This window comes from Canis lupus, chromosome 11 (assembly GCF_011100685.1).
Source record: "Canis lupus familiaris isolate Mischka breed German Shepherd chromosome 11, alternate assembly UU_Cfam_GSD_1.0, whole genome shotgun sequence".
NCBI lineage: Eukaryota > Metazoa > Chordata > Mammalia > Carnivora > Canidae > Canis > Canis lupus.
In genome coordinates this window covers 66,800,185-66,872,273 of record NC_049232.1, presented here as the reverse complement: position 1 = coordinate 66,872,273, position 72,089 = coordinate 66,800,185, and the positions used below count along the sequence as shown (strand labels likewise).

The 72,089-nt window shown below is 41.3% G+C and overlaps 1 protein-coding gene and 1 long non-coding RNA gene across 3 annotated transcripts; both read right to left on the bottom strand.

Moving 5' to 3' along the window:
- Nucleotides 1-23,596: 23,596 nt before the first annotated feature.
- On the bottom strand, nucleotides 23,597-28,979 carry LOC119873978. Of its 2 annotated transcripts, none has more exons than XR_005367161.1 (3): nucleotides 28,471-28,979; nucleotides 27,126-27,715; nucleotides 23,597-23,777 (listed from the first exon to the last, which is right to left on the bottom strand). It is a non-coding gene; the product is annotated as an uncharacterized LOC119873978 (long non-coding RNA). The 2 variants fall into 2 exon arrangements; XR_005367160.1 differs by lacking the exon at nucleotides 23,597-23,777 and adding an exon at nucleotides 25,717-26,742.
- A 6,172-nt stretch (nucleotides 28,980-35,151) lies between these two features.
- UGCG (UDP-glucose ceramide glucosyltransferase) lies at nucleotides 35,152-68,705 on the bottom strand. Its single transcript, NM_001172235.1, is given in 9 exon segments — nucleotides 35,152-35,635; nucleotides 36,106-36,295; nucleotides 37,142-37,228; nucleotides 38,265-38,443; nucleotides 41,201-41,313; nucleotides 42,621-42,722; nucleotides 43,444-43,546; nucleotides 51,210-51,351; nucleotides 68,484-68,705. Coding segments are annotated over 9 exon segments (1,185 nt in total). The 5' UTR covers nucleotides 68,582-68,705; the 3' UTR covers nucleotides 35,152-35,464.
- Between the last annotated feature and the right edge of the window lie 3,384 nt (nucleotides 68,706-72,089).

The window sequence follows — 72,089 nt, the reverse complement described above, 5'->3', positions numbered from 1 at the left end:
GATTAAATCTTGCCAGAGGCCACCCAGTGTGTAAATGGTAGAGCTGGGATCCAATATATGTGATGTGACTCCAAAGCTCTTCCCAGGCTATTCAATCTCTCTCTGTCTCTCTCTTTGTCTCTGTTTCCCCCTCTCTATATGTAATATATAACTTTCTTATGTACTTATTCTAAATATTATATTAAAAAATAAATGTCCATACAATAAATATAAATTAATATGAATAAAATACTATTATTGCGTATCATATGATAAAATGTGTGCATATGTATTAGTGTATGTTATGTTTTTGAAGGAAATATTTTACATACTATTTTTGGAGCCAAATTCTCTCCTCCACCTAACAATGTGTCTTGAGCAAATTTTTTTAAAGATTTTATTTTTTATTCACAAGACACACACAGACAGAGGCAGAGACATAGGCAGAGGGAGAAGCAGGAAGCGGGACTCCATCCCAGGACCCCGGGGTCATGACCTGAGCCCAAGGCAGATGCTCTAACCACTGAGCCCCCCAGGCGCCCTGTCTTGAGCAATTTCAAAAGGAGTCTATAGAGAGCTTCTTCTGATCTCACTGATGAGAGACATGTTAGTGGTCACATGCTTCAGCTCTTAGAGGGAGATTAACTGGATTCAAGTACCTGCTCCATCACTTGCTCCCTCTGTGACCTTGGGAAAATTAATGAACCCTCCCTAAGTGAGATTCCTCAATTTTAAAAAATAGATATAATGGGGATGCGTGGGTGGCTCAGTCACAGCAGAGCCTGCTTGGGATTCTCTCTCTCTTTCTCCCTCTCTGTGCTCCTCCCCCTCACATGCACACACATGCATGCGTGCTTTCTCTCTCTCAAAACATAATAGGTATAACGATGATAATATTCCCTCTCATATTCTAATATGTAGTTTATTTTAATTGCTTTCTTATGGCACACTTAGAAGTTGGGTAACCTTGAGCAAGATACTTAAGTTTTCCATGCCTCAGTTTCCTTTTCTGTAAAATGGGGATAATAGTGGTACCTAGCTCATAGAGTTGTTTTAAAGATGGGGTGAGGGGCACCTGGGTTGGCTCAGGGTGTGATCCCTGGGTCCTGGGATCGAGTGCCGCATCGGGCTCCCCACAGGGAGTCTGCTTCTCCCTCTGCTTGTGCCTCTACCTCTCTCTGTGTGTCTCTGATGAATAAAAAATAAAATCTTAAAAAAAAAAATAAAGATGGGGTAAGATGGGATGCCATGTGAAAGAGTGCTTGGCACCCAGTGGTTGCTGACTGAATATTAGTTCTAAGAATTGAAGACAAAAAAAAATTTTTTTTTTTTGTCTAAGCAAAGATTGCAAAAGTTAGCGTTAGCCAGAGTCTAGATCGATTTTCCATATTTCTGTCAGAGTCTCATTCTTGTTTAGCCAACTGTCCTAGAATTTTATCTCTTTCAATGCAGCTTTTTAAACTTTTAGACTCGCTTTAATTTTTCTGATCCTATAAATTTCCCTTATCACGACCAGTTTTATGAATTAGTACTATCTTTCCCAACAAGACTTCCTGCTTTTGAGAATCACTGCTATCGTGGGCCCCTTCCTTCAGACGTGCCGAGAAAAAATATGTAGCTGAGTCCTGGTTTAAAAATGTCCAATCCTCTATTAATTAAATCTTCTCTACTGTAGTTAATTTTTAAAATCTGTGTGATCTAACAGTTTCTGAGTAAGCGTTAAAACTTCTTCTAAAAATGGTGGCTTTATCGGTTTCTCCCTAGTTTCCTTTATCTATTTTAAGGCTAAGTAGTTGGATGTACACATGCTCGTAATCATTATGTCTTTTGGGGTCTACTATACTTGTACCATTACATGACATCATTATTTTTCCCCATAGTCTGTTTTTGGGGGGGCAGGGTGGGAAAGAAATGAAGAGTTTGAAATCTGTTTTGCCTCAAATTAAACCTTGGTTCCAGCTTTCTCCAGCTCTTCTCTTCTGATGTGTTATTCCTTCTCACCTTGTCTTATACCCTTTAAAATTTTCCGTGTCTTCTCCCCAAATGAGTCAAGTCTCTCAGCGCAATTTCACGACCCTGTAACGCGGCCTTCTCTCCCAGAATGTTGGAATTCCGCATGGTCATGAACACACATTTTTGTCTTTTAATTTTTGCCATTATTTTAGGTGGCAATAAAGTCAAAGTGATTTACTTACCTTATGTCTCCCATGACATTGCTCCTTCCTCATCACACCCATTATTCTTTCTGTACTGTCCCATTTCTAATTCCTTCCCTGCGTTTCCAAGGACATCTGTAATTTTTATTTGATATTTATTTTGCTGGGCCTTTAACTCTGCTTCCTCTGCTGTCAGCTTTTCAATTTGTCATCTTTATTTTATGGTGTTTGTGTTCCTCGGATGTCTCATTTTTTTTTTCCTCGTGAGCTCATATTCCCTGTGCCTGCTGTGGCCATGTGTGCTCTGGCTGCCCAGTGCCTCCTGGGGAGGGATGAAGACATGAAGACACAAGTGCTGTCTTCCTCTCCAGATGAGTGGGCCGGGGAGGGGGGCCGGGGAGGCCCAACCACTCCACCTTAGCACACCCCCAAGGGCCCCAGGCAATCCCACTCTTTGGGCAATCTCTAAACCAGTTTATCCAGGCAGAGGTCTTTTGCAGGGTGGCATCCTCGTTTATCATTTCCTAGTCACAGATTGGGGGTGGTGAAGCAAGGTGATGAGTGGGGGCCAAACACCTGCCCCACCTGTCATTACCAGAAGATGCTGTGTTGGGCAGAGGGGCCCTCTCCAATTGACCTCCTGTGGGCATTGCCATCCTGCTGCCATTCACCCAGGGACAGTGGTATGGGGGGGAGTGTGCTCTTTCAGCTATTCTCTCACCCTGTGGCTCTTGCCACCCTGCCTCAGTTTGCTCATCTGTAAAATGGAGATAGGAATTCCTACCTCCCAGAATCGTTCAGGGGATTAAATGAGCTAATAATATGTATATGGGACTTAGAAGAGCACCTGGCAAACAATGAACACTTTATATTACTTGTATTATTATCAGGCTTCCAAAGCCCATTTCCCTCCCTCACCCAGACAAGAAATTGCCTCATTATTTATTATGAGCTACAGAACTGCTTTATATATTCTGGATATGGGTGCTTTGGCAAATAGACAAACTGTGAATATTTTCTCCCAGTCCATTGCTTTCTTAACAGCATCTTTAGAAGAATAGAGTTTTAAATTTCAATGAAGTCTAATTTATCTCTCTCTCTTTTTATGGCTCATGCTTTTGGTGTTTTATCTCAGAAATCTTTGCCTAGGGGGCACCTGGCTCACTCAGTCATTAGAGCATGCAATTTTTGATCTGGGGTTTTGTGAGTTTGAGCCCCATATTTGGGCCCAAAGATTACTTGAAAATAAAATCTTAAAAAAAATTTTTTTTTTTGTCTAGGCAAAGATTGCAAAAATTTTCTCCTATGTTTTCTTTCAGAAGATTTATAGTTTTGGCTTTTACATTTAAGTCTGTGATCTCTTTTGTGTTAATTTTTGTGTATAGTGAGACATCAATGTTGATGTATATAATAATGTGAAGTAGGGATTTCAACAACACAATTTATTGAAAAAGACTATTCTTTCTTTATTTGCTTTACCTTGGCACCTTTATCAAGATCAATTGACTAGATATATGTAAAATTCTACTTCTGGACTCTCTCTTGTAGTCCATTATTTTATTTATTGTTCAGGGTTTTTTGTTTGTTTGTTTGTTTGTTTGGTAATCTGCTGGGAAGCCACATTTCTTTTCAAGAGTTGTTAAAAATCCCATAACTGTGAGCAACTTCACTGATTTCAGATCAGTGTCTTTCTGGTGGGGGAACAGTAGGGAGGGTCTCCATACCTCTGTTTGATCCTGACTTTGGGGAAAGGCAGCCATTTTGATGGAGATCTGGCTAGGGAGATGCTGATGCTAGTGCTTGGTTTTGGTGGTTGGCATATCTTCCCCCACACTCTACCCAGTCACTCCTGTTCTGCAGCTCCCCTAAAGACCTAACCTGTTCAGGAGTGTCAAGTCAACAAGAAGAGCTACTTATCCAGTGTTCTCTGTAATTTTATTAATATCTTACAGAGGAATGGGTCTTGAATGTACGATCCACAACCCACCCTCTCTGTTGGGTAGTAATGGTGAGATTCTCAGAATTTCGTCCTCTTCCCGTACCACCAATGCTCACCAACTCAAATGTTAATGCTTTCATTACCAGCACCAGTTTTCAATTTGGTATGAATTGAATCATAGCTAGCTAATTTGCCTAATATGTATGACTTTGGGTCCTTCTCTATTTGGGGATATTTTTTGCTTATTTTCATGAGTCTAGGCTGGAAAGGAATTTGCAAGTTTGCATTGAAATGACCACTTTCCCAGAAATGTTCATCCGATAGATTTTCAATGAGTTCTCTCTCAACTTTCTTGTACAGTCTATTTTCAATATGAACTGAGATCATCACTTAAATGTAGTTTTGGCTTTTTATTTATTTAGTTTTGATTGGCACGATTTCTTTAACCCCAAATTCAATGGGAAGTTCAATGTCCTTTTTAGTTATGTTTGCAGATTCCCGGTGAGTTTATTGACCCCCAGTCATTTCTGGTTTTAAGTTGCAATTCCCTCACACTCTTGGTTTTATTTATATCCCACTTCCTGAAGCCATTCTCTCTTCCCTGCTCCATGACTCAGCTACTTTTCTGTGATCCTTTGCCCCACAACTGTACCCCCCACCAAAACTTCCCACAGGCATTTGTTTTTTGTATACGATCCACTTGTTTGAGGTGAAGGGGTGAACTGGGAGCAGGCACTCCTCTCCCTGCTCCTGAAGGCTCCAGCACCTTTCCTCTTAGAAGCCCTCCATCTCAATTCCCCTTATTCTAATAAGCATGATAATGACAGCTATACTTGTAGTCTTAATAGTAAACATATGCAGAATTTACTGTGTGCCAGACACTTCCAAAGCACTATACTCACAGCATTAATCAGGTAATCCTATAATCCTATGGAGAAGCTATTATTTTTTTAATTTATTTATTTATTTATTCGTGATAGACATAGAGAGAGAGAGAGAGAGAGAGAGAGAGAGCGAGGCAGAGACACAGGAGGAGGGAGAAGCAGACTCCATGCCGGGAGCCCGACGTGGGAATTGATCCCAGACCTCCAGGATCGCGCCCTGGGCCAAAGGCAGGTGCCAAACCGCTGAGCCACCTAGGGATCCCTGAAGAAGCTATTATGATTAGCCACGTTTTGAAAAAAAAATCACATACAATCTGCGCTGCTTAAAAAACGGACCATTAGAAAAGCTAATAAAGCTAATAAAGGGACACCCAGGTGGCTTGGTGGTTGAGCCCTTTGGCTCAGGGCGTGATCCCGGAGTCCTGGGATCGAGTCCTACATCGGGATCCCTGCAGGGAGCCTGCTTCTCCCTCTGCCTGTGTCTGCCTCTCTCACGAATAAATAAATAAAATCTTTAAAAAAGAAAAACTAACAGAGGTTTTGAAATTTTGTTTTTCTTCTCTCTCCTCACTTGTTTCTAGGAGGTAAACTGAGCCATACAGCAATGCATTTTCCCAAATCGCTGAGTGATGCCAGTTCTTTTGCATAGTCAGTGAACTTTTGGATAACTGCAAGACGTCAGCTGAGATCACCCTGCTTTGCAAGATCTAGTGTAACCTGAAGTCTTCATTTTATAATGTATAGAAATCAATGATCTTTCCCAAGTTTTTACAATAGTTTGAGGAACTGACCTGCTCACTATTACCTCTGTTCTGGTTCATGTTTCTACTGAATAAGTTTAGATTATGGACCATCCATGACAGCACATAGACCCAGATATGGATGCAGCTACTGCCCTCTACTCCCCTCCCCATCCCCACTACCAGGCTTTTCATTTGAGGAATGAAGGATGCAGAGAACTTGGAGAGATGGTGAATGTCAAAACAATACCAACAGGGCCATCTGGGTGGCTTTTGAGGTAAAGCATTTGCCTTCAGCTCAGGTCATGATCTCAGAGTCCTGGGATCGAGCCTCATGTGGGGCTCCCTGCTCGGCAGGGAGTCTGCTTCTCCTTTTGCCTCTTCCCTCCACCCCCCTAACACCCCCTCCCCCACTTGCTCTTGAACTCTTTCTCAAATAAATAAGTAAAATCTTAAAAAAACAATACCAACAACTCAACTCTGAATATTGGGTATCCTCCTAAAAGTCTGTTTAGCAATCTTAGCCCTGGGGATTTCACTGTATCACTGGCTTTTGCTTTTTCTGTCTGCCTTCCTTGTTTCTGTCATCTCCTCATGGAATTCTAAAATAATTCCTTTCGTTCTCATAAGGCAATTGAACTCCCTTTTTACACCTTATGACTAGGCTTTTTGACCTGAGAACCAACTTTGTGTGTCTAAGAGGACTATGAAATGTTTTGTATACAGAGTGCTCTCTCCCTAAGATAAATCTTCGGGCCACTTGTTTTGATCATTTGAAAAAGAAGACTTGCCCCTGTCCGTTATATGAAAATAAAAGTTTGATAACTTCATACAAATTTCTCACTGTTGAGTCACAGCATGGGCCTTGCTCTAGCAGCCTCACCCACAGGCAATAAAGGTCATCCCTAAGTTCTCTTGTTTAGGGCATATCTCTTGTGTTCTAATCTAGTCTAATCAGTGCGATGACTAGACCTTGCCCATGGGGTCTAAGTACAAGATGAGAGCAGTGCAAGCTTTAATTTATGCAACTTTCAAGTTCCTGTATTATAAGCCTAAAATTTCATATATATTCTGTATAAAATATAATACAGTGCAATATAATGTGTTTATGAATATACATTTGTGTTCCAAAAATAGCTAACTGGAAGAGCTACATTAGCAAGGCTGAAAGAAAAGCCCAGAAAAGTCCTATGTCTTTACATTGTGCAGGATATTATATATACACTATGTGTATAAACACTGTCCAGCAAATTACAGAGGTAGGACAGATTTGGATAATTTCAAAAATGGTATTGGAAAAGTTGGCTAGCCATTTGAAAAAAATAGCAAGAAATATACTTCCAGAGATGGATGAACATTTACGTAATCTTGAAGTAAGAAAATCTTTCCTAATGATGACAATAAAGCCACTGCAGTAGATTTGACTGCCACATCAAAGCAATGCTCAAGGGGCCTTCAGAAATCTGCAAAGGGAATGAGCTTCACCTCAGATTGGGAACAGTCTGAAGATTTAAGGTAGGCCCACATGACGGGCCCTGACAGGGTCACAGAAGAGCTGAGACAAAATGCGTAAATGCATGCATGCATGCACAGATTGCTGAAAGGCCAAACAAGAGGGTATCGATGTGCATTTTTAAGTCCCAGGGGCAGAATGCACAGGGAATCCAAAGACACAAAGGAGAGGAGTAAAGGAGAAAGCACTCCCACTATTGACAGTCAACAGGAGACTTGGAGAATATATCCCAGGGAACAGCAGAGGCTTTCAGATAACACATGCCTTGCACTCTCCACAGAAAAGATAGAGCATGTGACCTCTGTGGAAAACAAGAGATAAAAGATAGAGTAATAAATCAACTGAATGAGATAAAAGAAGGAGCCAGAAGAGCTAAGAAAAGTAAGCAAGGACATCATAGCATTTTCCAATGACTGCACATCATAGAAATAGCAGACAGAGCATGATTTATGCAGGAGCCAACTTGATGTGGGGTATGAAGAAAAAGCCTAAGAAAATCACATGAACTTTAGGCAAAAACACAAAGTGATAAAAGCAATAAGAAGGAGGAGGAAGAGAGGCCGTGACCAGCCGGCATAGCTTTTTGACGGACGCCATTGGCTGTTGATTCAAATGGCCATTCCCAGCCTCTTCTCTCTTGCTATACACAGGCGATGAGGAAGCTAACTACTCAGTATCTCAGCCTCCTCAGGAAGATACACAATCTTCTGATTTGGAAACGTGTTGAAATTAAGTGAAGAAAAAACAAGTTGCAGAACTGTTCAGGACAAGAAAAATCGTACATGTGTGTTGTGAGGCTGAGTTCATACGTAACCCCCCAATTCATATGCTAGAGTCTTAATCCTGGGTATTTCAGGATGTGACTGTATTTAGAGAAAAGCTCTTTAAAGAGGTAATTGAAGCTAAATGAGGTCTTTAGGATGGATTCTACTCCAATATGACTAGTGTCCTTATAAGAAAAGGAAGTTAGGACACAGACATGCACTGAGTAAGACCATGTGAAGACAGAGGTAGAAGGTGGCCATCGGCAAGCCAAGGAGAGAGGTCTCAGGAGAAACCCAACCCTGGGGATCCCCGGGTGGCTCAGCGGTTGAGCCCCTGCCTTCGGCCTAGGGCCTGATCCTGGAGACCAGGGATCAAGTCCCACATTGGGCTCCCTGCATGGAGCCTGCTTCTCTCTCTACCTCTCTCTCTCCCTCTCTCTGTGTCTCTCATGAATGAATAAATAAAATCTTTAAAAAAAAAAAAAAACTTAAAAAAAAAAAAAAGAAAGAAACCCAACCCTGCTGACCCCTTTATCTCAGATGTCTAGCTTCCAAAACTGTGAGAAGATTAATTTCTGTTGTTTAAGTCACCCAGTCTGTGGTACTTTCTTCTGGCAGCCCTAGCCTAGCAAACTAATACAGGGCGTGTATGTATGTGTATAAAATAAACCCGGAAAAAAAACCTATCAAACTCTTGCTAAGGTTATCCCTGAAGAGGTGGTTCTATAAGGGATTTTATTTTATTTATTTTTAAAATATTTTATTTATTTATTCATGAGAAGCTGAGAGAGAGAGAGAGAGAGAGACATAGGCAGAGAGAGGAACAGGGTTCCTACAGCGAGTCTGACGCGAGACTTGATCCCAGGATCCCAGGATCATGACCTGAGCCGAAGGCAGATGTTCAACTACCGAGCCACCCAGGTGCCCCTAAGTAAACATTTTACTCTATACATTTTTATTGGAACATATTACATGAAGCACAATTTCTTTCTTAATGGAAATAAGGAATTTTTCAAAAAATTAAGGGTGCCTGGGTAGCTCAGTCAGTTGAGCATCTGCCTTCAGGACATGATCTAGGGTCCTGGAATTGAGCCCCATGGCGGGGGGTGGGGGTGGGGGTCCCTGCTCAGCATTGAGTCTGCTTCTCCCTCTCCTCTACTGCTGTTCATACTCTCTCTTGCTCTCTCTTTCTTTCTCTCAAAGAAATAAATAAAGTCTAAATAAGTAAATAAATAAACAAATAATTAAAAATTAGGCAGGATAAAAGAAAAAAAAACTCTAAAATGTACAGTGACCAGCACACCTCTGTGTGCAGCCACAAATTCTCCTCTGAGCTGTCAGTAATGCAATTCATACAAGTACAGATTGTTGGGTACAGTTCACTATGTCTAGGAGATAAAGCTCAGGTCAGTGGTCACAGGTACCCACCTAATGTTGATAGTGTTATCAGTCAAGAATTGACTCACGGGCCTCACAAAGGTGACATTGTAAGCATTCTTATAATTCAAATTATGGCTTGTTCCCCAGTGGCTAGCTACTAGCCCTCAGTACCGCCGGGAGTGAAGCAAAGGCAATTTTATGAGGCCAGGAACAAATTGTACTCTCCAATTTGTCACACATCTCACCTGGCCTGTTGTACTTGTTTATATACCTGTCTGTTCTCTGTGGATATTTAAAATTGCAACCCCAGTGTAAACAGAGAGAGTAGGGTTAGAAGCAGGGTTTGTGGAATTAGACCCTCTTCTTCATCTCCCTGAGCCATGCTTTGAGCAAAACCAAGGGAGTGATGCCTATGACCAGCTGTGGAAAACTCAATATCGACTACCTAGTTGTTTGGTCCGGGCACAAGAATTGGAGGTCGGAGGTGTTTATTCCAGGGTGTAGATAAAGAGGACTGTACTTTGCTCCCCAACACGTCCTGAACACTTGCTCTGTGTGAGTCAGTTAAGCGTGTATCATTTTATTTCATTTAAGCCTTACAACAACCCTCAGAGGTAGATTATATTACCGTCTCCATCTTGATAAAGGGGACAGCTGGGCCTGAAAGAGGTTAAATTAGTCAAATCTCTCAGCTAGGAGAGGAGGCAGGATTTGATTGTGTGTTGTGTGGTTCTGAGGCTGGTGTTCTCTTAATCGCTGCACCTAGTATAAGAAGGCCTGGTGTCAAGTTCTAATGCAGCTCCTTGCTAAATGAATGACTTTGGCAAATCCTTTCCTGTCTTTAAGCCTAATTTTCCTCCTTGTAGAGAGAGGTCTTCACTTAGGTACCCTCCAGGAACCTTTAAGCTTAGCCATGCCATCTTTTTTGGTGAGTGGTCTAGATGGAAGACTCCACCAACAGATGAGGCCTTGGTTTGGCTTTGAGAAGGCACCTGTCTCCAAAGAATGGAAGCTGTTGCCAGGGAAGATGTGATATCTTTTTTGCAAGACCTACCCAGGGATATGACTCACTCAGAGCCAGGCTATGCTGTAAGATCTTGGGGAGCTTTTAGGATCCTGTGTGCCTCCTCTTCCTTTCCTATCCCTACTTCTGCCTCCATTCTTTCTCTCTATGGCCATCTTCTCAGCACAGCCCTGCTCCTCAGAGGAGACAGCTGATGCCCAAAGATTGACAACTGCACTTCCAGACCAATCAGATATGTCTTCCCAGGCCAACCAGCAACTCTAGGTATTAGGGCCAAAGAATCTGAAGTCTAGAACCCCTCTTAATGGGCTATTTTCCAGTGCTACTCCCCATCTAAGACCTGACTATCATCCCAACCCTACATGAAGCTTCACAATTTTGCATGACCTCATTAACTCTATTGAGCCATACTTTTCCTAAAAGCCACTTTCTCACAGTACTCTGGTGCAGGCCTTCCTAGGAGGAAGGGTTGTAGCTGGTTTTCTTCAGGGCAAGAAACTTCTCTCCAATGCACACCAAAACCTTAACTTTGAAATTGTTTGTACTTTTCAAGGGGCGCAGCTTGAAAGTCCCTTTTCCTTGAAGTCTGTCTTCAAGTTGGAGGTGACCTGTTTCCCACTTAAGGGCTCCCACTGAACCTTATCAATTCTTTTCTTTAAAAAAAAAGTATTTATTTATTCATGAGAGACACACACACAGAGAGAGACAGAGAGAGAGAGAGAGAGAGAAGCAGAGGGAGAAGCAGGTTCCATGCAGGGAGCCCGATGTGGGATTTGATCCTGGGACTCCAGGATCATGTCCTGGCCGAAGGCAGGCACTAAACCGCTGAGCCACCCAGAGATCCCCTATCAATTCTTTTCTTAGAGCACACAGCACTTCTTATCTCACAGCATAGTTATCTGATAATGTTTCAACTACAAGGTAGGACTTGAGTCACACGGAGCATCTTTTGTGTCCCACAGCATCTAGGACATATTAATGATTGATGAACTCAGGGTACTTGAGTACAGAGCATGAGTAATAAACTCATCAAACACAGTTCCAGAGACTCTAGAGCATGAAATGTAAGGCTGGGCCACAGAGATAAAAGAGAACAGAGTTACTCAAGGGAACATTCATGGTAGTGTAGAAATCAATTGCCTTAGGCTAGAGACTCAGTGGAGGGCACATAGGTAAGGAAGGATAAAAAGGGAGAATAGGGGCAACCTGGGTGGCTCAGTGGTTTAGCACAGCCTTCAGCCGGAGTGTGATCCTGGGGTCCTGGGATCGAGTCCCACATCAGGCTCCCTGCATGGAGCCTGCTTCTCCCTCTCCCTGTGTCTCTGTCTCCCTCTCCCTGTGTCTCTGTCTCCCTCTCTCTGTCTCTCACAAATAAATAAATAAAATCTTTAAAAAAGGGGGGGGGGAGAATATGTAAGAACCTTGGCTGTGGGAAAGAATTGCATCCTGCTCACCCGGCTGAAGGGAAGTCAAGGGCAAGATATTGGTAATACATGAGCTCTCCACCCTCTCCTGAAAATCTCATTCATGTAAGACCCAAATGTGGGGTCATCCAATTAGATGAGGGGGCCACCAAATATCGGGTGGGGGCTGGTAGCTCAGGCAGTGAAAGAATTCATACAAAGCAGAACAAAAGAGATATGAGTTTATTGAATACATCGCTGGGGAGACACGGGCAGGACAGCAAAGGAAAGGCTGTATGCTATGAGGTGGTGTGAGGGGCCACAGCTATAGGGTGGAGTGAGGGATTATAGGAACATAGGGAGTTTTCTCGTTTGGAGTAATCTTAGGAACTGTGCCCAGTTGTAATTGGTCAGTTAGGGTCTCTGGCTATGCCAGGTGGCCTGTTTGCATTCAGCCTGGTAGTCCCTTCGGGCCCTTCTGCTTCCCTCAAGTTTCCATTGCTCAAGCCTCCTGCTTAAAAGTGGCCCCTACACCAAAAATGTGGCCAAGTTCTTGCTTTGCTTTCCTAATGGTTTCATGGTGCAGAGGAAATGGAAGTGGGGGTGGGGATGGGGGACAAATCTGTCGAGAAGCAAAAGTAGAGAAGCAATACTGATCAAAAAGTGAAGTCAAATTTATGAGAATCACAAGACCGTGAACACATGGGTTCCTCAGAGGGATTAGGAAGCGAAGATACACTTTGACTGTATTAAAGTTCTTATCCTCTAGAAAAAAATAACACTCGTGATTCAGAATGGAGCCAGCCCCAGGAGATCCAGGAGATGCAGGAGATGCAGGACTCAGATCCCACAACCCGGAGATCATGACATGAGCCAAAATCAAGATTCAGATGCTTGACAGACCGAGCAACCCAGGTGCCCCTCATGTATGAGTTTTCTATGGCTGCTGTGGTAAGTTTACCACAAAGTGGGGAGTTTAAAAACACAAAGTTATTGTCTTACAATTCTGGAGGTCAGAGTCCAGCATGGGTCTCACGAGACTGAAATCAAAGAGTAGGCAGGGCGGTTTTCCTTCTGGAAGCTGTAAAGGAGAATCCATTTCCTGCCTTTGCCAGTTCTAAGGGCCACCTGCATCCTCCGGCTCATGGCCCCTTCCTCCATCTTTAAAGCCCACAGTGTAGCATCTTTAAATCTTTTCTGCCTCTCTCGTCCATATTTAAGAAACTTTTGTAATTACACTGGGATCATCTGGTTAATCTCGAATAATCTTCTCATTTTAAGATCTGCTGCTTGGCAAGCCTCATTCCAGGCACAACATTAATTGCTCTTTGCAAAAAAAAAAAAAAAAAAAAAACATGTTCACTGTTCACATGTAAGATAATATATCCTTCCTGATCCAGGGATTAGGACAACTTGGGGATGGGGAATTTAGCAAAGATTATCTGTCACGAAAACATGGAGAAAGGATCCTTCTCCTTATTTTCCTTTTATTATTCTCATCAAATAGAAAGGTCTTTGGATCCAAAAGCGAAGAATAAACATTGATCGGAACCAAAGCTCGAGGTGGGTGAAGAGGCAGTATGTGCTCTGGGCTCTCAGATTGGAATGGAATTCACTCCAAGATTCTGAGAATTTAGGGATGAGATTTCCAAATTGCTCAGGGAGAATTTGAAGGACTCATGGAGAATAGTCAACATGTTAAAAGATTAGAAATGCTCTAATTTTTAAAAGAGAGAAGATAGATTCCTTAAACTATAGATAAATAAGTTCAACATTGCTTCTGGAAGTAACTTGGGATGAAACATTTAGGTCCACAAGCACCTAAAAGAGTCCACTGCAATTATGAAATGACATGGGTTCCCTGAGAACAAATCACATCAGATAAATCTTAATTCCTCCACTGACATGGTTTCTCCATGGCACATCTAGAGGGAAGACTGCCATTGTGCATCACCAGACTATAAGAACCTCTTGGAGCTTTCCTATGGGAACATGGGTGGCTCAGTCAGTTAAGCATCCAACTCTTGATTTTGGCTCAGGTCATGAGCTCACCATCTACAACCAGCCTTGCCCTCAGTGTGCAGTCTGCTTGGGATTCTCTCTCTCCCTCTCCCTCTGCCCCTCCCACTGTGCTCTCTCTCTCTTTCTTTCTCTCAAAATAAATAAATAAAGTCTTAAAAAAAAAGAAAGAAACAATCTATGGTTCATGGGTACATCATCAGTGCTGTGCTGGAGTTGACTCATGCTGGCTCATGAGAGCTGATTGTGCACATACCGTCTCAGCTCCATGTTTTGTGACATCACATTAATAGTTATAAATCTGCCATTTGGGAGGTACTTATGTCATGGAAATCAGCAAATGCTACCAACCAGGGATTTTTTTGGGGGGGGCAGGTAGTCAGTGTTAAACATTTTCCAGCATAACGCTGCCTATACTCTGGGTACCTACTACTTCCAAGATCCAGCAGGTGCCCAATACTGTTGTGTGAAGGAATAAATAACTTGAACAAGAAACTCAACAAAGTCTCCCATAGTTAGGTTGTGGTCAATAAAGAGACATCTTAACTGGATGCTAGTACAACAAATACCAAAAGGGAAATAGAGGAAGAAAGAAAAGAAAAGAAAAGAAAAGAAAAGAAAAGAAAAGAAAAGAAAAGAAAAGAAAAGAAAAGAAAAGAAAAGAAGAGAAGAAAAGAAAAGAAGAAAAGAAAAGAAGAAAAGAAAAGAAAAGAAAAGAAAAGAAAAGAAAAGAAAGAAAGAAAGAAAGAAAGAAAGAAAGAAAGAAAGAAAGAAAGAAAGAAAGAATTAATTTATGTCAAGTTGGAGGAAATTTTCTTAAGAGTGGAATAAAGAGTTCTGCCCTTTGTTCTGAGTCTTGAGTAATCTTTGTACCAATATGAGAGAATGAGTATGTTGCATGATACAAAGATGTCTTCATCATCTGGAATGGTGAGCTGTGCCTTGCACGATAAAATTTCGCAGGGCAAGCGTAAGGATTAAATGAGAACTAAAATAATAAAACAGGTCATGCCAGTCAGGATGGAGTAGTGGGAGAACATAGCTTAGCAGCACGAAATGTGAAAAGTGGATCTCATTTCTCCCAACATCATCTGCAGATGATGACTGGAGCATTGTGCCCAGATCTGGGCAGAACATGGTTGAGCACTGGGAGAAGTGACTTAAGCGATGGGAGATACAAAATTTGTCATGTGAGACATGACAGGAGGAATTTGGAGGTTTTGGTTGGAAAAGAAAAGACTCAAAGGAATAGGAGGTTGACACCAAATATTTAGATGACTGTTCCCTAGACAGGGCCGCCACCCTGCCCGACTCCTTACGTTGTGGTCTATGTGAACAGCAATGAGTCTGCACAGCCAGAGTGCTACTCTTGCACGTGGGCAATGGGTTGCTATTCCAAATAGTAGAAGCCCCTGACAGGGGTATTTCAGCTCAATTTCAGCAAGAACCTCAACATTCCTAGAGTATTGTCTCTTGCCTTGGAGAGACTCAAAGCAGAGGCTGGATGGCCACATGTCTTGGGGGTCAATGGAATAGCAGAAGGAGGGTTTTAATGGGTGACCTTTAACATTTTTCCAATTCTGAGACTCACTAATGCAGAGATGAAAATTATAATTTATCAGGGTGCCTGGGTGTAGTGGGTTGAGTGTCCAACTCTTGGTTTTAGTTCATGTTGTGATCTCAGGGTAGTGAATCAAGCCTTGTATTGGGCTCTGAACTGAGCACACAGTCTGCTTGGGATTCTCTGCCTCTGCCTCTAACCTTCCTGCTGGAGCATGCTCTCTCTCTAAAATAAATATATAAATAAAACTTCTTAATAAATAAAAATAAGGGTGGCTCAGTCAGTTAAGCATCTGCCTTCGGGTCAGGTCATGATCTCAGGTTCCTGGGATTAAACCTTGTGCTGGGGAATCTGCTTCTCCCTCTCCCTCTGCCTCCCCTTGCTACTCATGAATTCTATCTCTCTCTTTCTAAATAAATAAATAAATAAATAAATAAATAAATCTTAAAAAATATATATAAATAAATAAGAGAACTACCATTTATGGAGCTTCTACTTGTGGTAGGCATTGTGTTAGGTACTTTATATACCTTATTTGATTTGATCTTCATAACCGCCCTACAAAATAGATGTGTTGTTGTTGTTTTATTTTTTTCAAAATAGATGTTATTGTTTTTAAGATACAGATGAAGAAATTGAGACTAGGTTATTTGTCCCTGGTCATCCAGTTATTAAGTAGCTTAGCCAGGGATCATCCCTGGGAGTGTATGACTCCTTGGTTCTTCCTGCAGCCCTGAGGATTGGAAGGAGAGCTAACCATCCCACCCACTCCATGACTACTGGGTAGCAGGGCGACCAGTGTTGATATCAGTATTATAGTCAGGGGACTTGTGGGAGGAAGCTCACTGGAGAGACTATAGAACCACAACTGTGGGTGCTATTGACTGGCCAGTGGGGTTGTGTCTTGTAGGTAAGATTTCATACCTGCAAGAGCTGACTTTGCTGTACCCGACTCTTCCTTTGCCCCTTCTCTTGCACTGTCAACATAAATTCACAAGGCCTTGATGAAAATGAAGATGCTCACAGAAACATGATCTCTGACCAAAAGCCCCCTCTTTGGATCAAGGATGTGAGTCAGGAGTATTTTGCTTCAGTGCTTAAGACACTGAAATTTGAGTCTTGATGATGACTCTGTGGGCTCATCATAATCAGCCCTGGGATTGCTTGCATGGATGGAGCCACTCGACGTCTGGAGCAAGTTTCTGGGAACTACCAAGTAGTTGACAAACTAGGAAACATGATCTTTGACTCATCCACCCATTACACAACTAATCAGCATACAGAGTTTGGGTGTTCACCATGTGTCACCACACACCGGAGCCACACCTCTCCATTGCTGGAATAGCTTGCCTGGCTAGCCTTTGAAGCATCAGAAGATGTTTGTTGACTTGGAAGAATCAGTACCTTTTCTATTACCTAATGAGCCGCATCAAGACTGGCATTCCGACTTGCCAGTAGTTTTTCAGTGTGAGAGTTTGGCTGCGGGCTCATGTTGTGTCTTAGGCAATTACTGTGGATTTCTCTGGAACCACCCCTGTTGACATGACTTGTACTCACACCTAAGTTTAAAGTCTGCTTATTATCAGAGGGCAAACACCTGTCCTCACAATGAACACGACCAACATTACAGTCAGGGTTTATTTGGGGCCTTGCTCTTTTTTCTGTCTGAAGTATCTCCCTGCCATCCAGACACTCTAGATCCCACCATTATTCTGTTCAACTCCCTCCCCATTCTTTCCATGTCAGAAAATTTACCTCAGGATTGTAGAAGCTAATGCTGCAGATAAGGAAATAAAGCACAGGAAGGCTCTTTCTACATAAAGTAGCAAGTGAAACAAACGGTCTTTCCACCCAATTATCATGCCCCCTCAAATGAAGAACCATTGTAATGTGTGACAGGAATGATAGGAAGGGTGATACATATCCTAATTTTTCTAGAGGACTCTAGTGTTGCCTTGGAATTCACCAAGCTCAGAGCTTTATGGAAATGGCAAAGTGAAATGTTGAGGACAACTGAAGTGGGGCTATAGTACATGGGGGTAACAGCCCATGGTGAGTTCTGAACCCCAGGTCTGGCTCCTCTTTGGATAGTTCTGGTGATGACCCTAAAGCAGAGGGGCAGGTTGGGTCTAATTCTCTATAGGCAGCCGCTATGTCCCCATCACACAGTGTGCCCTGCACTGGGAGGTCTGCCTTTTTCTTTCTTTCTTTCTTTCTTTCTTTCTTCTTTCTTTCTTTCTTTCTTTCTTTCTTTCTTTCTTTCTTTCTTTCTTTCTTTCTTTCTTTCTTTCTTTCTTTCCTTCCTTCTCTCTCTTTCTTTCTTTCTTTCTTTCTTTCTTTCTTTCTTTCTTTCTTTCTTTCTTTCTTTCTTTCTTTCTTCTTCCCTCCTCCCTTCCCTTCTTTCTTTCTTAAAGATTTTATTTATTTATTTATGAGAGAGAGAACATGCAAGCAGGACAGAGAGAGAGAATCTCAAGCAGACTCTGGTGCTGAGTGTGGAGCCTGATGCGGGCCTTGAGCTCACCACCCCGAGATCATGACCTGAGCAGAAACCAAGAGTCAGACCCTGAACCGCCTGAGCCACCCAGGTGTCCCAAGGTCTGCCTCTTTTCATAGGATCCAACTGCTCTACATCATCTTTCTGCACAGGCTTGAAGGTACAGTGGATGCCTAGTCTGGGAATAGCTGAGTGAGGCTGGTGCTCTCTCATCCCCAAGGACACCGAGTGTACGCTCTGCTGGGACTCTTCTTTTCTGGTGGCTGTACTCATCATAAATTGTGGTGGCAATCAGGGGTTTTAAAGGCTCTCTGGCCAGAGGAGTCTCTTCCTGCTTGAGGTCAGAACTGGAAGATGACTTCCCCATTTACACAGCACTCTGGCCTTTCCTATGCAACAGTGTTGTCGTTTTTTGCCCCGTATTTCCTATTACATAGTCACAACCCTCTTGCGCTCTTTCATTCATCAGAAAGGGAGAAGAGTTGGTGAATAGTCTTTCTTCAGCTGCAATCTGTCAGAGATGAGCGAAGTGCTCTCTGTGTCATTTTACTGGAAAAATCGGGCAAGGCTTGATGAAAGGAGATGCCACCTACCTATCTCCATTCTTAATCCAGACAAACTGCTCTACCACGGTGCTTACCCCATATCACAGGCTGCAGAGACTTCCAAAGATTGCTTCTTCCTCATTGGAGCCATCCTTTTTTTTTTTTTTTTAAGATTTTATTTATTTATTCATAAATGCTTCTCCCTCTGCCTGTGTCTCTGCCTCTCTCTATGTGTCTCTATGAGACATAGAGAGAGGCAGAGACACAGGCAGAGGGAGAAGCAGGCTCCCTGCAGGGACCCCGATGGGGGACTCGATCCTGGGTCTGCAGGATCAAGCCCTGGGCTGAAGGCAGCACTAAACTGCTGAGCCACCCAGACTGCCCTGCTATGTGTATATCTTTAGAATAAACTCCTAGAAGTGGAACTATTAGGTCAAAAGGCATGTGATCTGTAATTTTCATACTGAGAATTGTGCCAATTTATACCCCTACCAGAGATGTGTGAGAGTGCTTGTTGTCCTACACCTTTGTAAATAAAGTGAGCTTTTAAACTCTCTCAATTTTATGGATGAGACAATAAAATACAGTTTGCATCCAGTTGTGAAAAATCCATGCTTTTATCACTGGAGACTCTTTGGCAAAAGGAGACCTGGATTCTGTAGCAGCTTCTTTAAGATTTACTCATATCACCGCAGGGTCCTATAGACAGGTTGGGGAAAGGAGGAGAGAAGAGTCATACAGAGCCAAAAAAAAAGACTGAAGAGGGTGAGGGAATCAAGTAGGAGTAGGTTGGGACATAGCCAAGCGAAGCTAGAGATGACAATTCCTCGCTATCAGGTGCATTCCTCTTCTCTCCCCACCTGACTTACCTCCCTCCGTCCAATACACACATTCAACTCATACACTCATACTCATCTGCTCCATGTCCATGAATAGGTAGTCATGCTCTAGGGACCTAGTCATCCTGACTGCTCACGCCATTCTTGGACCTTAGGACGGACACTCGTCATGGAGGTACCTACTGCCCAAGGAGTCGCTGCTTAGTGAGCCAGGAAAAAAGGAGTCGTTTAGGTTGTGCCAGGAGGTTTTTAAGGCTGTACTGGTGATTATTTGGGATGGGAGAAATGATCACAGGTGAGTTCTGGGCTAATTAAAGACCTTAGGTCTTCCTGCCAGGGAAGATAAGACATTGGATCAAAACTTTTCATACTAAGGTGTATGGTTTGTACAGGTGCAGTCACCAGGGGAAAAGCTAATGTGTTAGCCTGTTTGGGTTGTAGCATACAAAGAGGCCTAGCCAGTTTACCATGAGTGTTGGTGGTTTTAAGAAAGAATGACATCGGGACTCCTGGGTGGCTCAGTGGTTGAGCGTCTGTCTTTGGCTCAGAATGTGATCCCAGAGTTCCGGGACTGAGTCCCACATCAGGCTCCCTGTGAGGCACCTGCTTTTCTCTCTCTCCCTATGTCTCTGCCTTCTCTCTGTGTCTCTCATGAATGAATAAATAAATAAATAAATAAATAAATAAATAAATAATATATATAAAAAAGAATGACATCTTGGCCTCATAACCAGGTCCCTGGTGATTACAAATAATAGCTCAATAGCTAACCTCCTCAGGGCCTAGGACATAGTTTGACAATTGGAAGGTAAAGTACAGGGTCCAACGTGGGTCTGGCAACTGGGTGATGTCTACACCTCCCTCAGCAGCAGGACGAGCTAATTGCTGCCCTAAAGCTTCACCATTGTTTGGATCCTGCCCCTCTATCCTTTCTTCTGCTGTCCACATCTCCTCCATGAAATGCTCTTTACTGCACCTGACCTCACACTCTGCTCACTCATAGTTTCAGCTCATGTCTTCCTACGGCCTGTGTTCTGTTGCTTTTGTTCTTTCTATCATTTGCTCAATGCCCAATGTCTCATATTCAAAAATCCTCAAAAGACAGAATCTGGTGGGTTCAATTAGTAATTGGAATCCCTTCTGCTGAGTTTATAGACCAGCACCTAGGTTGGCTACTGTTCCATCAGATGCCCATGCTGTAGGGATCAACAGGGGCAGCCTAGGACCTAAGGTGAGAAAGCCTTCCTTAGAAGGGGGTCATGAGCATGGGGCTGAGGTCAGTAGACTTCTTTAGGACAACCAGACTAAATGTCTGGATTCACATCCCAGTTCCACGAATTCCCATATGACCTTGACAAACAAGCCATCAGGTAGGGAAGGATTTGTTGTACATGATCTCCAAGGTTCTTTACAGCCCTGACAATCTAATTTCGTGGTTATACCAGTCCACAAATAACACATCTGCTTTTCCTGGTTACCAGTCCTTCCTCCTATATGATTGTCCCATTTACCTACCATTTGAGATAAGACATCAAAGACCATTGTCTTTCTTTCTTCATTTCTTCATCACAATGGATTACATTTTTGCATCTGCTGATGGTCCCTGGTAGACTCAGGATGTTGCAATATGGGAAGCACAGTGTTGAGAGGAAGGAATGCTTGTTCCCCTTTCCTGACACTGCCCAGAAATCATGGGCAGACACGTTCAGCCTGTCTCTCCTTCATACAGTGCTCTCCAAGGGAGGAGGAGTGAGCAACTGGAAAATTCTCTTTTGGAGCATCCTACTCTCTGAAAACTCAGGTTCTCTGCTTCTCCATGAAGTGGACTTACCAGAACACATTCTGCTCCTCAGAGAGAAAAGACTGTTATTTGGCAGATAAATAGTAGGAAGTCTGGGGAGGTGAAGCCATGGTCTCCTTTGCAGCCATAAAGCTAGTATTTTTTATCTTTGTCTCTGTAAAATCTTATAATTATGTCTCAGTCACTTTGGAAGGTGGCTTAGGAGGGAGGAGTAGGGTTACTCAGCACCACCTTGTTTCCCAATATATGGCCATCTTTGGGCCTGGGTGCTAGAGAAAGCATGCCACACCAGCATTGATACAGCACCGAGTGATTTGCCTCAAGGGTCCCAAAGGAACCTGAGGAAAGAAGCACACCCTGCAGGGATGCTGGCCTCCTACCAGGGAACCCCAGGCCCCTGGCTCTATCCAGAAAGATGCCCCATCCTTCATATTCTTCTGTGCCTCGACACAGTAGACAATGTGCTGGGTTTGGTGTCAGAAGATTTGAACTCAAACCTCAGCTCTGCTCATTACTAATTGCACAATTATACATACATGTAGGTCTACTCGTGAGTCTCCGTTTCTCCATCTTTAAGATGAACCTCATGATGCCTACTCAGTCCTTGTGAAGATCTCAGTCAGTAAGGAAATCAGTGGGAACACGTTTGTCAACTCTGTGGATGGGAGTGGTTGCCAACAACCCCACTGAGAATGAGTGCACTGTGCTCTTCTCACCCACCCACCTCCCTCTGCTCTTCCTATTGAGTTCTGGTGGCCCCAAGCTGGAAATGAAAAAGATGCAGTAGTTTTCTGATGACTATAGCGTTGCTGAGTTCTCTGTGAGCCCCTTCATATGGCGCAAAAGGAGAACTGAGGCCTTAGCCTAAATTAGTCTGGCAGGTGGGAATTCTGAAAACAGTGGGATATTCATTTGCCAGAACCCTTGGTTACTCTTATCATCTGTAAAGTGAATATAATCATTCCAGCCTCATAAAGTTCTTGGGAGGGGGGGACAAATAGGCTCAGAGATCTGGTGCGTGATGAGATAATCAAATGTTACCTCTTTTCTTTCCATTAAACATGGAGTCAGATGCTACTCCTGAGAAATGTTTCTAATAGATATAACTTGCTTTGCCGAAATGTGATTTTTGAGGACCACACAACAAAGAAAGCTCACAGAATGTCAAGTTTAAACTTGAATCCATACAGACATCTGGACAGATTAATTTTTTCAAGCAACCAGAAAAATGATTAGTAGTGACTTTTTTTTTTAAAGGTTTTAATTTGGGATGCCTGGGCAGCTCAGTGTTTGAGCATCTGCCTTTGGCTCAGATGATCCTGGGGTCCTGGGATAGAGTCCCGCATTAGGTTCCCTACTTGGCATCCTTCCAGAGCTCACCTGTTGTGTCTCTTCTCTCAGCTTTTCATCTGTATTCTTTATCATATCCTTTAATAAACTGGTAAACTATGAGTAAAGGTTTCTCTGAGTTCTGAGAGCCATTCTAGCAAATTAATTGAACCGGAGGAGGGGGGCCATGGGAACCTCAGATTTATTTATAGCTGATGGATCAGAAGCACAGGTGACAAGCTGGACAAGTTTTCCTTGCTCTGGATCCTGCTCAATCCTAGAAGGATTGGTCACAGTAAAACGGTCAAAGCGGCGCGCTTAAATGTGGTATACAGTGTCCCCCAAATCTAAAGAGGTCTGCTGAGTGCTGTGCCTCTTCCTTAATGGTAGAGGTTGCAAGGCCCACCTACCTCTTCCTTCGAAAGTGGTATCCCAAGCCTTGGGCGCCTGGGTGGCTCACTCGGTTAGGCATCTGCCTTCAGCTCAGATCATGACCCCGGGGTCCTGGGGGCCTGGGGGCCCCACATCAGACACCCTCTTAGCGGGGAGTCTGCTTCTCCCTGTCCCTCTGCAGATTTCCCTGCTTGTCCTCTCTTGTGCTTTCTCTCTCAAATAAATAATAAAAAATCTTAAAGAAAAGAAAAGAGAGTGGTTATCCCGTTTTGTACTCTACGAGAGCTTTATACTTAATGGGGGGGGGGCAGCCCCCTATATTTTCATGGCATGCATCTCTCACTTTAGTCCTATCTATATCTCCCCCAAGGTCCCAAAAGTACCTGCCGCATCCTGGCCTCTAGGTTCTATTAGCTTGATGTCATCCACGGGATGGGCCAGCATCACGTCCTGTGGAACAGGGAGAAAGGCCAGGCTACATAGTGGCACAGAGGCAGCCCCTGTAATCCCGGGACAGGGTGGCAGGTGCGCAGGTGGGCCTGCAGGTGAAAGCAAAGTGCAACTACTGCCTTCTTATCTGGATGGACAGAACCGGGCACCAAGCCCATCGTTGGGTGCCCATCGTTGCACCCCAGATTGTTCAGAACTGTGCTTGTTTGCTCTGGTGAGGAGACCACATCTGGAACAGCAGAGACGATCTGAGTCACTACCTAATTAAGTCTAGAAGAACACGGAATATGTCTTTGAGTTTATCTGACAGCTGCGCAGGTAAAACAGGCATGTTAAAAAGGGATATGGAAGGAGCCATTCCCAAACAACCACAACCACAATGAAATTTTTTTTTATTGCATATGCATTTCTGAGAATCTTCCAGGAATGTGTCGTTGCTTCTGGCTTGCTCTCAGAGTAGAAGGGAGAAGCTCTAGAGCTGGGCCAGCCAATACCATAGCCACTGGCCGCATGGGCACTCGGCATGCGGTTAGTCCGTAATAAGATGTCCTGTAAGTGTAGCTTCAGACAAAAATAAGTGTATTAATAAGTTGTGTATTGATTATATGTTGAAATGATACTATTTTGAATGTAGTGGCATAAATAAAATAAATTACTAAAAGTAAGGTTACCTGTTTCTCTTTACCTTTTTAAATTATGGCCACTTGAAACTTAAAATTAGACGCACGCTCACATCATGTTTCTAGTGGACGGTACTCCCTGGAGGCTTAAATTTGCTTCTCTTACCACAATAGCCCTCATGTCAGGGGTCAGGAAGCAGACTTGAAAATTATGTTCATTTCTAAATTTATCTGTTTCAGCTACGCTCAACCACAAGATAGGTAGGTGCATGGTTTCACAGGGCCCAACGTGAGGCTGATTAGAATAAAATATTTAGAATTCGATCATTATGAAGCTCCACTCACTGGGAATCCACGGAGGCATTCTAGTTTGCCATGATTTCAAAGCCAAAGGTTGGGAGATTTTTCTTTCCCTAAGTATACATTGATGCTGATAAATAGCTGTCTCTTTGGAGAAGATGAGGAGAAAGAGGCACAGTATAAACCTGACATGTTATCGCAGATGCTTTTTTTATCAGGGATATGCACCCTTCCTTTCATTCAAGGGCTCAGAGTTTCTGAAATAAATCAGGCCTGCGAATTGAGTGAGGACATGGGGTTGTCCATTGAAGTGGCTTGAGTGAGATCTCTTTCCACCAGACTGGAGGGTTTTTGTTCCAGAAATCAGGTACAAACTTGTAGGAGGCTTCCCATTGGTTTCTGGATCTTTTACTTATTAATTAGATACCATCAAAGAGTCAGACCATTCCGATTACCACTGTAGTGCCTTTGCCAATTACATTAATTATAGATACCGGGCCTCTGGTGGTTAAGTGCAATGTTTGGCCTTGCTCAAGAGGCCATCATCCTTCCCTGATCCTACCATCCCTCCTGACATCAGGAAGACTATTGTAGCACAGCCTGTTCTTCCTATCGGCCTCTTTGTCCAAATACCTTCACAAAGATCCTTGCTCTCCCTGAACAAATGTGTTTCTCAATGGTTTGACGATAGGAGGACATTCTTGATCTTTACTGGGAGATAAACTGAATCATGCATCATAAATGCATTCCAAAATCCCTGTCTTCCTAAGTCTCTCTATTTCTTCTTTGCTGTTGTCCCCGGCTAACGTTTTGTCTTCATTTGATGTGGTCCATCTCTGACAGTTTCCAGCCAGCCTATTGAGAAAAGCAATCAGATGTCTTCCCAGCTATTGGAGCTAGTATTTTCACCCAAGATCCCTGGAAAGAATACCATATCAAAAAATGTAGCCTAGGGGTGCCTGGGTGGCTCAATCAGTTAAGCATCTACCTTTGGATCAGGTCATGATCTCAGGGTCCCGAGATGCAGCCCCACATCGGGCTCCCTGGTCAGTGAGGGGTCTGCTTCTCCCTCTCCCTCTGCTGCTCCTCCTTCTTGTGTTCTCTCTTTCTCTGTCAAATAACTAAATAAAATCTTTATTAAAAAAATAAGAAAAGAAAAAGTAAAAATGTTGCCTAATTTTTATTCATGTCCCTCTCTCCTTGGTCAAGCCCCTAATCTCACATATTCGCCAGGATTTTGCTGATAAAAATTAGCAAAGATTTAAAAGTCCTTTGATGTTGGGGCACCTGGGTGGCTCAGTGGCTGAGCATCTGCCTTCAGTTCAGGCCATGATCCTGGAGTCCTGGGATTGAGCCCCACATCGGGCTCTTTGCTCAATGGGGAGTCTGCTTCTCCTTCTGCCTATCCCCACCACTCGTGTTTTTACTCTCTCTCATAAATAAATAAATAAATAAATAAATAAATAAATAAATAAATAAATACTTTAAAAAAAGTGCACAGCCTTCTAATGGGTGGACTATATATTATATAATATATAAATATATAAATAATATAACATATTGTAACCATCATCACAAGGTTTCTGCTAGTTCTTTTTATTTTTAAGGGAGAAATTCTTCCTTTTGTCCAACTGGGCATCCTGATGGGCATCCTGATGGGCATTGAGCAGGTGGGCCAGGAGCTAAGTTTGCAATCTGTTGCTAACCTGCCTGGTGTGAAGAATAAGATGAACATGGGCAGGAACAAGAACAGGGATGGGTAACTGAGAGGGCAAAGAAAGGACACCACTGGGTGAGAGAAAGAGAGAGAGAGACACACAGGCAGAGAGAGAGAGAGAGACAAGAGAGAGAGATTGAGGGATATTACTACTACCATTAAGATTTCCTCCGTGGAAGAACGGAACCAAAGACTTTTTTTGTCTAGGAGGCAACTTGAAGTTGTTGGTTGTGTGCCATGAAATGGCTCTGCAGCCCTTCCCTGTGCCTTGGTGGACCTCAACAAAGCTTAAAACCACTTTTCCTTCCCCATTTGCTTTCACGTCCTTACACCTAGGTTTTGAGATAAGTTCTAATTTTAGCCAAGGCTATTGAAATTCCCCCTCTAAAAAGCCTTATCTGATTCAAAAATTCTCATTTTTCCATGCCACACTAGCGTCATCCATTCAGACCATGACTCACACAAGGTTCCTTATTCACCACTGTTTCCTTGAATTCTTTCAATTCTCTCATGCGGAGATTTCCGATGGGGGTTATTTTCTGGAGTTTTCTTGACCCCTTTCTTCAGACAGAACACATGGCTGGTGTACTTTCTGAGGCCCTGCATGTCCAAAAATGTCTTCCCCCCACCCCTCCTCTAATAATGTTTTGACTGGAAGCAAGATTTCCTGATCATAACCCACCTTTCCTCCTACTAGCCTGTAGATATCCATGTGCCTTCCAGAGCCTTCAGTATTGTTGATAGTTCATTGCTGGATGGCCTCACTCTCTTTCCTTTGTCAGTAACTCATTCTTTCCGGCTAATGAGGGTAGAGTTCATCCTTGAAGCTCAGAACTTTCACCAGGATGCTTCTCTGTGGGTGTGTCTTTTCAATAAACTCACCTGGGCCCTTTAAATAGAAATCATGTCTTCAGATTCTTCTCTCATACCCCTTTCTCCCAGGACTCCAACTGCTAGACTGTGAAGTCTCCCCTCCGTCCTTTATGTCTTGGATCTGTGCATTTTCACATTTAGTATGCTTTGTTTTATGTTGTTTGGCTCTGGATTACTGAGACATCCCCCCCCCCCCAACACAGATTTGGTTTTTAGACGGAATCACTCTGTTTCTACAGCAAAGTACTAAATTTAGAAATCTTGCCTTTTACTTCTATAATTTCATTTGTTATGCTCTAATTCCATCTTCTTGAAAGTTCTCATTATGTTTTCCCACTCATTATGTTTTTTAATTGAATTTCCCCTCTGTTTCCCCCATTATATTCCACCTCCACTTACCCACATCTTCTGTCCCACTTGGTCTCTTTCCTGCAAATGACATGTTCTCTTCGTTGGCAATTTCTCTTGCCTGAGAATTTGGCAAGTGGGTTGTGGGAATCCCTCAAGCCGTGGTGGACTGACTGCCCCTGTACTATGGGCAGCTGTGACAGGGAGAGGAAGCCTGACATTTCTGCTGAGGCTTGGCAGGAGGGTCAGGGTGGGGGGCTCTGTTCTCAGGTGGAAAAAAGCTCAATCATCTTTTGAGCTCCCCTGCTGTGGGTGGAATCACACCAGTTTCACCCAGACAAGATCACAGCAAGGACGTAGAGCAGCTAGACTGGGATCCTAGGGCCCAGATGTCAAACAACGAGTTCTTAGCTGTGTCTGAACTCTTCATTCTGTGGCCAGGCTGGAAGGGACAGAGACCAGAGAGAAGTGACTATGACAGGTTGTCCTTTTCTCAGAATTCCCTAGTACAGCAACTGTTGGTCTTCATCACCGGGACCCTGCAGGACAGATGCTTCCCACCATCACTCAGCACCTTTGGTCCAATGTCTTCAGACGCACCAATGGAGCCCCTTCCACACCATTTTCCCCTTTGCGCTGCTCTGTGAAAACAAAGTAAAAATTTAAAGTTCCAGCTACCCTGGTCACAAAGTTCAAAATTACAGTTTCTTTTTTTTTTTTTTTTAATGCTTATTGTATTTATTTATTTGAGAGAGAGAGAGAGAGCACAGAGGGAGAAGGAGAAGCAGACTTCACTGAGCAGGGAGCCCGATGTGGGGCTCGATCCCAGGACCCTGAGATCATGACCTGAGCCGAAGGAAGATGCTTCACCTGCTGAGCCACCCAGGGGCCCCAAAATTAGAGTTCCTAAGAAGCAAATGTTTAAAAACTTCGTTAACTTTTCATGGTGTTTTCCTCTCCAAGAGATCCCAGACCTCTTGTTTGCCAGTCAACGTCTGCCATTCAGATGATCCGCCTCGTGGAGTCCCGAGTGCGGCGGGCCCTCCAGTGATTACGCTTCCACTGGGCCACCATGTGCCCCAGGCACAGCCCCCACGTGCGGTGGGGAGGCTCCCCGTCCGCCGAGCAGTGCTCAGGACACCAGCCGGGTGTCTCCAGGTTTAGCTCTGCTGTGACACTCTGTACCCAGGTCTCACAGGCCGAGGCCTCAGTTCTAGAGGACTATTCCCCAACCTGCCCCTGCCACTTCAGAAGCCTGTCCAGGTTGTCACCTGTGCTTCTGACCAACCGCCTCTAGATTGGAGTTTCCATGCCCCCCCCCCCCCCCCCCCCAACCCCCCACCCCGGCCTTGGGTTCCACTGACTTGCTAGAGCGGCTCAGGAACAGTTCACTTACGAGATTATCTGGTCACCGCAGGGAACAACTCTGGGACAGCCAGAGGGAGAGGACGTGGAGGCCGTGGCATGAGGAAAGGCTTGCAGCTTCCGTGGCACATGGATCGCCCACCAATCTGCAGTTCACCACCCTGGAAGTCCTCTGAACCCCATCCTTTAGGGAGGCTTCATTACATAGGCACGATTGATTAAATCATTGGCCTCTGGTCATTGATTCAACTTCTGGCCTCTCTCCCTTCCCTGAGTGTTGGGGTTGGGGGGCCGGTGGGACTGCATGTTCCACCCTCCAGTCCCAGGTTGGGTTCTCCCGGCAACCAGGCAACCATGCCAGCCCCAGGAGCAGCCCCAAAGTCGCCTCATTAACACAACAAAAGACCTCCTGTCACGCAGGAAAATTACATAAGGGTTTTAGGAGTTCTGTGCCAGAAATGGGAATGAAGATCAAATATATATTTAATATTATTTTTTCAAAAGGAGGCTCTACGCCCAGTGCAGAGCCCAGCTCAGGGCTCTAACTTACGACCCTGAGATCAAGACCTGAGCCAAGACCAAGAGTCAGATGCTCAACCGATTGAGCCACGCAGGCGCCCCTATGTTTCTTATTATAAACCACAATATCTCAGCCACTTCGCTTAGAGATCAAAATAAGTATGTCCTAGGGGCTGAGCCTCGACTCTTCTGGCCACAAGGCCATCACCCTCACTCCACCGTCCTTGCGTAAAATGCATTCCCGCCGAAAGCTAGATCTACTGGAATGTTCCTTGAAGGGTCCTGGCAAGGCCCGCAGCAGAATCTGAGGAAAGCTTATAAAGGTGTAGGGTTTTTGGCTTTCGGACGTGGGAGTGGAGCACTGCAGTTGGCATTTGAAGCTGCCCTTATACTACAGTTTGGGAACCGTGGTGGCTGCCACGCCGCGTGGCAGGGAATTCTGATGGCCGGGTCTGGGGACTCGGCCTCCACGCTCCCTGCTCAGGGCTCGGAGTCACAGGGCACCCAGGAAACTCTCGGATTACACGGAGCCAGCTGTCCTTCTACAAGGAGAGGAGCTGGCAACATTCCAGCCAGGTACAATTCCTTGAATGCCGCCCGGGCCCGGGAGCACCTCCCTCCACGCAGCGTGTGGCCACGCGGGGCCGTGAACACCTGCCTCTCGGCCTCCAGGCTCCGCGCGCTCTCGCTGCAGGGAGCAGGTCTGCGCAGCGACTCTTGGGGTTTTCTGCCGGGCCTCGCAGCTCCAGCCACTGACTCTTACATTCGGGACAGGATCATGCGGGCGACAACAGCATTGTTTGTAATAGTTTAAATAAACCCGATGGATTTTCATCTGGAATGCTAGGATACGTCCCCTGAACCAGCCGGGGCTGAGGGGTCAGCTGCCCTACAAAAAGATCCAGCAACTCTCTCCCATCAGATTGTGAACAATCCTTTCCCTCGAGCCCTGGAGGAAGAAGAGCTACTTTGTCGACTGTGTAACTGAGCTTTCATTTTCACTTGGTGGCTTGAGATCCTTATCGGAACACCCGCCTTTACCGAGAATGTGGCTCGTCAAATGCAGTTACTTCCTTTCATTCTCACACCGACCCCTGCGAAGGAGATCGCGCTGGTGTCCACTGAGGCACAGAGAGGGCGTGCGGGAAGCAAATGGTAACGCTGGAGAGTGGATCCGGTCTGGCTCCACAGACTGCATTCCTGGGATGTGATTAGCTAGAGGCACCAGATTAGTGGCACAGGCGTGCTTATCTTTATTTGTTCATTCATTCATTCAGCAGAATGGACTTTGTATCAGGTCCCTAAGCCAGGAGCTTGGGACACAAAGTCAAGTTAAGTTACTGGCCCTCCCTGCCCTTGGTATTTCCAATTTAATGATGAACACGAACAACTAGAGGGCCAATTAAAATAACCAGTGGTAGGTCTAGGGCAGAAGTGTAGGGTGAGGCTAGAGGCACAGGCACAGGACACAGAACTCGGGAAGGTAAGTCATGGAGAAGCTGGCCCCTGAGTAGAGTCCCACTGTGGAGGTTGGAGGAATTGTTTGAGGAAGCAACACACACAAAGGCCCAGAGCAGGAAAGAGCAGCCATCAGGGAAACTGCAGGAAGTTTACGATGAGGTTAACGTGAGTGGGTTTGGCAAAAAAAGGCAAGAGGGGAGTCTGGAGGTGCCCCCAGGATGTGATCTCAAATAGCCTTTCTGCCATGAGTAGAGCTTGGGCTTTATCCTGAAGGTAACGTCAAGCCATTAAAGTGTTTTAAGAAGAGGAGTAATGGGGCCAGGTTTTCTTTTTCCTTTTAAGATTGTATTAATTTATTCATGAGAGACACAGAGAGAGGCAGAGACACAGGCAGAGGGAGAAGCTGTCTCCGATGCTGTGGGACTCGATCCCAGGACCCTGGGATCACACCCTGAGCCAAAGGCAGATGCTCAACCACTGAGCCACCCAGGCCGCCCGGGGCCAGGTTTTCTTTATATGAAGAGGGTATCGGTGGCCTCGGGAGGGATGGCCTTGCCCATGGCTGTTCTCAGACCAGAGGTCCAAGTTCAATCCGCACAGGGGCTGCAAGCCTCCCGCCCAACAGCCTATGTAGCTAGCAAAAGTTTGAAGAGAATTTGTCAAACGCTGTCAAAATCTCAATGGTTTAAGTGACTAAAATTGATTTAAAAAGACATAGAAAGGGATCCCTGGGTGGCGCAGCGGTTTAGCGCTTCGGCCCAGGGCCTGATCCTGGAGTCCCAGGATCGAGTCCCGCATCGGGCTCCCTGCATGGAGCCTGCTTCTCCCTCTGCCTGTGTCTCTGCGCCTCTCTCTCTCTCTCTGTGGCTATCATAAATAAATAAAAAATTTAAAAAAAATATTAAAAAAAAAAAGACATAGAAAATGTGAACTATTATCAACAAAATAAGCTGGAAAAGGTTATTGAAGTGCCAGGCCCATAACGTTTTATGGATAAATTCTTTCAAACTTTCAAAGAACAGATCATTCCTGGCTAAATAAAGAATTGCTGGAGTACAGAAGGGGGAAAGCCCAACTGACTTTGCAGTTAGCATATCCTCGCTCTAAAGCCTAGAAAACATTTCTCTAAATACTAGCAAATAAAGTTCAGAAACGTATTGAAAAAAACAGTACCCAAAGGCCAGTAAGCTTCATGTCAGAAATGGGAATACACAGACTGTAAAAATATTGTCACTTCAATGCTGAAAATGGTTCTAAGACAGGGAGGGAAACCACATTTGGGAACACTGGTCTTTTTTCAGGATACTGGTGCGGGCCATTCAGCTGCACAAACGTTCATCAATTATTTCCATGCCCTCCCCACCTTGCCTTGGGAAAACATTATCCTAAATGCAAAGACTTTAGCAGTGTTCTGTCTGGTAAACTGTTTATTATGGTAAAGAAGAAGAGACACATGGAATACACATTAAGGAAACATTAAGACCCTCATTTAAATAAGATCAAGAAATGGAAGAAATTCCAGTGGTTATAAATCATACGTATAAAAATACACAATCTTGTTAGCCATTAAAAAAATTCATATGTCGAGGGGCGCCTAGATGGCTCAGTGGGTTGAGCATCTGATTCTTGATCTCAGGGCTGTGAGTTCAAGCCCTGTGCTCAGCTCCACGCTGGGTGTGGAGCCTACTTAAAGGAAAAAAAAAAAAAAGATCCATCTTTAAACTATGAGCTCCAATATTTTCACCTGTCAAATCGAGAAAGATTTCGAAAATGGCCAAACAAGCAGTTCTATGTGTTCTCTCAAACCCATTTCAGTAACGGGTGTCAGAAGACTGGAAGGAAATGATACATTAATGGTGATTTTAATATTTTCTTTATTTAAAAAAATCCAGGTATAATAATTAACAGACCATAAAATTTGCCTTTTAAAGGGTACAATTCAGAGCGGTTTTTAATATATTCACAAGATTGTGCAACCATCACTACTATTTAACAGTAAAACATTTTCATCACTTCAAATTCTTTTTAGACCCTTCCTCCCCTGGGATCTACTCTCCAGTTAAAAGTTTTCTTCCCTCACAGGCTGATGGTGAAATATACGTGGAGAGGCCTCCAGCGTGGGAGGAGCCTGGCCCTGGCCAGTGTGTGGGCCACTGGGTCTAGCTGGTCTCTGCATGGGAGGCCTAGAGCCATTCCTTTCCTCTCCTTGGTTGGGCCTTGCCCGCCACTGGAGTGATACCACCTAAGAAGCCAAGTGAGGCTGGGAGCCGGGGTGGGAAGGGGCCCAAGGGGCCAATGGGTCTCTTCTCCAGGTGATGACGAGCCACTGCTTCACAGGTCTGCCTGCACAGAACCAGCAGAGCTCAGGCCTCGTCCCAGAGTACCTGAACCAGAATCTCTGTGGGCAGGGCACAGGCATGTGTTATTTCTTCTTTTGAAGCTCTCTGGGTGTTTCTAATGTGCAACCAATGTAGAAAAGCCCAATGTTAAGCCGTAAGCCTGACTGTAGCACAGTTTTGTAAAAAGGAAGATGTCAAAATTAACGCTTGAGAGAATTCTCCCAGTAATTCTGATGTGATCGGCACAATATGTGACTTATAAAAAGATAAAAAAAGGAAAAGGCAGTAAACAAAAATACATTATTGTTAATGTTTTGATTGTATTCAAATTTTTATTTTCAACAAAAAAACTTGATACAATGATTTTAAATAATAAAATGTGGTATATTCTAGACACTTGTTTTTTTTTAATGGTTTATTAAATTTGGACTCCTACAGTTCTGTTGTGATGCTTTCTTCAACATTTATATTATTTCTTACCATATTATCACCACTCTAAACTTGCTAAACAAAGAATCACTCTGCTTAAATGAAGTTTCACTTGAAGGAAATACTCCATTACCACATAAAACACACATACAGAACAGTCATTTTTTTATATTTACAAAACACAAGAAGTCTGTCCAGCCATTTGGATTTGTTGTTACATTGCCCATACTGAGATTAGCAAAAAGCTAAGTAATAAGCAAAATTTCACTTCAGCGGTGCAAAGGATGGCATCAACCAAACTTCATTAAACAAACCAACAAATTACAAACATATTCGCAAAATTCAACTTTTGTAATCGAGATTAAAAAAAAAAAACAAACACAAAGTGGGTCACAACTAGACTGGTTTTCACTGTGCAACTTTCCTCAGGGAGCAATACTACCCATTTCACATGGAAAGGAATATGCATCAAAGCCTTTGTTCATGAAGAAAATGCCCTTCAAACAAATTCGTCATAAGGCGCAAAAAAAAAAAAAAAAAAAGAAAAAAAACTTTTTGATTGAAGCAGTTTGGCCCAGAGAAAAGCTTATACATAATGTGTATCCATAGTATATACACATGAATAGGTATAGTACACTTGAAACCATGTATGTTAGTCATTAGACAATTAAATGAATTGGCTCAGTGAGGTGAAAATGTGTCCGTTTTCTATAAATATGTAATTATTGCTGATATGCTACACATTATGCTCTGACATGGAAACTGTAGTAACTTAGAATTGAAAGCTGCCATATTGCCAGCGTCAGCCCTGCAGCAGGCGTTCATGTAGACAACATGCCATCCAATCCCAGAGAAAAAGCAAAAATTCCACTACAGGGGGAAAAAAAAAGGCTTATGCACTATCCCTTACATTTTGCCTATTTTTTTTTTTTTTTTAAACAAAAACAAGTCCAGTTCACCACAAGTTAAGCATAACGTGACAAGCAAGTCTAGCGGCAGGGCGGGAGAAGAGTGAAAGACAGCATGCATTTACAACTAGCACTGATCTAGTCTACTCTGTCATACAAACTGGAATACAAAAATCCAATTTAAATAAGACTAGACTAACTGTAAGAGTAAAAAAAAAAAAAAAAAAACACACACACAGTAGACTTAGTTTGATACTGATTGATTTTAAGAGTAAAACTCATCCTGTCCTCACTTAATACTCTACTGCAATTTATTTGATGGCTAGAATATTTACTTACTTAAAAAAGATATTAAATACCTGTATCATGAAATTACATTCTTTTTAACAATAAGACATACTGAGTAAGAAAATAGCTCATGTGTGAAATGTGTCTGAAATGCATTTTTCCTCACAACTATCAAAACATCCACTCACACTAAAACAAAACCACCCCAAATCCCCCCCCACCCCCGAAAAAAAAGTTAAGGAAAGATGGGGTGGGGTCGGGTAAGGGAGCAGGGAAGGAAAGGTTTACCAGCACAGTGATTAACAATGGTTCAAGACAGAACCAACAAGAGTTGGTCAAAAGGATGCCTTCAATACATGGCTACAATTAAAAACCAAACTCAACCACTTTTGGTTCATTGCAGTGAGACCAAAAAAAATATCTCTCACAGATTCATATAAATACTAGACTCCAGCTCTTTTACTATTATTATTTTTAAAGTTTTTCCATTTGTTTTTGCAAGGCCTAGCTACCTTATTTCAATTTATATTGGCTCTGCAACAACTACAAGAGGTAGGCATAGAGCATGAAAAAGTTTCTTAGTTAGTACCTCAGTGTGGGTTGTTCACCATACAATACCATTCACTTTAGATGTGTAAAGTGATTCCTTTCTAGTCTTTCCTAAACTCCAAAACAAAGCTGCTGCCATCCCATAAATGTTCTAAAAGAGTGTACTCACAGATAAGAAACTTTCTCTACTGAAGGATACTGTCATAGTGTTTGTTGCAGAGCATTCATATATTTATATATATATATTTATTTTTAAAAAATAAACAAACAACGAAAATCAAACCCAGGTTCCTAGAACCAATTCTCTTGATTCAATACTTCCACAAAATAAAGTGTACCATTTGGCCAAGACTACAGATGTGTTTTTTTTTTTTTTTCTTCACAGATGCAAGTGCCATGCAAAATAAATTAAAGAACAGATATCAAACATACATGTGATAAAACTACTGAAGGTAGATCTTTAAAAGCATTTATACAAACATAATTTATAATACTTCTCTTTTTTCCTTTATGTACAGTCACAAAGCTGTAGTTATACATCTAGAATTTCCTCTGCTGTGCCTCCACAGCGCAATCTGTAGCGACCAGTTCTCCAGCTTATAGTAGGGTCCCATAATGCCGATAAAAAAATGTATATTGTCATGGATTCACGGATGAACCAGGCTACTGCATAATCAAGTTTTGAAAAACACAGTGTGCCGCCCTAGGAATTAAAAAACAAAAAAGATGGATTTACTGGCTGTTGAACTAAACATAGTTAAAAAATGAAATTCTTCAATATCACCCTTTTAAATATACTATATAAAATCAAGCCTGTTTCTTTATATAACTGAACTGCTGTGCTGTATCAGTTTAAAAAATGTTAATTATGAATAGAAAAAGCATTAAAATAATGGCTAATCCTAACATATTTTAGTTTGAATACTTGATTTGCTTAACATCATTTTTTTTGGAGCCTTAATAAAAGTCCTAGTCTAGCTACCAACTGAAAGTTGAAAATCAAGTTAAGTTTTGCATCCACATTCTACTAAAGAAAGTAATGTTTAAACCTGATATTAACCTTCAAAAGGAAGCTAAAGAATGGCTCAGATAGATTTCATCAACCCTTTCTAAAATAAAAATAGTTTTAGTTCCACCAAATGACTGCCAATCTTTTCATGCCTATCCACATACCTGGACACCCCTGAGTTGAATGTAGTCAAATATAAACCATGCCAGGCAATGACACATGAAAAATACCATAATATCCCATCTGAATACATGGTGGGCTGCCCATCCAATAATTAAACTGGCAACAAAGCATTCTGAAATTGGCTCACAAATTATTGTAGCAGGAAGCATGTTAATTCGTAATTTGGTCCACCTAAAAGAAAAAAGACCTATTTTATTTATTTATTTAAAAAAGACCTTTTTTAAACAACAGCCTGACTACAAGACTAACCAATCTTTCCACCAAATGACCAGCTCTTTATTCTGTGATATGAAGGCCCTCCTCTTTAAAGAGTATTTAATGAATCTCTTTTCTATTTTTATTTAGTATATCAAAGAAAAAAGTCTATAAATTCATTTGTATGGCCTACACTCTAACGAATAAAGATTATAAAATTCAAAGTATAGAAAGTTAAGAAAACAGAGATAAGCATATTAAAGAAATCAAAGTCTCAACATCTTTCTTTTTAAAAATTATTTAGTCAAATTCAATTTAGTTAACATATACTGTATCACTGGTTTCAGGGGCAGAATTTAGTGATTCATCAGCTGCAGAGAACACCCAGAGCTCATTCCATCATGTGCCCAGTTACGCCATCCCCCCTCCCCCACTTCAGCATCTCATATTTATTGAATGCTTTCAGGGCTACACAGCAAAGAAAATATATTTAAACGTTAAATTTATTTTAGTAAGAGGTGTGGGGGATAGGGTAACTGGTGATGGGCATTAAGGAGGGCACGCGATGGAGGGAGCACTGGGTGGCATATAAGACTGGCAAATCACTGACCTCTGAAACCAACAGCATGTTATATATTAATTAATTGACTTTACGCTTTAAAAAATTTAAAAATCTATTTTAATAAGGTTGCTAACCTCTCTTTTCTGGAACTAAGCAAGACTTGACTTTTCAGTATTTTGAATATCACACTAGACCATGTAAAAATTACTCCTCAACCTTTCTCTTTTCATCCAGTATAAAAAGAAGAACAGCTGGCTTACCTGATCATTCTGGATTGAAACTGGGAAATTGAGTAAGAGCCAGAGTTCTGCATTGCAACCTGAGTGGACATTGCAAACCTCCAGCCTCTGAAAATTAAGACAATTATAAAATGAACTATGATGATGATGAACACATGCAGGCACGACTGATTATACATTTACTCATCACTATACAGAGTAAGCAACCGCTGGTGTTCAGGGTGAGCCTCGTTCTCAGGATCAGCACCCTACTTGGGGTATATCAGACTCATGGATCTCTGAGCAATACACAGGCCCATGAAGTACCATCTACAGCTGAGAGAGACTGCAACCCCTTAGTTTACGGTTTAAGACACTTAAAATGCAGACATTTTGAAAGTACTAAGTGGAGCGGGTTCTGTATTTCAGTTTAGTCCTTGATCACTAATAAGCAAAACCAAAACTAAAACCAAAAAAACCACTAATTCAAATGGGAGGAGGCTGGGTGTAGAGGAGGGATGTGTGATTTATGTGTGGATATTCACAAGAAATGCAAACAAAAAGCATTATGTATCTCATGGGAAACACTATGAAACTATGAGTACATGAATACCAACATGAAAGAATTTTAAAAACCTTCGTCAATTTTTAAAATCCTATCTTTAGTAAATTATCACAAAGGGGCAATGAACCCCTTTAAAAGCAAACATGTGTTTTGACAGAGAAATGTGAATTCATTCTGTGAACCGTTAGGTGGCTTCTTAGCAGGCATCAAATAATCTAAGAAATCCCAAAATGTGCAATCATATTCTTTAAATTTTCACCTGCTGGCTTAAGACTGCACTAATATTTTTAATCTTCTGAAACACACAGAAATTTACATCCATAATAATGTAAATTTATAATCACAGAGAAGCTTCCTTTTAATGCCAAACTATGTTAAAGAATGTAAAAGAATCAGAACACTTATTTTCTTCATTTATTTCTTTTATAACATATCTATAAATAATAGGAATTACTTTATAGAAATATTAATCTATCCTGTACTCACTAGCAAGAAATAAAATAAAATAGCTCCTTAACCCATGGGCTTAACAAATACAATATACCAACAGAAGTCAGGTACTACAAGTACTATAAGCCTCATGTAATTTAGTTTGCTTACCGGTCAGCTATTGCTTTGGCCATAAAATAATCTTCAGCAATGTACTGAGCAAAAGCTATAAGCCCTCCTGCTTGATCTAACACATCCTTTCTCATTAAACAAGACATTCCTGTCACACATTTGAAGCCAGTGACATTGGCAGAGATATAGGACCTTGGATGGGAAGTTCCAAAATATACCTGTCCCCAAAAAGAGCAAAAACATATATGTATAATTAGAATGTTATGTTAAAAGTATGGTATCTAAAACATTTTTTTCTTAATGAACTTTAAGTATGACTGACTGAATATCTTCTTATTCTTACATAAACTACCTGAATAAAAATTATTACAAAACACTGTTTACATGTGGCAGGCAATCAGTAATTTATTTGACTATTCTTTTTTTTTTTTTAAGAATTATTTATTTTAGAGAGAGAGAAAAAGAGAGCATGTGAGTGAGAGCAGGAGGAGCGGCAAAGGGAGAGGGAGAGAGAATCTCAAGCAGACTCCTTGCTGAGTGAGGAGTCCCATATAGGGCTCAATCCCATGATGCTGATTATCATGACCTAAGCCAAAATCAAGAGTTAGACACTCAATCAACTGCACCATCCAGGTGCCCCTAGATTGACTATTCTTGTTATCACCATTACAAAGAAAAATATTCTTCTAAGAAAAAATAATTCTATTTTCAAATAAATACTGTCTTCCCTAAAGCTATAAGATTTGAAGATTTATCCAAATAAAACTTAATTTGGATATAAAATAAGTCAGGTAAAAATATCACTCACTGATGTCAAATATTAACAAATATGTTATATAGCCTACTTTCAAAATGTTTGTGTTGGGATCCCTGGGTGGCGCAGCGGTTTAGCGCCTGCCTTTGGCCCAGAGCGCGATCCTGGAGGCCCGGGATCGAATCCCACATCGGGCTCCCGGTGCATGGAGCCTGCTTCTCCCTCTGCCTGTGTCTCTGCCTCTCTCTCTCTGTGACTATCATAAATAAATAAATAAAAATTAAAAAAAAAAAGTTTGTGTAACTACATCTACACATACAGGCGTATGTATGTGAATATACGTTACATGTGTATGTACGTTGTGTATATACTTCCACATGCATATATACAAACAGCACTTATAGGTATATCAACCTATAGGACAATCCTATTTTAATTCCTTTTGTGCATCCTTTCATAGCTAGTTGCTTCCTGCCCGAGTCTCTGAGCTTCTTCCCTATTTCCCCAATGTTATTTTTCTTTATTTTTAAAATATTTTATTTACTTATCTGAGAGAGATTGAATGAGCATGCACATATGCATGAACAGGGGGGAGGGGCAGAGGGAGAAGCAGACTCCTAGTGAGCAGGGAGCCCAATGTGGGGCTCAATCCCAGGACCCTGGGATCATGACCTGAACCAGAGGCAGATGCCTAACTGACTGAGCCACCTAGATGCCCCACAACTTGAATATTTCTAAAACAAAAATACAAGGTGGCATATAGGAATAAAAAGTATTTTCTTGGGGATCCCTGAGTGGCTCAGCAGTTTAGCGCACCTGCCTTCGGCCCAGGGAGTGATCCTGGGGTCCTGGGATCGAGTCCCGCATCAGGCTCCCCACAGGGAGCCTGCTTCTTCCTCTGCTTATGTCTCTGCCTCTCTCTTTGTATCTATCATGAATAAATAAATAAAATCTTAAAAAAAAAAGTATTTTCTTTTAAAGTAACTACTCAGAGTTTCTCTTACTAAACAAAAACTCTGATATTTAAAGACTTAATGATTTCTTGAAATCGGACAAATATATTCATGGGCAATAGTAAGAGTTCATGGCTCAAACTGCCAAAGGTTAAATTCCACTCACAACATACCTTTACCCCCTCAGATCTGTGGTAATCCCAAGACTGCAATTCAAAATAATGTAAGTGCAGATACGCTTAAAAGCAAGTTGATATGTTTAAAAGACTACAAGTGTATATCCTTCCCTGATGACATTAAAGCAAGTTTTTCTTCTTTAATGTTTAATAGCACAGAAATGGTTAAATCAGGTATAGAACATGCATGTGATAGACTGTGATACAGCCAATAAAAATCACTTTTATAAAAAAAAATCACTTTTATATAAAGTTAAAAATATGGAGAAAAGATAATGAAGTGACAAAAATCAGATACAAATTGTTTTTAGAGTACCATCTCACCTTTTTAAAAAGGCACATGGGAAAAAAAAATACAAACTTTCTCTCATTGGTAGGGTTATTCTCTCCTCACAAATGTAATAAAAAGGGATCCCTGGGTGGTGCAGCGGTTTAGCGCCTGCCTTTGGCCCAGGGCGCGATCCTGGAGACCCGGGATCGAATCCCACATCAGGCTCCCGGTGCATGGAGCCTGCTTCTCCCTCTGCCTGTGTCTCTGCCTCTCTCTCTCTCTCTGTGACTATCATAAAAAAATAAAAAAATTAAAAAAAAAAAAAAACAAATATAATAAAAAAATCTTAAAAAAAAGGAAAGTCAAATGGATTTTATAATGACTTGTATGAATAATTTTCCATTTTGTGTATTTAAATACTCTGATATTTTAAAAAGATTCTTTTCAGATTAGGTCTCTGAAAGAACTATATGCCATGTGCTTTTATGTTAAGTCTATAGTCTAGAACCTAACTCTAGAACTGAAAGCGAGGGTTATAAAGATAAAGACTATGGTGTGTTCAGCTGGTAATGAGATCGCAAGGTGTTTCCTCCATAAATCCATTCACTGCGGGAGTGTAGTAAGTTCAGCTGTCAGTGATTGCAGGGGCCCAAAAATGTCTTCACTCATAAAACACTAATCTCATGTTGGATACCAGTACTTAGCACGTTAAAACAGACTTAATTACAGTTCACATTGGGTAGTTCATCCTAACTCTCAAGATTCTGGCAGATCAGGGATGTGACTGACAATAAGAACATTATTATGACCACCGTACTTACCTGTTCTAATGTGGCAGCAAAGCCCTGTCTGTCTGCTACATAAGGCAGACCATGAACCAGGCCTACTTTCTCTGTCATTTGGTTAACCATGTCAGTGAGTGTGTCTGGAATTACTACAATAAAAAAGACAAAAAGGTGGCAAGGGAGAGAGGAAAAGAAAATCTTTTTAGTAAAATGCCCATTAATGCAAAATACATTTTGTGAACTATCATTAAATTCTTTTTTTTTTTTTTTACATTTGAATCTAATAAAATTCTCAATCACTTTTCTAAGTAGAATACAAAATCTCCAAAAAAGGCATAATTTATGATAAGCTAATTTATGCTATACATTTCCAGGCTAATATATACCTACTATGTACCAGAGACAAGATATACCTTGAAAATGTTACTCCTCCTATTTCAGAACCTCTAAGCTGTCCTAAAGACAATGTGGCCTAACTGAAACGGTACAGGAGCAGAGGTCAAAGGACCTCAGTCCTTATGCTGGCTTCTGCATTCTCTAACCATAAGAAAATGAGCCTCCTCTTTCTTAGAGGGTCTTAGAGGGTCTCTCTCATAAAACTGCTGAGAATTCAATGAGATGATACTCGACAGAGATGTGTACATGTGTTACAAAAACATAACAAATATATGATAGAAAATAAGATAGAAAACACAAAGAATGAATATAATCTCTGACCACAAACTAATAGATCTGTAATGATCCTGATTAATTAGGCCTGCCACATTTCTCTTAATTTTCCAATCTGCATTTTAGGCCAATAAAAAAATTTAAATCATTGTTCCCTCTTCAAATAGCAAACATTTCCTATCATTTTACATGACCTTATTTTTATTTCCTTCAAGTCTTTATGAACGAAATCTGATCTATGAGTGTATTTGGATCTTAAATACACATATTCGAGAGCAGTGGTTCTCAACTGCTGCTCTGCAAGGGACATTTAACAATGTCTAGAGACAGTTTTCAGTTGTCACAACAGAGAAAGAGGTGCTACTGGCATGGAGTGTGTAGCAGGGATCCTCGCTAATCATCCCCCAGGGCAGCCTCAACAACAAAGAATTATCCAGCCCAAAATGCTGAAGTCGAGAAACTTGTGGTAATTGGAATATAAATGTTTAAAAAGGAAAATTTACAACTATGAAAAATCCTATATAATGGACCATGACAATTTTATTAATAGTTGGAATTTTCTGTTCAATGTAATAATATTTTTATACATGTAACATTCTAGGTTAGCATTAAAAAATTCCAAATCTTACTAAGTATAACTTGACATTTTACCATGAAAAAATGAAATAAATTACTTTATTAATTAATAGCAAACAAAAAGGATTGATAAATATATTTTCAGATTGCTTTTGGCATTTTATCATCCAATGAATAGTTTTGTAAAATAAATAAATAAAAAGAAGCTCACCTCTTATTCCACTATCACAAATCCATATCAGATCATACTTTGCAACTTCATATCCTGGCATTAAATTATTAATTTTAGGATTAATGCCAACTTTTTTGCCACCTAAAAATGTAAAGGTGCAACAGTCAAAGATTCGTGTAACATTGGAAGTATTTTCTAAAATTCAGATATAGGGTAGAGAGAAGTGAAAAGTACTTTCATATGTAATAATTTAAGCAAACATACTTTAACATTATGCTTCACATTCCTTAGTATTAATAATATATTCAGGAAAAAACTTCATTCTCAAAGATAATTTCTTTGAAAATGTGTTAGTTTCAGTTTTTTAATTCTTAAGTTAATGTATCAATAGTTAAGTATGAATCAATGTTTAATGGCAAATATCTCTCTACAAGTCTTCAGACTAAGCCCCTAGGCTTTTGAAAAACATTCATTTTTAAAAATATATATTATTTTTGAAATATCATAAAAGCAAATTTTATTGCTCAACTCCCAATTACAGTGAATGAGATATAGGAAAGCCCACAGACTGAAAATATTAAAGAAACAAAAACAACAAACTCTTATGTCTGACTGAGAAAAACATGATAGGGTAATGGGGAGGGAGTAGGGGTTTTTTGGTTATTTTGTTAATCCCAGATAGGAAAAAAACATGTGTTTTTAGAACTTAAGTTTTCTTGAAAGGATACAAACATACCCTATCACTATTCCAACATGATAAAGCAAACATCCTAATAACTTCACTATTGTTTAATACAAAGATTACTGATACTTAATACTATTAAAGCAAAAAGGATTATTGGAGAATTAATTTGTTACCTACCAATAAACAATCTAGCATCAACATTTGGATATTTTCCAAGAAGCTTCTTACATACATCAATGGCTGGATCATCATGATCTTGTACACAAAGGAGTACTTCATACTAGTCAAAGAACACATTTTATGTAAATTAATCTCTTATAAAAATAAGCACATTATTAGATTTACTGATAAAAAGGCATTAAGAAAAACAAGCAATTGTACACACACAGTTTAAAAGTTAAGAGAGTACTCATAATGGATGCAAACACTTATGATATCAAGTGTTGCTTTAATCGAGAGCAGCTTCTCCCCGAACAGGGGGCCTATTTGCAGGCAGAAGAGATAATGAAGACACTGGCAGCCCTCACTGCTGATGTCTTGCCATTCCCAGATAGGCATGGCCTGGTAATTAAATGGGATCTCAAGCTTCTCTAGGGCCTTCCTCACTGAAGATTTACTTAATACAGGGTGCCCAACAGTGTAAAAGCAACACAGAAAGCAAGCAAAATAAACACCCACTCTGCTCTCTAGAAGCTCTCTCTGAATTTATTATTTCACGAAGGTGCTATAAATTATATGTCAAATTCCATAATGATCTATTTAAAGGGTGTTCCCAAATTCTTTACATGAAAAGGACAAAATGAGATTAGACTTTTGCTATATAACAGTTTTTGAAATAAAATTTGATTAGGGATCCCTGGGTGGCGCAGCGGTTTGGCGCCTGCCTTTGGCCCAGGGCGCGATCCTGGAGACCCGGGATCGAATCCCACGTCGGGCTCCCGGTGCATGGAGCCTGCTTCTCCCTCTGCCTATGTCTCTGCCTCTCTCTCTCTCTGTGTGACTATCATAAAATTAAAAAAAAAAAATTGATTGAAAATCTATCATCCTGAAAAGTATGGTTAGCCTTTTAACACTGAAAATACCCAGGGCTTTATTTTGCTCAGTAGGTTAGGGATGTCACTTCATTGCAATTGACTGGCAATTGACTGTTACCCTGGGACATTTATTTAAAGAAGAGAATCGTGGCCCCACTCTTACTTTTGAATTAGAAATCTGGGGGTGACTCTGACATATAACCAGATTTATAAAATCTTGAGCTAAATCTTTAAGTTATCATTGAGTAAACGACTAAGTTTTTAAAAAGTATTTGCTTTCACATACAAAAATGCTACTATATTATTTTATAGGGTAAGTATTCTTAGTTTTTTGTTGTTGTTGTTGTTGTTTTTCAAAAATGCTGTTCAATTCATGCTGACTCAGTGACAAATTTCCTACCAATCCTTTCTAAAATGGGGTGGGCATGTTTAAGCAAAAGAGGGAGGTTAATTATGTTCATGAAAAAAAAACCAAATCTATGGGTCCTAAAAAATAAAAAGAGCTAAGGATATAACTTTATAAGTATCTGAGCTACAGGGACTAGCACAGGTAAAGGGGAAATTCAGCAAAAACTAGCAACATGGGAACTAGTGGTTGAATATGAAAAGGGCCAGGATTAAAGTCAAAGAAGAAAGTAACATGATTTTTTTAGGTAAAAAATAAAAAAAGTTTTCTCAATAATTAGGCAGAGGGGGAAACAATGCATACTTTCCTCATACTTTCTACCTACTATTCTTATACATTCTATCAACTATCTATTTTCAATGATAACTGACCAAAATTGCCACTCAGGAGGTATCGAAACCAACTTTACAGATGCCTCGTCTCCAGGGACCAGATAAAAAAAATCTGAGAATGGGAAGGACACCACTCTAGCCCACACCCTTGAACTTCCCAAAGGGTTGACTCCTACGTCCTATAAAGCATCAGTCATCCTCCCAAAGGACTCTCAAAACAATGTTTGGTTGAACCAGCTAAAAGGAATTGACCTTCGCAATGAAGATCAGAAAGATTAAGTGACCTTCCAAAGGGTAAAGGTAACAACTGGCTTCCCTACTAGAGCATGCTGCTCAGCCAGGCTTGCGGTAAAAAATTCCTCATTCTTCCAAACACCACAGAGTTTCTTTAATGCTTTTAGAATTCAGGTTGTTTTACAGGTATAAGCAAGAACAGTGAAAGGAAATGTTCATAAGTGATATAATTCCATAAAATATAATCAAAAAGTTAGTCTTAGCTTTTTTCCCTAGCAAGAGAAAACTTTGCAAAATATAGTTCTGGAAATGCACTCAGAGAAGGCAGAGTTTACCTTTCTTCAAACGCAAGATTTAAAGTTTTTATTTTCGGCGCCTGGGTGGCTCAGTTGGCTAAATGTTCAACTCTTGATTTTGGCTCAGTGTGTGATCTTAGGGTCCTGAGATGGAGCTCCACATGGGACTCTGCGCTCAGTGGGGAGTTCACTTGAGTTCTCCTCTCCTCCTTTCCCTCTGTCCCTCACCCCTTTGCACCCTCTCTCTCTAAAATAAATAAATCTTTTTAAAAAATTAAAGTTTTTTTTTTTTACTGATTATACCCCTTAAACTTAATTTCAAAGGAAAATTAAAAACCTCCTGATTACCCAGAGTGCGAACAAAACTCAAGTCACATTAAAAAAATGTTCAGATTCTTATTAAACACATAACTTTCACTTGTTTTGGATATTGAAAATCATACCAAATAGGAGGTAAGCATTCCAAGTATTCTCTGAACTATTAGATTTTAACCAGGAGTCTTCGTTTTCAGCTATGATAATGACCCATGTCTTCAGTTTGATCAAGCATTTTATTTGCTAGAAACCTCTGTATTAGAATAGTTAAATCACTTCCAACTACCCTGAAACTGGCAAAATACAACACACCAAATTGGTTAAAGACTCTCTTAGCTAATACAAAAAAAATTCTCTGGATTCTTTTTAAAAAAAGATTTTATTTATTTATTTGAGAGAGAGTGAGTATGTGCGTGAGTGACAGGGGTGCAGGGAGGAAGAGCAGAGGGAGAGGGACAAGCAGACTCCACGCAGAACCCAATGTGGGCTTGATCTCACAACCTGCGTTGAAATCAAGAGGCGGAGGGCTTAACGGACTGAGCTGCCCAGGCACCCCTGGATATTTTTATACTATCTAAAGGATTAGGCAGAAGAATATATGTTCAAAAACTTAGTGTCTATTAAAAATATTACACTTTAAAAATATTTCAAGAAAACATTTAATAATTCAGAAAGGGCTTTAAGATATAGTGAATTCCATTATAAAGTGATATAGTATGAATACATAAAATCCAGAAATAAACCCCAGAGTAGTTCAGATGAGAAGGTTAGTCTTTAGTAAGGTTACATACTAATAGCTAGAACTGGCTAATTTTCCCTTTTCCTTTTCAAACAGTGCAATGGCTAAAAGGCTGAGAACAAGGGGTGTGTGTGTGTGTGTGTGTGTGTGTGTGTCAGAAATCCACAAAGTGGGATTCAGCCTTTGATATTTAAAAACAGAATATCTGAAATGGCAAAAATCACGAATGCTACTTTTTATCTTTTATAAATAAATTCAGATGCATATAAAATACTAGATTTAGGGATGTGAATAGCATTAGGAAAACTGCTGATTTGGCCCTGTAGATATTAGGAATATAAACTTTGCACTATAGCAAATAAGATAAAACATCCTCTCAAAATAGAAAACTGTTTTAACGATATTAATCAGTTATACGGCATATCAAATAGGAATATCCTGGTCTATAAATAACTATACATCATCTCTACAGAAAATTTTATGATGATACTGGATGACAACAGAATAGAAATTTTCTATGACAGAATAGATTTAGACCCCAAATACCTAAAACATTCTTGCAGCATGGAGATTAATAACACTTATTAAGTTAATGCATTTGTCCTTAGGATAACTTTTGAGTGAAAGAAAGATGCCAGGAAGGAAATGTTTCATAAGAACACAGCTCTGAATTCGAAGTCTGGACAGCTCTGCTTCTCTATTTTCAAGAAATTGTTTATACGGTTTTCTAAATTTACGTGGCAAATTCCTAGTCTTGCAGATTTAGTAGTTTCACCACATACGTTGTGCTTGGTCTTTTGGTAATGGATTCAATTTTCTGTCTTCTCTAATTCTTTGTTTAGAAGACCATTCAGTAAGAAAACAAGTCCTGTTACGGATAACTACACCACTGGCAAGAAAGAGTCCACATGTGGCACTGGACTTGTAACATCTTACGCCAATTCTCTATTTGCAAAAAAGGCAAAAAAAAAAAAAAAAAAAAAACCCACCAATATTACCACAGCTTCATGCTCCAATCATTTAAGCTATTCTTTTTTTTTTTTTTTTTAAGATTTTTACTTCTTTATTCATGAGACACAGAGAAAGAGAGACAGAGACAGAGAGAGACAGAGATGCAGGCAGAGGGAGAAGCAGGCTCCATGCAGGGAGCTTGACGTGGGCCTCCAGGATCACGCCCTGGGCCGAAGGCAGGCGCTAAATCACTGAGCCACCCAGGGATCCCCTCCAATCATTTAATTTAAAAACTCTTCATATGGCCAGGATTTACTAACGTAAAGCTGTCAAACCATTTGAAACTGATTACCACATCTTCCTTCTGCGGCTAAATCTCTCCCTAAAGGGCTGTCTATGCTGACACCAAGCTGAGTGCTCAATTTTGCAGAAAATGAATTGTATGGCTTTTTCATTCTTATGTGTTTTTTCCCCTCAAGGAATAAATATTAAAATAAGTGGACTGGAGCTCCTGGGTGCCATAGTCGGTTAAGTGTCTGACTCTTGGCTTCGGCTCAGGTCATGATCTTGGGGTCCTGGCACCAGTCCCCACCTCAGGCTCAGCACAGAGTCTGCTTAAGACTCTTTCTCTCTCTCCCTCTGCCCCTCCCCATGCCATGTATTCTCTCTCTCAAATAAATAAAATCTTTAAAAAAACAAAAACCAAAACCAAGTGGATTGACAAGATATGTAAAGCACTGAAATATTTCAGGGCAATTAGTATAGTAACAATCCTCACCAAAGTTTAAACCCAGAAATTCAGAACAAGTACGTAGTAAATCTTCTTGCACGTGTCCAAAATTAAGTAAAATTTCTGAATTTCAACATGTTCTTTTTCCAGAATGGTTTATAATGTTCCAAATCAAATGAGGAGGAAAAACTTAAGTCCGGAATGAAATAAGACATATTTCTAGAAAACAATCTTCAAGTCGACAAAAAGCCAATAGTAAAGTTTGCTGGGCCTGGCAGTCACACAAATGTTCGTTTCAGGACTACGGGTCTCCTTGGTGACACAAGCAAGTTGTCTGTTCATTCTCAGATTTGTGGGATTTCAGTGGTTTAACTTTAGTTTCTTGGGGAACATTTGTCATTGGGCTTGGTTTTTTAAAAAGTCAATAAAATTTTTTTAAAAAGTCAATAAAATGTGGCAAGGTCCAAATTTTCCTTTAGATTGCAGATCCTTAGACTTTCCCTCTGCTTTCTTTATTTTCTATTTACACAGCTAACAAACAGTACTTTTAGTACTGTACAAAGTTTTAGTAAATAAAACTTTGAAAAAAGAATAAAAACAATCTCTTATATATGCAGTTCCTCATTTTATAATAAGTATCAAAACAGCTTTCTCCACAACCAATTTAAAGACCCCAATGGCATAAGTGGAAAAAAAGCAAAAACTAGAGCTCTTAAGATAATCTCAAATTGTAATTAAAAAAATCTTCATTCAGAAGGAGAAATCAATCATGGACTTATCCCAAATGTTCAGAATTAATGGATACATATGTTCTTGGGTTATTTTTAAAAACTCTTTCTGCAACTAAAACCCACACTAACTTCCGCAACCAATTCAATTCCATGACTATCATTTCCTGAGGACCCAACATAAAAGTTCCATAAGTAAGCTCTGAGAGTGAGTAATGGCAAAAGGGCAGGATGATGATGAAACAACTGAAATGTGACATTAAATTTCAACAAGGATAAATGCATGATTCTAAGCTATTCTGAGATTTAATATCAATGAAAATATTCTTCATTAAAAAAATTCTTTGCATTTACCCACATAATGTAGGACTTGAAAACCTTCCATTTTTCTTATTGCAAAGCTTATTTTACAGTTAATTTTACTTGTATCATTCTTTCTAAATTACAAAGGAATACTTCTTACACTTTCACATTTGAAGAAAATCAAGTGATTTTTTAAAAATTACATACTACATTTATTGGATAGATATTGCATGCATGCTTCACATCTCTAAAATTATTAAACACACACATAAACTAGAAGAAAAACACATAATTGTTTTGCTTCAACTTAGCTTCAAATACCTAGACTTCCACACTTTAAAAGCACTAATATAAAAACAACACTAAAAAATAACTGAATTATACTTGTGTCTACATACTTAATAAGAGCTGCATTAAGGCTATCACATCTGTGTCTTCTCTATTCTTTTCACTGATGCTACCAAGAAAAATAAGAGCTAAAAGAAAAGAAATAAGAGTGTGAAAAACAGTCACCATGAGAAGTGTGGTGGATATATTATCTTCCTCCTCACTAGTTGGGATACACTGTTCTAAGGAAATAGGGCAAGAGTCTCCAAAGGGCAAAAACTATGGAGAAACTGAGACAGTAAGGGTAAAAACTGACAGAAGTGAACAGGGACCTTGGAGGAAAATTCAAATCAAGCAGCTAGAAATGTAAAAACACATTCAAAAGCAGTGTTTCAAACAGGCAGCTTAAAAAGCGGCAATCAAGCTGCCTACATAAATCAAGAAACAGTCAATTCTCCTAAGAAACTACAGGTGGAATATCAAAGGGAAGAGATAAAAAGAATACTGTCACCTCAAGAAAACTGGGAGTTCGCCAATGAAGGAATATGTTGAGTTCACAGATCTACAGATTGTATAGATGAATGATACAAACAACACAACAAACAGTAGACTACTACTCAGCCATCAAAAGGAATGAAATCTTGCCATTTGCAAGACATGCATGGAACTAGTGGATATTTTGCTGAGCGAAATAATCAGAGAAAGACAATTATCATATGATCTCATTCATATGTGGAATTTAAGAAACAAAACAGAGGATCATAGGGGAAAAGAGGAAAGGAAAAAAAAAGATGAGGTGAACCATAAGAGACTCTTAATTACAGGAAACAAACTGAGGTTTGCTGGAGGGGAGGGCATGGGGGGATAGGGTAACTGGGTGATGCGCATTTAAGAGGGCACAACATGTAACGAGCACTGGGTATTATATAAGACTGACAGATCACTGACTTCTATCTCTGAAACCAATAATACATTATGTTAATTGAATTTAAATAAAAATAATTTTTTAAAAACAACAAACAATACATATGGCATTAAAACCCAGAAAGATAAAGAAATTAGAAATTAGGTATGAGGAAGCCCCATCTTACTGCTAATTATAACCTATTCTTGGCTCAAAAGCCAGATTCTCAAGGTAATTTACATTTACTTCTAGCTATCTTGCATCCCATCTCAGATCACTAAACGCTGCTTTTTCTCTCTCACTGCCTCTTCTTCTCGTCATTCACATATGCCTCTCATGGAACAAGATTTTTTTTATTCAAACTGCCAGGCACTTAACAATGTCTGAGTTCCAGGAGGTCTACTCTGGGATTTCTAATTCAGATGGACATGCAGGTGGTTACAAGATTACAAAAGGAAATCTGTCCCCTTCCTCAACTCCATTTCTGTCCTGTGACTACTGCTATCACAGCATAAATTGTATGAGACCGACATTGTTGTGCATTTTTAATCCCTTCACCTTTTACAGTCAACATGGCTCTTTACGAGAGAAACACGAGAGAAAAGAATCTCACCCATTTCTAATGAGTTCAAGGTTGTACTTACTTTGGGGTAATCCAATTCGAAGAATGTCTCCAAGTTGTTGATTAGGTTAGGATCTACACCTTTCAGTGGCTTCAGAAGAGACACACCCGGGAGCTTGCTATATGGCTGTTTGTCCGTTGCCTTCTTGTTGAGGTGTAATCGGCTAAAAAGCAAATAATATATACATTATTTCTGGATAAAGTATGTGTGAGGCTATCGAGAAATTACTAAATTCTAAGTTTTATTTGTTTACTTGTTTTTTTAACTTTTATTTTTTAATTTTTATTTAAATTCAATTTGCCAACATACAGTACAACACTCAGATATCTGAAAATGAAGCAAAGTAACCAGAGAAGTGCCCAGTTTAGGAAAACCAGAATGAAGAAGATTGAATGTTCCAATGAAGGCTGGAGTTTAAGACTGTTGTTTATGGTTGTACTCTCAGTGCTTAGAGAACTATGCCTAGCAGAGAGTAGGCATTCAATAAATACATGGTGAAGAAATGAATTATAGTGTTAGCCCACATGTTAACTGCCCTTCCTCCCAAACTGCCATCAAAGTGGACCAAGAACTATATAAACAGTGGGGGGTGGGGGGTGGGGAGAGGAGTTCCTATCTTCCCCAGAAAACCAGAGAAGTATAACCAGAAAAATCTGAGAAATTTCTATAACAAGCAGCCTACATAACACACAACTGAAAGAAGTATTATGCTACTGGCACAGCAAGCAAGAAAATGGGTAAGTAGCAGAACTTCTAATATTCACAAGCTCAGAATGGCAGGGGCAGAACAGAGGGAATTTGAAAGTATGAAAAAAAATCTCTATGATGAAAAAAAATGTCTATTAATGACATTGGAAAATATACCACCACCACTACACAGATAAGTTGGCCAAGGTTCTCAGCGCTGGTCCATCCCAAGGGTGCCACAGCAAAAGGCTCCTAAGGAGGGAAGCCATGCGAATTAATGAAAGAATCTGCCCCAGTTAATGCTCATGGTGTGACAACAAAGAGAAGAGATGCCTTTCAGCAGAGTGGTGATGTTTCTAAAGGAAGTCACTGAATCCTTCCTCCTCCTCATAAGCAAGTCTCCAAGCACTCAACAGTAATTAGAGGTTAGAACGATCACGGGACCATGTGCAAGATATTTTAAGACACACGTTCTTCCACATTTTAACATCTCTGAAATCGATGGCATCTTAACAATTGGTGGCAGCCAGATGGCAGTCCTAAATTAGTAGCATGAAAACCAGCCAATGAAACCTTCTAGAAGATCAAGAAAACACCATAATCAATGCATCTTTGATTTGATGAAATACACCATTAATCTATGAATGACTTCTGAAAGTACACCACTATCATCATCCACAGCAGTTAGCCCTGGGCTCATGCTCAGTTAATTAAAGGCCATAGCGAATATCCAACATTTCAGATAAGGCCATAAAACATTTTACAGAAAGAAAAATGGGTTACCTACAATGGAAAAAAAAATTTAAACCAGTAAGAGATTTTTTTAAAAAATAAGATAGTATCAATTTCTGATATACAACCTCCAAATGCCAGAAAATAATAGGGTATCATTTGCAACAGTGCTGCTCATTGTGGTTCGTGGATAAGTTGCATTTTTACTGGTCTGCGATGAGAAGAAATGAAGAGAAAGCATTTAGAAACATTTACAGCAATTTGACATTTCCATGCCATCCAAGCACGTGATCAGTATTTATTTTTATTGTAGTTTACCAAAGTATCAGTCTATGCCAGACTGGAAAAATTTTAAAGAGCTGATCTTCTGCCATAGATAGTTAGGAAAATATTCATCTAGCAAGTTCATCTAGAGGATGGACAGAGGTAAAACCATGATCTAAAACTTATACAACCACTGGGGTGCCTGGGTGGCTCAGTTGGTTAAGCATCCGACTCTTGATTTTGGCTCAGGTCATGATCTCAGGGTCATGGGATCGAGCCCTCAATGAGTGTGGAGTCTGTTTAGGATTTTCTCTCTCCCTCAATCCCTCCCTGCCTCATGGGTACACCAAGCTTTCTCTCTCAAAAAATAAAATAAGGGGTGCCTAAATGGCTCAGTCACATAAGAGAAGTCTCCCTGTCACCCCTGTCCCTCATTCTCAGCATTATTAGTTTCTTGTCCATCTTTCCAGAGACTTTTAAAAAATGCATATAAAAGCCAACACACACACGTACAAATCTAACATAATATTTATAATGTTTAATAGAAATGCATTAAAAGCATGTTTTAAAATACATGAGTGAACTGTTAGAAAAATAGAGAAAACCTCCCAGGTCAGAAATGTGGAGAAATCTATGAGGGAGTGCTGGATGCTTGCCCCAGGGCCATCTGTTAGTCCCTGATGATCTAGAGATGGAGACAAGCCTGAGACAAGAATGATGGGACCTCTGTTCTGTCCATCTTGTATAAATACAGAATCCCTGAAAGGCAAAATAGAAAAATGCTGGCCCACAGAGCAAAGATGGGGATGCTGCCTTCTTGGATTCACTCCTGAATGAAGTGAATAAAAGGAAAAAGTCTTCCAAGAGAACACCCAACACATGGGTTTGGAACCCATAACACAAATTACCTGTGCTGCTTGAACAAAACCCAAGAGAAAGGATGAGAGACCATCCTAGGTGAAGAAAACACTCAATGTCTAGAAATAAAAAATATAATCATTCACATTTGAAACGCAATAGACAGAAGAATGCATGTACAGCTTAAAAGAGAACTAGACAACTGGAATCTAGATTTGAAGAAATTATCCAGAATGCGGCAGAGAGAATGGGAGGCAAGGCACTGAAATCCTGGAACAGTTTGAGACATGGAAGACAAAATAAGGCCTGGAATCCCAGGAATTTTTTCATATTTTCCCACTGCATGATCATGAAGTGCTATTAAACTTATCGAAACATGCACAAGGTTGACCAATACAGAGAAACCCAGCCCACTAGCTCACTGAATTTGGCAAATCTTTAAATTAAAAACAAGGATAACTTAAACAGCGTTAAATAGTCCAGGACTGATCCTACGTCCCCCTCTTCCCTTCCTCTTTATTAAGACATTTTACTTTAAATGCTAATAGAGATATACCTCCTGTCCTTCGGAAAGCTTTTTGTATCAAGAATGTAGTATTTTATCAGACTCATTCTGACTCACTGAACAACAATGAAGCTCTTTCTGGTTAATACTAAATCTGAAATTTCTACTCAATTATAACCAAACTATGTCACAGGATCTTAAAAAAAAAAAATCCCATTTATCTTTCTCCCATCTCTCTCCCCCCCCCCCCAACCTCCCAAATTTTCATTCCATACCCCCTAAGGAGTCATCTTGTGAAGTACCCCCTAGGATACAAGAATCCTACTTTGGAGCATATTGTTTTGATTTATGTAACATAACTGACAAAGCCCCTTGTTACAAATTATGTGAAATGTTTATCAAAAACAGTAAAACATCCATTACATCACACACCAAATCACATGGCACTACAGTGAGCACACAGTGGTGCTCCACGACTACTTGCCATTCCCTCCCTGAACAATCATTTCTGAACCCCAGATGTACACTAGGCATCATCCTGCACACTGGAGATAAAATGAACAGGGGAATTCCCAACTGCCACGGAGCTGCAGTCTAATGGAAGAGTTACACCTGTACAGAAGCTTTTCTCTACATAAAACTTTTATAGTCAACAAAACTATGTTCTAAAGCGAGAACTTTAATATAACTTTGCCCGCCACACAGAGAAAGGATGCTGGTGGGTGCCTTGGCCATGGCTAGTGTTTTGTAAGCCAATCTCTATTTTTCAAAATATGATCAACAGCCCATTTGCCCAGAGTCTCAAAAATGGCCTGAGTCCTCCAAGTGAGGTGGCTCTGACAGGGTCTACAGGGTTTACTGGTTTCAAACCGGTTTACCTCTGGTATCTCAGAGCAGGGGATCTATAGGACTAAGAACTGAACTTGAGCCCACTGCATCCACCCATTGCACTGGATTTATCATGGGTGCCCATTTCCACCCTTGACCTAAAGCAGGTGACTCACTTTCTGTCAGGATCCTTTGTACAGTCCTTCCTCAGTTGGAGGTTCTACACCAGAAATCCAGTTCTACCTTCCCATCATGCATCTGGCTTGCAGGGCCTTGTCTTTCTTTTAAAGGGCGGGGAAGAGTACTTTTTATTGATATGTAACACATAAAGTCACATGTGTGTATACAGCTCAATGAATCTTCTCAGAGTGAAACACCCATAAGCAGGACCCAGATCGAGAAGCAGAATATTACTGGAATCCCAGAAGCCCTTGTGCGTCCCCATCTACTAACTACCCTCCTCCTCAAGGGTAATGACTTCCAACACACCAATTCTGCCAATATTAGAATTTTATCTCAAGGGAATCCAATAGGATGTACTCAATTGTATCTGGTTTCTTTGACTTCATGTGTTTGTGAGATTCATTTTTGCTGTTACATTTAGTTATAGTTCATTCATTTCTTAAAAAGAGTCATTTATTTTGAGAGAGAGAGAGAGTGAAAGAGCAAGTGGACATGCACAAGCAGGAGTGGCAAAGGGGGTGGAAGAGAGAACCTCAAGCAGACTCTGCACTAAGCTCAGGGCCCAACGCAGGGCTGGATCTCACAACCCTGAGATCATGATGAGCCCAAACCAAGAGTGGGACACTCAACCGACTGTCCCATCCAGCTGCGCCTAGTTCTTCATTCTTATTGCAGCCTATATTCCTTGTATTAATACACCACACTTTATTTAGCTACTTTCTGTTGATGGGCATTTGGGTTATTTCCAATTTGCAGCTAATACATTTAGTCTGCAGCCTTGTCTCTGTCCTTACAAAAGTATCAAAAACCCTGGCCTAAACCCCACCCCACCCCCCGGACTTACACTTTCAGACAAGATGAAGAGATAGAGGTTGGATCTGCTTGTCTACCTGAAGCAATTTTTTAAAAAATCAGACAAGATGTGGGAAACAAATGGGAAACGGTGGCTTTTAAGATACTGGACATAAGATAAAGGAGGACAGTGACTCCTACGACATGGAAAACAGATGAAGTCAGTGCTCCAACTGCCCCAGCTCACCGCTTTGAGACCAGTGTTTCTCAACACTTATATACACGATGCCCACAGGTAAAAATCACAATGTAATGGATCAGTTGCAGAGCTTACGAAGCTTATTTTTACAAGCATCTCAAATGATTCTGATGCAGGCTCGCAGTGAACCATACTACAGTAGACTATAAATTCTCCAGGCTCCAGCAAAATAATGATAAATAGTACATTTATCTCAATTAAAAAAAAAACATTGACTAAATAAGAGTAAATAAATACATACAGAACTCAGAAGGTAAGGTTAGTCTAGAGGTAAAAATACGGAGCCATCCAGCGTTTGTTAAATACATAAGCTCTACCTGGGAGCTGACGGTCTTATAGGGCCAGTAATGCATGAAGAGGACTATGTGTGAGTCGCCCAAGAAGCAGAAAGAAAGGCAGGAAGAAAGGATTTACTAAAAAAGGCTTTATCTGGTGAAGCTGTTTTCTTTTTGAAAGTGGTCAAGGAAGAGCAACACTGAATGCAGCTGAGAGGTCAAGAAAAGAAATGAAATGCCCACCTGATTGTGTGGACTTGATGCCCTTGAACTCTGCGGGCAGGGGTAAATGAAAACAGGCTAAGAAGGAAATGAATGAGAAGTGCAACGGGATAACAGGGAATAAACACTAGATCCCCTGACATTTGACCTGAATAAAAGTTACTCTGGCCTGAACAACTAAGATGGGGAAAGGTTTTTCAGTTTAATTTTGGGGGGGGGGGATATATTTTTTTTAATACTTGAGTATATAGAGTGAGAGAAAAGTTAAAATAATTAATGGCATGATAGGGCCCAGTGTGAAGCAGGAATTAGGAAAATCTGACAAGACCAAAGGTAAGAAGGGTGAAGAGTTGGAAAGAGGTTCTGCCAATAATGCGTGACGGAGGATAAAAAAAGAAACAAAAGCACTGCCAGACGGCACCGAGGCTCGGCGGAGACCTGAGACCATGAATGTGTAGTAGTACTAACCCACATGGCTGAGTGGTCACCCTCTGCGCGACGTGGAAAGTTGAGACGCTATAAATTATGAGATGGGTTCAGGATAACAAGGCAGACTGATAGGAGGGAAGGCGAGGGGCAAGATGAGGCAGCGATGAACTCTGAGTTCTGGCTAGATGGCCGGTTCCAAGAAACCAAGAGATAACAGGTGGATGGATGCCACAACTGTGGATACATAGCCTAGGGCAGTTATTCTCAACCTTGACTGCACAAGAAAATCACCTGGGGAGTTCAAAAAATCCTGACGCTCAGACCAATTAAACCAGAATGTCTAGGGCTGAGACACAGGCAAGGAGTATTTTTTTTTTTTTTTTTTTTTTTAAGGACTCCCCTGGTGGCTCCGAAGTGCAGTCAAAGCTGAAAACCATGGACCTGAGGAAGACTAGATCACTGTAAAAAGAGAAGAATGTGAGAAGAGGTGGAAGCTCGGGAGGATCGCAGTTCTGGGATGGCTAAAAACAAGAAGGCCGAGAAGGGGCAGGTCAAGTGGTATGAGAATGGGGGAGAGGTGCAGACAAGAAGTAGGGGTTCCCTCCACAGTACTCTCAGTGTTGCCAGTTATCAGAAACGAAAGAGTCACAGCAACTGGAGAAAGTCCCATACAGATACTCTATCCCTGTGGACTACTTCCGGGGTTATTTTTAGGTTATCACTGGCTGTATAGAGCCACATGCTGGTTTAAGAGCCTGGGCTGGAGCAGATCACCTGGATTTTTATACCAGCTTCACAGTGAACTGAGTATCCTTGGGTAAATTACTTCTTTAACTCTCTTTTTTTAAAAAAGGGGGGATGATTAGTACCTACCTCATAAAGCAGTGAGAAACAGATGAGATTGAGCCACAAAGTTAACATTCAATGACAGCTGTTATTGATAATTTTTTAAATTTAAGGACATTTTCCACTTCTCCAAATTACTATAGTTCTAGTAAGAGATTTAGAAATGGCAAACGTTGATAAGGCTTATACACCAGAATGGAAGAACTAGAAATTCATATGCTTAAAGATTCTTTCATAAATATTTAAATATTAAACCATTATGATGGGTCTTTTTATTTTTTTAAAATTTTGGGGGTTTTTTTGTTATTTTTTTGTTTTTTTTGTTTTTTTTTAAGATTTTGTTTTTGATTAATCTCTTTACCCAATGTGGGGCTCAAACTCACAAACCCAAGATCAAGAGTCACATGCTCCATTGACTGAGCCAGCCAGGCGCCCATGTTGTTGTTTTGGGGTGGTTTTTTTTGGAGAGCGCAAGAGTATGAGCACTTGGGGTGGGGGTGGGGGGCAGATGGAGAGAGGGAGAGACAGTCTTAAGCAGGCTCCACGCTCAGCACAGAGCCCGACATGAGGCTCAATCTTGCAGCCCTGAGATCATGACCTGGGCTGAAATCAAGAGTTGGATGCTTAACCAACTGAGCCACCCAAGCACACTCGGGGTTTTTTTTTAAACATAAAACCACCGTGGTGTATTAAGAAAGATTAAAAGGGAAAAAGGGTATCATCAAAAGTCCCAAATCATGATCAAAACAGAAGTCAAAACAAGGCATAAAACATATTTAATGCAAAATTTAAATTATATGCAAAGCTAAAACTACGCCCAATATTTAGGAACCATTTTATATTTGTAAGAGCTCATCTAAAAACATAGAGGCAACAGAAGCATGACAGTGAGGAACATTAAATATCACCAGTGATCCACTGAAAGTGGCTTGAGCTCTCCTTTTAAATCACTGGAGAGGTTCTCAGTTGGGCAGAGGTGCTGCATACTCCTGGCTTCTCTGAATTCCTCTACCCTCAGCCTCACTCAAAATGTGGGATTCTACTGCCACAAAAACCCTTCCTTCCTTTGGCTCCGCTACCAGGAGAGCTCCCACACTCAGAGCTGAGAGCCGAGGGCAGACACAATGAGCAAAGTAACTCCCAGTTACTATGTAATCCAAGCACACTGCCTTCTAGGATGGAGACGTGTTGAGGGATTCCAGAAGAGACTGTTTTGTTGACCATTAAATCACTATACCCAGTGCAGTCCCCAGAGTAAATGCTACAAAGCAGCCTTCTCACCCCAGTCCAGGCCAGGGGGAGGCCGGGAAGGGGGACTCTCTGAACAACCCCTACCACCTGGAAAGCCCCCAATCCAGTGGCAGCACGCCTTAGGCCTTGAGCCCAGCAGAACCATCATTCGGGATTTTAATAATCACCTTAGTTCTCTATGAACGGGCTCCCTGCATGGAGCCTGCTTCTCCCTCTGCCCATGTCTGCCTTTCTCTCTCTCTCTCTCTCTCTCTCTCTCTCATGAATAAATAAATAAAATCTTAAAAAAAAAAAAAAGAAACAAATAGAATCTCCCCCTTCTAACACCTACATCCATTTGATTTTCATAATTTGATTTTATGACACTTTCAGGAACACACTGGATACAAAAGGAATGTACCTCCGCTATGTCTGGTCGATGGTTTTGATTAGTTTCATTTTTAAAGAATAAAATGATCCTGGAACGTGAGTAACCAATGTTGGAGAGACAGAAAGCACAGGACAACTTCCATGTGTTATTCCCGAGGAATGATTTCTAAGTTAAATTCTCAATCAGAAGCTAGTCACTCTCTGTTGCAAAGCCCGAAATCACAGAATGGAGCCCAGTGCCCTCGGGGCAGCGGGGAGGAGGCGCTGGCGGCACACCTGCGGGGCTGGACCAGCGGTGGGATGGGGAGCAGGGGAGAGACCGGCCTTCAGGGTCCTGCTTTCCACTGGGGCCTAGAAGGACATCTATTCAGGGAACATTTCAAAGAGCCCCAAGCGACTGGTAAGAACTATTCAGGGGCCCTACTGGACTTTATAGCAGGTTTAGCTTGACGGGTCCTAATCAGCTCTTGGCACAAGGGTTTTCAACTTCTGAGCTGATGGAACAGTTTCATCATGGGTGATTTTTATTTCCTAATAGCTCAGTCTCTAGAATTGTTGACTCTTCTTCATCGTTTTGGCTTAGGGTTTTCTTCTTATCTTGTAGTTCCTCTCCCTGCTTTCTCTCTGCCTTTCTCACAAGTTGTTGATTTGATGGTGTGTGCCACTTTAAATGACTTATTTTACTGGTTCACACATTCTTTTTTTTAGATTTATTTATTCATGAGACACACACACACACACACACACACACACACACACACACACACAGGCAGAGACACAGGCAGAGAAAGAAGCAATCCCCCCAACGTGGGACTCAATCTCAGAACCCTGAGATCTTTACCTGAGCCAAAGGCAGGCGCTCAATCACTGAGCCACCCAGGTGTCCCTACCGGTTCACATTCTAATTTCATTCTGAGCAGGAGGGAAGCTGGTATGAAGGGAGACCTCGACTGAAGGGGCTGGCAGCAGCTCTGCAGCAATCTTAATGCAAAGCCATACCTCCCAGAAGTGCAGCACAAGAACCTCACACAAAGCCCTGAAGGGAGAATAAAGATTCCTGGCCGGCAAAGGTCACCTTGCTTAACGTTAAGCCCCAGATAGTGCGCTTTTTTACAGTTCTGCTACGGGGCTCAGTTGAACCAATTTATCTGACTCTTGGAATTTATCTCCTCTGCTCTATGCCACCAAGCTTGTTAATACGTCGTGTAAAATTAGGCTGACTGTTATATCAGCAGGCCCCTGCTTCACAGAGTCCATGCCTGCAATTTCCCATGATAAAAGGCTTCTGTTGTTATTACTTGTGACTCTGCCCTGGAAGGCTGTTGCTGTGTGTTTATGATCGGAGTATGTCATGATTAATGCCACTTCCATATTGCACTTATCTTTTCAAAAACAGTAGGGCTTCTTCAGCAACAGAAAGGAACACCTTCTGGTACAACCTGAACTCTGCAGACACAAGATTCCCCACAGAACACATAATAGCCAATAGTGACTTAGCCTTATGGGAAAACAACAACTATTTCCACTGGGCAGTGGACTTACACACTACAGAGTACAAAAGATTCCACTGCCACTGAAAACAAGTTGGAGATCTTTATTAATTTTAACCACCCCTCCAATCCCAACTCACTGACCCTTTGATGACAACAGAGCTGGACCTAGTATATGGGATATGGATAGAGCATGGTGTTTGGCTAACAGCAACTAAGACAGGCACTCAGCAGAAGACATGGACTGAGCACATAGTGCTCAAAAACACAGGAGACCCTCAAACATAACCACACGCTCAAACTCTTTTCAAATCAAAAGGAACTAATGGGACTATCCTAATGTTCTGCTATAAAATTCCCTACAGCAGAATGTGACATTTCAACTATTCTGTGTATAAAATAAAATTCTGTGGATTTGCATCTCAACCAACTCAGGAGAACACTGGGCTTTGCATCCCCTGCCAAGTCAGATCTTAGTGTAAAAATTATTTATGACAAGACGGGCATTCCCATAGGGAAACTTTGGGGAGGGGATCAGACTTGTAGGTAAGCATGTTATTAATAGAACTCTGTTTCTATTTTAGTCTGCAATTAATTAGAAATAGTGAAATAAAGATTCCATTTGGTCCAATAAATTTCATTAAAGTCCATCACCACTGAAAGCATCCCCAAATCGGATCATCTACCTCAGATCACAATGGCCAAATGACGCTGAACTAATGACACTGAAAAAAATCCACCATTACTACTGGAAAAAACTCAAAGTTCATTCATTCAGCCAGCAACAACTGAGTGCCTAGTACACACTGGAGATAGAACAGTAAATAAGACACTATCTAACCCTCAAGAGCTTACAATCTAATTGGGAAAAGAGACAGCTGAACGCACATTTATAATTCAGAAGGGTAAATTCAAGGCACTAAATTATAAGAAAGGCTTTATATAGCAAAAAGCTAAGTCTAAATAGACCTGGGTGAGTAGACGTTAAAGAAAAATGAAGAGAGGGAGGAGGGGGAAAAAAGGAAGGAAAGATAATTCTAAAGAAAATACACAGCATATTCAGAGGAATGTCAGTGATTCAATGTTGCTGAAGAATTAGGTACAACGGCTCAGCTCCTGAAGAACTGTGCATGTCTTGTTGACGCGCTTGCATGTTAACCTGAAGGCACTGGGGGAACCATGGTAAAATTATAAGCACATGATCTAAGATTAGTGCTCCAGGAGGATAAGGCTACAGTTAGAAAAATAAAGAAGAAAGGGAGCAAGGCTGTTGGTAGAGATACCAGTGAGTGGAGATAGTTTCGATAATCTAGAGTACAGAGAAGATCATGATGTAGGAAAAGGGTGGGATGATGAGTTCACAGGCATCACGGAATGTTAACGCTAGATTACAATGGTCAGCTCGCTTTTTAAAGCTATCACACTAACATCCAATTATTTGGTATCTTCCAGGTTCAGGTTAAAGGGGCTCAACTGCCTCATTCATTCACCCAAAAAGTGGTCCAGGCAGCAATAACCCTGACTGATCAACAGGTGACCACAGTCCAGAAGATCCTCAGAACTGAACCCAGAAAAGCAGCTCTCAATTTACATTCTGCTACGGCTCAGAACACCAAAGTATTAATGAATTTAAGGCAAAGATCATACTTGCTAAAAATAACATACGAAATACTAAAATTTACATTAAAAACAATTTGTTTCTGACAGGATGTTCACAGACCTCCAGATACGGTATTACTTTTCACTCAAAAGCCGTGCAGCAGGTATACATGTGGCTGTGCCAAAAAGGTTAGAAAAAGTAGAATGAACTGAAAATTCCAGGGAAAGACCTCTGCTTTACTAGAGGGCAGTTAATATTTACAGATACAAGAAGTATTTCCACACTAGCCTGGCACCTCCAGACAATTAAAAGATAAAAGCCTAGCACTGAACACTACAGAGGACAAAAAATAATAATCCAAGAAGAGGGAGAAATGAGAAGAAAGCGAAGAAAAAGAAGGGAGATGGAGGGAAAGGCGGCAAGGTGCGTGGCTCAGATACCCTTATCATCCAGTAATATGGCTGCCAAGACCTAAAAAGAGAAGAAAATGACTGGTTCTAGACTTCTGCAGGATTTCACCACAGCTCCCAAGCTACCAAACTACACTAGTTCTCAAAAAGGAAAAACTCATGAAGATCACTTAACCAATTCTGCCCACTGAGGTTAGAATCAGTAGTTATTTTTAGATTACAAAAAATAAAATAAAATCAAAAAAAAAATAAAATAAAATAAAATAAAATAAAATCTTGAGAATTAAGAGCTCTGAACTTCAATACTCTAATCTGAATATGATCTTGAGAACATTATAGGCAGTAATCTCACAAACGTCCGCCATCCAGAATATATTACAAAATGACTAAACATCAGTTCAATATTAAAATTGGAAACTGGGGTGTTTCGGTGGCTAAGTCGGTTGGGTGTCCCAGTCTTGATTTCGGCTCAGGTCATGATCTCAGCATAGTGGGATCAAGCCCCACATCAGGCTCCCTGCTCAGCAGGGACTCTGTTTCTCTCTCTCTCTGCCCCTCTCCCCTCATGCTTGCTCTGTCTCTCAAAAAAATAAATAAAATATTTTTTTAAAAAAGGAATGGCTTTCTAGTTTATAAATTATCTCAATTTTTTTTAAATTGCAGACTTATATGAATCGTGAGACACTTGTGAAATCTGAATAATTTGAGAAAGAACTGTTCATTGAATTAATCACACTGAGCTCCCTTTTTTTTTTTAAGTTTACTTACTTATTTTTTAGTAATCTTTACATCCTACGTGAGGCTCAACTTCACAACCCTGACATCAAGAGCTGCATGCTCAGCCAACTGAGCCAGCCAGGCGCCCCTGAGCTCTGTTTTTAAAAACAGGCCAATACTTAGCTCTGTCTCTTTCTAAGGGGACACAATTCAGTAGAACATTGAATCTAACTGGATGCCATTACACACTCTATTTAATTTTAAACAATAACCAATTGGTTTTTAAAAGTTTTATAGCTTTTCTTAACCATTTATTATAATATTTGCATGACTAACATGTTTTTAACAATTAGATGTCTAAGATTCATCTCTTTAATGTGACAAACAGATAATGGAGCCATATGAGTTTTAGAAATAGGCTCCATTTCTACTAGTTGCAAGCACAAAGTTTTAGAAGGAGAGTTTCAATATCTGCTTATTTTATGTATACTTTACCTTATTTCAAAAAAAGATTCGAGGACACAGAACATGTGTTTAGAAAAAAAAAACATTCTTCAATAAAATACAGAATGTTAGCACACTATTTTAACTAAAATATTGTTGCCAGTGTCCTTTAGCTTTCCTTGTCAAAATGCGGAGATATCAAGTTTGCAATTTCATTAATACAGTGAGGGGGAGGGGCACAAACCCCAGTTCTCGGCTGAAAAGAACTCATTAAACTGAGAAATATCTTTATTTTGGGATGCCTGGGTGGCTCAGTGGTTGAGAGTCTGCCTTTGACCCAGGGCATGATCCTGGGGTCCCACAGGAGGGTCCCGATGGATCCTTGAGTGCCACATCAGGCTCCTTGCATGGAGCCTGCTTCTCTGTCTGCCTATGTCTCTGCCTCTCTCTGTCTCTCATGAATAAATAAAATCTTAAAAAAAAAAAAAAATACAAAGCCTCTCCATTGTACTTTAACTAAGCTAAATGTTTGCACTATTCTCAAACACTAAAAGGTATTTAGAGAAAATTTTGCTGTTCATCATTAAACACAAAATAAATAACCTAAAACAACTGTGGAGTTGTCTCAAGTCTAACAGCACAGTTTACTTGGAATATTAGGCCACATCGCTACAATTATATATTATACTATATTATGTATATAATATATACACAATTACATATATTTATATATAATTGTAGCGATGCAGCCTAAGATATAATATGCTAATATAATATATATAATGATAAAGTCACAAGTGTGACTTTATATAATTGAGGGGATATATCATAGTCCTATGTTGAAAGAAGTCAAATTTCTCCTGTAAATTTAATAAATCCAATTTAAAAACAAGATTTAAAAATTGCAATTAAAGAGACATCTGGGTGGCTCAGCTGTTGAGTGTCTGCCTTTGGCTCAGGGCGTGATCCTAGGGTCCTGGGACCAAGTCCCCGGGTCCCAGGATCGAGTCCCACATCGGGCTCCCTGCACGGACCCTGCTTCTCCCTCTGCCTGCGTCTCTGCCTCTCTCTCTGTGTCTCTCATTAATAAGTTAAATCTTTAAAAGAAAATGTGTAAAGGCAATAAAGTTTGCAAAAGAATGAGGGGCTTTCCTTACCAATAATAAGGTCATAAAACATCATTAATTAAAACAGTGAATACTAGTACAAGAATAGATCAATGAAAAAAAAAGAATAGATCAATGAAACAGCACTGTGAATCTTTAAACATACAAGTATACAGAAGAATGTAGTCCATTATAAAGACAGTATTTCAGAAATGTGGAATAATCAAATAATAATTCACAAAGTGATTTAGGGACAAGGGGCTAAATATTTAGGTGAATCTAAAATTAAGGCTCTACCTAGCTCTCATCACATAACAAGGTAAGATAATGAGTACATTAAAGGATAAAAGGTGTAAAAAAAAAACAAGAAAGAAAATTCAAATTACTAAAGGAAAACAGACATTAACTATATGTGTATACAAGTTAGAAACATTAAAAAAAAAAAAAAAGTCCTGACAACCCAAAACACAGGCACATACACTTTTCTCCAAGTTAAATATATGAACATAGTTGAAAAACAAAACAAAACAAGAAAACACACTGTGGGAAAAAAACTGCAACCTATCACAGAAAAACAATTTCCTATCAAAGATGATTAACAGAGCAATAAACTGCAGCACAAAAGATTATGAGTATGTAATTTACAACTAGATAAAACTAGCATATCCATATACAAAAAAATGTTCAATGGAACCAGTAATTAAAGGAATGAAAATAAAAAACAGAACAGTGAAGAGCCCAATACTTAGTAAGGGGAAGTGGGCACCATCAAACAGTGTTACCAGGACTATAAATAGATACAACTTTTTATAGGGCAATATGTATCAAAGTTGGTGGCTTTTTTTTTTTTTTATGGTTTTTATTTTTTTATTTGAGAGAGAGCGATCACAAAAGCAGGGATGGGAGGGGCAGGGGCAGTGGAGAAGAGGACTCCCTGTTCAGCAGGGACGCTGAGCTCCATCCCATGACCCCTAGATCATGACCAGAGCTGAAGGCAGCCGCTCAACCTTAACTGAGCCACCCAGGCGCCCATGTATCAAAGTTTAAAATGTGCAGGCTTCTGGCCCAATAATTCTTCTTTCAGGAATGTAAACTAAGGAAATCCTCTCTCAAAGATGTACCCGTATGAATTCACCACAGTATTGTTTGTAATCTTGATGAAGTGAACACCTAAATGCCAACTAATAACAATATATATTAGTACCTCATAAATGAAAATGCCATGCATCTATTTTAAATGATGCAGAGATCATATATTTATTGACATGGGGAAAAACGGTCATGACACTTTACTGGACATCTTGTTCTCCAACCTTATTTCCAGCACTTAGAATAGTGCCTTGTACAAAAGAGCTTCCCAGAAAGCACTTACTAAATAGATTAATTTTAAAAGCAGGCTACAGAATAACCATAATGTCCAACCCCCTTCCGTCTCTCTCTCCCTTCTCTCTTCTATCTCTCTCTACACACACCCCCCCACACACACACCTGCAAAGACAGTCACAAAAGGTTAACAAGGTAAAGGAGTTTTGATGTGTGTTTAACTTTCTTTAGTTCTCTCTGTGCTAAATTCCTTATATAGAAAGCATTTTCAAAAAAGAGTTTATGATTGGAAAAAAAAAGTCACGAAATTGATTTTTAAGAACTCATATATTTAAAATGAACTTCAGAAAGTGTTCGGCGATGACAGCTCACAAACCACAAAAACTAAGATCAGCAATACCCAAGTGGCATGTTTTCTTTCATCTGCAAAGAAATATCAGTATGTCTTCTACAATGTAGCATCATTCTCCAGTGCCAAGAAACTGCCACCCTATACTAATAAAATGCAGAATTTCCAAGAGGGAAAACAGTTTTTCCGTAGTAAAAGGGGGGGGGGGGGGGGAGAACAGCAACGAATTTCTTAAAGGTCCTCCCATCTCTTCTATTAAGACATGCCCACTTCTAGTTGGTGATAAAGATTAGTATGTATAGTCATTTTTCTTTCAGGCTAAAATGCCAGTGAGTCCGTATGAGAAATGTGCTCTATTGCAATTCTTTCATTTCTTTAAAAAGGTAGATCCTATTTTAAAGATATTTAAAAAAATTGAAATCTCAGAACCAGCCACATACCTTCTGTCATGATTCATCCCACCACCCTGTTTTATATCATCCAGAGGTTTTATCACTATCTGAGATAGCCTTATTCGAATTTTTATTATGTCTCTCCCTTGCTGTAAGAATGTAAGCTCTCTGAGGACAGAAATCCCACCCTTCTCGGCACTGTGTCCCCCGTGAATGGCATCCAGCAGGCCTCGAGAAGTATTTGTTGAATTCATAATGGAAAAAAAAAAAACAAACAGAGGTGTGTGGAGGGGACAAATCAAAATGAGACTATATACATCAGGAACTAGGAAGAAAAAAAAAAAAAAAAAAAAGGAAAGCAAACCACAATGAAATGTGGTAGCTGACATGACTCAAGGCTCTAACGTCAGCCCGGAGGGTTGGTGGACATTTTTCAGGGTGGACAGGTGCTCCACACCTAGGTAAAAGCATAGAGCTTGTTCCAGGAAGGAGCAAATCCACAGGGAGGTCTCCGGGTGGCTGTGTGCAGCTCCCGGGAGGGTGCAAACCATCATCATCATCATAGAAATGTCGCCCAGGTCGAGAGAACAGCAGCAGCAGCAACACACTATATGCATCTTGGCCCAGGCGAAAAGCCAGAGGAATTCCCGACACAATGAAAGCGAGCGAGCAAGCAGCCTTCCGCCCGACACGCAGGAAGAGCTCCGTCGCCTTCCCCCGGGCCGTGCCGTCGCCCGCGGCCCCGCACCGCCCCACTCACCCCTTCCCCCGCCCAAGGACCCCCGCCCCAGCGGTCCAGGGGGAGCGGGGACGGCGCGAGCGGGACGGGCAGCGCCTCCTCCACCCCCACCCGAGCCCGCCCGTCTCCAAAGCGCACGGCCTCCCACCCTCCCGCCCTCCCGGCCCGAGGCCCCGAGGCCCGAGGCCCGAGGCCCCGACCCCGCGCCAGCAGCCCCTCACTCACGTGTAGATGATGGCCATGAAATGCATCAGCCACAGCACCACGAAGAGGACGAACCCGAAGACGGCCATTCCCTCCAGGGCCAGGTCCAGCAGCGCCATCCCCCGGCCCGGCCCGGCCCGGCCCGCTCCGGCCGCCGCCGCGGACCGCGCTCCCGCAGCAGCACAGGGTGGGCGCCCGGCGCGGGGGCGCGGGAGCCGGAGGAAGGTGGGGAGAGGAAGGGGCGGGGGGGTGGGGACGGAAGGGGCGGGCAGGGCCTGCGCGCCCCGCCCGCGCGCTCGTCCTCTCCGCGCTCCGGCCCGGGCGCGCTCGCGGTGCGGGCGCTGCGGTGTGCGGGCCCCGCGCTCGGGCTCGCCGCCCCCGCCCCCGCCGCCGCCGCCGCAGCCGCCGCCCCGCCGCCGCCCCGCCGCCCCGCCGCCCGGCCCGGCCGCTCGACTCCGCACCCTGCTCCGCCGCCGCGGCTCCGCGCACTAATCGAAACCGGCGGCCGGCGCTGCGAGTCCCCGGCGCGCCCCGCCCCGCCCTCCGGAACCGCGGCGCCCGGCCCTCCGAGGGGCGGGGCGCGCCGCTGCCGCCCGCCCCCCCGGCCCCCCCGGCCCCCCCGCCCCCGGCCCCCGGCCCCCCCGCCGGCCTCGCGCCCGCTGCGTCACCGTGGCGGGCGGGAGCGCGCCCCCCGGAGGCTCGGCCGGGCGGCGCCGGACCCTCGGCGGCGCCCCGGGCCCTGCAGCCCGCAGCGAGACGCGCAGGTCCAGGCGGCTCCGGGAGGCCCGGCTCGGCCGGCCCACCGCTCCCTCCCTCCCTGCCTTCACCGACCCGAGAGCTAAAGCACCCGATCCTTCCCAGATCCGTGGGCGCCGCGAGGCAGCCTGTAATATACAAGAAACTCTCAAACTCGGGATGTAAGAAATCAATCAGTATCAAGTACCGACCCTAAGACTCCTTACCGTCCAACGGGTGGCCACCTGCGGCGACCGAGCTACTCAGATGTGGCCGACAGGCATTGTTGAAGACCAACTCCTTATTGAACTTTATACTGATTACGTGTCAAGACAATATTTGTGATATGTTGGGTTAAATGAAAAATTATCTAATGCCACTGTTTTGGTTGTTTTACTTTTCAAATGAGGCTAGCTATACCAGAAAGTTTTAAATTACATATGTGGATAGCAATGCTCTAAGATGTAAAGGGGTGGCGCACCTTGGAGAGTCAGGTAATCTAGCCTTTATCTTAACTTTAAATCAGTTCAGAGAGATGTTTTAAGCCAATACTAAATGTTTGTTTCTTTAGCCTAGATGAGTTTATATTGTTTCTTGATTGTTTTATGTTTAGACAATGTTTATTATTTCAAGTGATTTCCTTTTAAATAATCCGTGACCTCCCTTGAGAGATTTCAGAATTGAATTCAGTTTTGGAAAGAAGCTGGTTATTTTGTCGTTGGCTATTTATTATGTTTGATATTGATTAAATGAACTACCTTAATCTACAATTAAATGGTAAACTACAAAGAGTTTAATGTCTGACAACCAATTCTGCATTCACTATGGGAAATGGGATAAAGTGAGTAAGAACCATGTTTACAAATGAAACTTCCATTGTTCAGTCACTGGTTAATGAATTAAAGTTATAGCGGGATAGTGTACTACCAGCAAAATATAAATGGAAATTTTAAAACATCACTGTTGTTGTTAATTAATTCCAGGATTCACCTTTTTTTTTTTAAAGATACTTTATTATTTATTTGAAGTAGAGTGTGCCCAGGCAGTGGGGCAGGGACTGAGGGGGGGGGGGGGAGAGAATCTCCAGCAGATGCCATGCTGACCTAAGAGTCCCACCTGGGGCCTTGATCTCACTAAGATCATGACCTGAGCCAGAACCAAGAATCCTGTGCTTAACCCACTGAGCCACCCAGGACCCCTAGGACTCACTTTTAAAAATACTTTAACATGGGGCACCTGCGTGGTTCATTGGGTTGAGTCCCACTCTTGGTTTTAGCTCAGGTCCTGATCTTAGGGTTGTGGGACTGAGCCCCACCTCCTTAAGATTCTCTCACTCCCTCTGCCTCTCGCCCCTCTTAAAAAAAAAAAAAAAAAAAAAAACTTTCACACGTTTTAACCTTTCTGAGATGGAAACGCATCTCACAGTCAGTACCATCTTTTTTTTTTTTTAAGATTTTTATTTATTTATTCACGAGAGAGAGAGAGAGAGAGAGAGAAAGAGAGAGGCAGAGACACAGGCAGAGGGAGAAGCAGGCTCCATACAGGGAGCCTGACATGGGACTCGATCCCCAGTCTCCAAGATCACGCCCTGGGTTGAAGGCAGCGCTAAACCGTGAAGCCACTGGGGCTGCCCCAGTTAGTACCACCTTAACACCACCTGGTAGATTTTTTGTTAATCATATGTAAATAAAAGTGCATCTTACAATTCATGCCCTCTTAGATTTAGTAAACTATATCAATTGGTCAGTTAAAGCATTGTGTTATATTCTGCTTTTCTCTAAAATGTTTTTTTTTGGGGGGGGGGGACTTACCATGAATATTTTATATAGTATGATCAATAACATGGAAATGAGGCCAAGAAAGATGAAAGAAGCACATATTAAAAATTAACAGATTGGTATAATTGAATATAATCAGTAGATTAAAAAGATCAGCTATGTTGTACTTAGACCTAGTTAAATTTGGTTTTGTCCAAACCATTCTGTAGTACCTATAAAATATTAGGATTACATATTCTAAAATGAATACAGGTGAATATGCAATCCTAACACTAGAATACATAATCCTAACATTCTATAGATACTGTAAAAGTGTACATTTCTTCCATGTAGCAAGCAGCATAGGAATCTAGCAAAGACCCTGCCCACTGATCTTACTTTTTGGCAGTTAACATTTTTTTGGTTGTCTAAAAGGCCTTCTCTTTTCGAAAAACAATTTCACCGAGGTCAGGGCTTCTGAATCTTTCCAGGGACAATCCAGTAGTATTAGTATATATTAGAATTCATACAGTTTAAGGAGTAATATTTTCAGAGACAGACAAAATCCAAATATGACTGTCATTTAATGGTCCTAGATATTTTAGATTATAAAACTTTAGCAAGAAAAAAATTAAAAAATAGCTGGTTCAAACCAAGTAGCTAGAACACATTTTTGCCTTAAACCAAACCCAAACCAAAATATTTAGCTGACTTGAAACTGAAACTGAAATGAAATTATATTGGTTCTAGCCGCATGTCCCAGAAAAGATAGGTCAGAAGGCTGGGAAAACACAGGTACATAAGTTACTTCAGAGAAACAAAACAATTTATCTTTGGGAAGTTGGTAACTCTTGGTTACATTATGCCTCCAACTGCCTGTATTTAAAAAGTTGGTGTTACATTTTTTAAAGTTACATTTTCAACAATCAGAATTCCCTGATTTGGGTTGTATCTATGAAAAACATTATCTTTGGTGAGATTCTAGATAAATCAAGCTTAAAATGTGGCACTGAAAGGCTATGCACAGAAAAAAAGACAAAGAAATTACACCAGACGATTGTTTAAGTACTTGTCTTTCTTTTTAAGTATTTGTCTTTGAAGAATGAAATGTGCTGATATTTACCTGCCTTTTTAT